Raw genomic sequence first — 72,089 nt, forward strand, 5'->3', positions numbered from 1 at the left:
ATTCGGTGTCTTACAATTCGAGAAATGGCGAATTTCCCATTCTTTGCCATCCACCGGGAAAGACCTTAATTTCATAGTTTGACTGCAAACAGAGCAGTTGCCGCATGGGTGGTGCCCCCGAATCTCCCTCATATTCCACAGAGTAGATCTGGAGTCTTTTCGCTTGTTCCTGGCATGTGTTAAGAGATCTTTTAGATTTTTAGATCTTTTCAAAGCCATTCTAGGCAAGGGTTCTCCTGGCAGGCTCAACTGGACAATGGGCCATAGTTTTTTAATAGTTCCTCTGAGTTTGGATGTATTGGCGTTGAAGGTCGTGACGCAAGTCATGGTGTCTTCAGAATCTGGATTCCGGATCTTGGGGGTCAACAAAGCTTCTCTTGGTGTGTATAAAGCCCTTTTCTTCGTGTCTTTCAGAAGTTTTTTGGGGTATCCTCTATTTTCAAGTTTAAGTTGTAATTCAGATGCGTGTATTTTAAAATCCTTCGTGTCAGTGCAGTTGCGTCTGATTCTAAGGAATTGTCCATATGGCAGATTGGTACGTAGACTCTTGGGATGGTTACTTCTGTAGTGTAGGGTTATGTTGCGGTCCGTTTCTTTTTTGAAAATTGAGCATGAGATTTTCCCGCCTGTGGCCATTATATTGAGGTCCAAAAAATTCATTTTCTCATTATCATGGCTCATTGTGAATTGGATTTCCTGTGTTAAGTTGTTAATCCACTCTAAGAAATTGGCCAATTCTTGCTTGCTGCCATGCCATAAAAAGATGACATCATCGATGTATCTATACCATAAACGAATGTTATTGTGGAATGGATTGGCATTGTTAAGTATGTAGGTTTCCTCATATTCGGCCATGAAGATGATGGCTAGGCTCGGTGCATACGCTGCCCCCATAGCTGTGCCACATGTCTGTTGGTAAAAAGTCTCATTAAATGAAAAGTAATTATTAGTTATTGCAAAGTCCAGAAGTTCAGAAATAAAGTTAGCTGGAACTCTTTTCTGTATCATGTGTCGGACTAGATGTTGTCTTATGCATTCGACCGCCTGTTCCTGAGGGATACTCGTGTATAGGCTCTTGATGTCCATAGTGACAATTTCTTCTGTGCTGGGATCAAAAAGTTGATTTTAAAATATGCTGATAGTCATCATGGTATCCTTGAGGTATGTGGGTGTGTTTTGGCACAGAGGTTTGAGAAAGAAGTCTATGAATTTACACACAGGTTCAAGTATGGAGCCACAACCTGAGACAATCGATCTGCCTGGAGGCAGGGTCATGTTTTTATGAATTTTGGGTAAGGCGTAGAACGCCGGTATCCTCCCCTCCGCAGTATTTAAGAACGCCTCTTCTTTGTCGGAGATCCAGTCTCTTTCGACTGCGTACTTTGTCATTTCTTTTATTTTGTTTTTCAGCTGGTTTGTGGGGTCTTTTTTGAGTTTTTTATAGTTGTTGTCTTCATTTAGTAATGCCATGACCATTAACATGTATTGCTCTCTACTTTGTATCACAATGCCACCGCCCTTGTCTGCCATTTTTATCACGATGTCGGGATTGTTTCCCAAAGATTTGAGTGCCTTTTGTTCCCCAGTGGTGAGGTTATTTCTGTGATGGTTTTGTATATCCTTGAGTTTTTTTATTTCCTGTCTAAGGCATTTTTCAAACGCAAGAAATGTAGAAGGGATGTCACTATCCCTTGGGTGGAATTCACTTTTTGGTCTTAGTCCTGTGTCCTCTGTTTCTTGAGGTGCATTTTTATCCTTGAAGAAGATTTTCCTTCGGATCGTACGTAAAAAGGTGGATATTTCACCATCCAGTTGGAACCAGTCAGTGGTTTTCGTTGGTACATAGGAGAGGCCTTTGGCCAAGAGTGAGGTCTCTTCTCTGGAGAGTGGTATATTAGACAGGTTAAATATGGGGATTAAGTCTGATGTCTTCGGTTGCCCCTGCGTCTCCTGCCTGGATAACCCCACTGTGGGAAATTGTAAGGCGGCCACCGACCTGCGGGGCACGGGCGCATGCGCGATGGGTGTTTATATGTCCATCGCGCATGCGCTCCACGTCTCACTCGTACAGCTCCAGTCCACATTCAAGAGACAGAGACGAGACACAGCACATTCAGTGTGCCCATACACGATGGAATAGGTAAGCTAAAGCCCACCTTGGGGCCTCTCCTACCACCCACCTGTTTCCGCCTACAACTCTCTTAACGCTTGTTGACTAGGAATTGTTCCTTTTCTCTTCTCCCTGCCCCCCCATCCCCTCCACACAGATTCGTGTGCCTGAACTTCTCCCACCTCGGGATAGGATATTTCGCTCCACCGAGCGGTTCCCCACCGAGGGACCCCCCCAGCACCCCACAATCCTGGAGCACTATTAAGAAGGTACTTTATCCTTACCTATACCCTTGCTCCAGTACTTGGTATGTCAGCCACGTGTGTAATTCGCATCACATGCTGAAAATTTCTTTGCAGACAACCCATCCTCACACCAAACCTTTGGGTCTCCAACATCGCCCCCGGGAGCCCACTCCAGAGCTCCCCACCCCTTCTAACGCAAGGTCAGTATATGGGTTCGGAGGGCTCATCCACAGCGTGTAACCCCTCACGGGCTTTTTTAATGTTTGTACATAAAATCCACATTCTGGATATTCAACAATATCGTGTATATTGTTTTTTTTTAAACTATAGGAAGACCTGCTAATCTGGGCCATAGAAGAAGGCTGCTATCTCTATACAGCCGAAACGTCCTACGTCACACGGTCCAACATTAAGACCTACGACAGACATTAACTCTACCACCTCCAGTGTGGACGTCGCCTCCCAGCAGTTCCTATTTTTAGGTGTCACGAAGCAAAAAAACGTTTTGTACAAAATACTGGCCACAAAAGTGTTGCCTCTTAGTAGACCTTATTTTCAGGTTCTCTTAAGCAAATGTTGGTTTGGTACAAAACGCTGATGACAAATATGAATCAATATTTTGTTTAGCCTCCCAGCAGTTCCTATTTTTAGGTGTTGACCTTATTTTCAGGTTCTCTTAAGCAAATGTTGGTTTGGTACAAAACGCTGATGACAAATATGAATCAATATTTTGTTTAAATATATAGGTAATAGAATTGAGTTTCTTTTCCTGAAAAAAGTAGTATTGTGAAGTCAACAAACTACACCTCTTTTCTACAATGTGTTCTTTTTGAAAAATGTATAACGAATGCTTAAAGTCCAGCTCAAATCTGGTACGCTTATAAAATACAAAAATTTGCATTTATTTCTCTCCCCCTATTCAAATACTCTAATCTTTGTTGCATAAAAAACAGAGTATATTGATGATTAAGTTGTAAATGTTTTTGTCTACTATTCCTTTGAGAACTTATGAGACAGTGGGGACGCTATGTTGTAACCTTAAGTAATAAAGGTAAAGAAACTGGTTTTCCAGCCCTTTCAGAATTTGGATTTGTATGTTTTTCCTCCCAAAATGCATAATCTGTTAAGTGAGCAGTACTGGATTTGGAGATGTATGAAAATTGTGTCTATAGTAAATAACTGTAGCTTAAATGTTTGAGGTCAGGACCACCCCCCTGTTCTAAATATTTGTATATGCCCTATTGTCCTGTCCGATTTTGGGGCTATCCCTCAAGTTACCAAAGTTGCTGATATAGCTTAGCTATAATAGGGATCATAAATTGGTCTTATATATTCACGAAAGTGAAATTTGGTTTTTATTTGTTCCCAGACCCGTGAGTATCACTTAACCACTGCAGTTACATCACAGTGGACTCCCCCTCCTTTTACCCTAACCGACACTTGCATTACATAAACCGTCCGAACATGGAGCATACACTCAGCTTCTCGGAGGATCAAATCAATGACATAATTCGGGGCCCCACACTTTTCAACATGGAAGGGGCCCAAGCACATCTAGATTCCACCGCTACAGGTGAGGATCTCCTTAATTTTAAAAAACGGGTCTTCAGAACAGAGGTACATGGTCACTTCCTATGTGAATATTTACGAGCAAACATGGTACCACTAGGCCTAATAATACGTAATGAGCCAGCCCTTTTTCTAGATGACAGGGTATATATGGAGGACTTCAGCAAAATTTCCACCAAATGCAGTAGAGACCTAATGTCTCTTACTATTACAACAGCTAAGAGAATACACATCAAAATGATGACGGACCTTAAAAATGAGGAAAACAAATTTCTCAATGATGAATCGATTGCCAACGCGAGGGAGAAACTTAAAGAAATAGATGCAACCCTTGCCACTTTCTCAGCCCTCACTTTAGAAAGAAAACATAAAAAACTTACCAAGGACATAAAAAACTTTAAACTAGAAAATGTTTACCCTTACCTGGCAATAGATTATAAAGACATCAAAGAAAAAGAAAGAATTGCCAAACAAGGGGGAATTAATAGAAGTCGCCGCAAAGGCGTCTCCTTTTCGGGCTCAGACAACTCGAGCTCAGGATCCTCATCGGGAGATCAAAGCAATTCGGGAGGCAACAACCCGAACTATGGTCAATTCCTACCACCTCCTCAGATGCCTTTTTTAGGGCAAGGGGGCCCCAGAGGCGGGTTCTGGGGACCCCCTCCACCTTTTCAAATGCCGCCTTACAATTTCCCACAGTGGGGTTATCCAGGCAGGAGACGCAGGGGCAACCGAAGACATCAGACTTAATCCCCATATTTAACCTGTCTAATATACCACTCTCCAGAGAAGAGACCTCACTCTTGGCCAAAGGCCTCTCCTATGTACCAACGAAAACCACTGACTGGTTCCAACTGGATGGTGAAATATCCACCTTTTTACGTACGATCCGAAGGAAAATCTTCTTCAAGGATAAAAATGCACCTCAAGAAACAGAGGACACAGGACTAAGACCAAAAAGTGAATTCCACCCAAGGGATAGTGACATCCCTTCTACATTTCTTGCGTTTGAAAAATGCCTTAAACAGGAAATAAAAAAACTCAAGGATATACAAAACCATCACAGAAATAACCTCACCACTGGGGAACAAAAGGCACTCAAATCTTTGGGAAACAATCCCGACATCGTGATAAAAATGGCAGACAAGGGCGGTGGCATTGTGATACAAAGTAGAGAGCAATACACGTTAATGGTCATGGCATTACTAAATGAAGACAACAACTATAAAAAACTCAAAAAAGACCCCACAAACCAGCTGAAAAACAAAATAAAAGAAATGACAAAGTACGCAGTCGAAAGAGACTGGATCTCCGACAAAGAAGAGGCGTTCTTAAATACTGCGGAGGGGAGGATACCGGCGTTCTACGCCTTACCCAAAATTCATAAAAACATGACCCTGCCTCCAGGCAGACCGATTGTCTCAGGTTGTGGCTCCATACTTGAACCTGTGTGTAAATTCATAGACTTCTTTCTCAAACCTCTGTGCCAAAACACACCCACATACCTCAAGGATACCATGATGACTATCAGCATATTTGAAAATCAACTTTTTGATCCCAGCACGGAAGAAATTGTCACTATGGACATCAAGAGCCTATACACGAGTATCCCTCAGGAACAGGCGGTCGAATGCATAAGACAACATCTAGTCCGACACATGATACAGAAAAGAGTTCCAGCTAACTTTATTTCTGAACTTCTGGACTTTGCAATAACTAATAATTACTTTTCATTTAATGAGACTTTTTACCAACAGACATGTGGCACAGCTATGGGGGCAGCGTATGCACCGAGCCTAGCCATCATCTTCATGGCCGAATATGAGGAAACCTACATACTTAACAATGCCAATCCATTCCACAATAACATTCGTTTATGGTATAGATACATCGATGATGTCATCTTTTTATGGCATGGCAGCAAGCAAGAATTGGCCAATTTCTTAGAGTGGATTAACAACTTAACACAGGAAATCCAATTCACAATGAGCCATGATAATGAGAAAATGAATTTTTTGGACCTCAATATAATGGCCACAGGCGGGAAAATCTCATGCTCAATTTTCAAAAAAGAAACGGACCGCAACATAACCCTACACTACAGAAGTAACCATCCCAAGAGTCTACGTACCAATCTGCCATATGGACAATTCCTTAGAATCAGACGCAACTGCACTGACACGAAGGATTTTAAAATACACGCATCTGAATTACAACTTAAACTTGAAAATAGAGGATACCCCAAAAAACTTCTGAAAGACACGAAGAAAAGGGCTTTATACACACCAAGAGAAGCTTTGTTGACCCCCAAGATCCGGAATCCAGATTCTGAAGACACCATGACTTGCGTCACGACCTTCAACGCCAATACATCCAAACTCAGAGGAACTATTAAAAAACTATGGCCCATTGTCCAGTTGAGCCTGCCAGGAGAACCCTTGCCTAGAATGGCTTTGAAAAGATCTAAAAATCTAAAAGATCTCTTAACACATGCCAGGAACAAGCGAAAAGACTCCAGATCTACTCTGTGGAATATGAGGGAGATTCGGGGGCACCACCCATGCGGCAACTGCTCTGTTTGCAGTCAAACTATGAAATTACGGTCTTTCCCGGTGGATGGCAAAGAATGGGAAATTCGCCATTTCTCGAATTGTAAGACACCGAATGTCATCTACCTCATTGAATGTCCTTGTCACCTACGATACATAGGACAAACATCGAGGCCAGTCAACAAAAGAATTGGAGAACACAAGTCGAGAATAAGATGTAAGATCCATAATGCACCGTTAGTCTCACATTTCCTCGAATATCAGCACAACTGTGACTCCTTTAAATGGTGGATAGTGGATAAAGTGAGTGACAGTTCAAATACCGCCAATGCTCTTAACTTTAAAGAATCCTGGTGGATCTTTAAATTACAGACCACAACTCATGGTCTGAATGAACTTGCCCCTGTTGAGTACTTATAAGCATCTGGCCCCCCGCCATTGGAACCAGCACTGATCTGCCAGCACCATGCTCCGATTCAGCACTTCAGGCTGGCAGGTCCCCTACAGAGTTTATATCCAACAGCTCTGCAGCACCAACATCCTAGTATTTATTACCCTTTATGAATACACCTACCATCTACCCTTTGTGATGTAAAACCGGGGCAAGAGTCCGCACGCGTCCTTGTCTCCATGGCAACTGGCCACTGCACTCACGCACATGCACAGCTGTCGATTGTACAGCTGGTGCTGCGTCATGTATCAGAACGTCAGGCTGATGGGTTCTCCTACAGAGCTCACGTAAATCAGAGCTGCTAAATTCGCACCCCTATTAGGGCTGCCCCTCCCGAGTATACCCACATCCCACCAGTTCATTTCAAGGCTGCGCCACGGTTTTTTATACACGGCCGCTCCCACATGGGAACTGACCACCTTACTCATACGCATGCGCGGTGGGTGTCTGTTCGACCTTTGCGCGTGCGCCCGTGTTACCGCAGGCCACCGACCTGCGGGGCACGGGCGCATGCGCGATGGGTGTTTATATGTCCATCGCGCATGCGCTCCACGTCTCACTCGTACAGCTCCAGTCCACATTCAAGAGACAGAGACGAGACACAGCACATTCAGTGTGCCCATACACGATGGAATAGGTAAGCTAAAGCCCACCTTGGGGCCTCTCCTACCACCCACCTGTTTCCGCCTACAACTCTCTTAACGCTTGTTGACTAGGAATTGTTCCTTTTCTCTTCTCCCTGCCCCCCCATCCCCTCCACACAGATTCGTGTGCCTGAACTTCTCCCACCTCGGGATAGGATATTTCGCTCCACCGAGCGGTTCCCCACCGAGGGACCCCCCCAGCACCCCACAATCCTGGAGCACTATTAAGAAGGTACTTTATCCTTACCTATACCCTTGCTCCAGTACTTGGTATGTCAGCCACGTGTGTAATTCGCATCACATGCTGAAAATTTCTTTGCAGACAACCCATCCTCACACCAAACCTTTGGGTCTCCAACATCGCCCCCGGGAGCCCACTCCAGAGCTCCCCACCCCTTCTAACGCAAGGTCAGTATATGGGTTCGGAGGGCTCATCCACAGCGTGTAACCCCTCACGGGCTTTTTTAATGTTTGTACATAAAATCCACATTCTGGATATTCAACAATATCGTGTATATTGTTTTTTTTTAAACTATAGGAAGACCTGCTAATCTGGGCCATAGAAGAAGGCTGCTATCTCTATACAGCCGAAACGTCCTACGTCACACGGTCCAACATTAAGACCTACGACAGACATTAACTCTACCACCTCCAGTGTGGACGTCGCCTCCCAGCAGTTCCTATTTTTAGGTGTCACGAAGCAAAAAAACGTTTTGTACAAAATACTGGCCACAAAAGTGTTGCCTCTTAGTAGACCTTATTTTCAGGTTCTCTTAAGCAAATGTTGGTTTGGTACAAAACGCTGATGACAAATATGAATCAATATTTTGTTTAGCCTCCCAGCAGTTCCTATTTTTAGGTGTTGACCTTATTTTCAGGTTCTCTTAAGCAAATGTTGGTTTGGTACAAAACGCTGATGACAAATATGAATCAATATTTTGTTTAAATATATAGGTAATAGAATTGAGTTTCTTTTCCTGAAAAAAGTAGTATTGTGAAGTCAACAAACTACACCTCTTTTCTACAATGTGTTCTTTTTGAAAAATGTATAACGAATGCTTAAAGTCCAGCTCAAATCTGGTACGCTTATAAAATACAAAAATTTGCATTTATTTCTCTCCCCCTATTCAAATACTCTAATCTTTGTTGCATAAAAAACAGAGTATATTGATGATTAAGTTGTAAATGTTTTTGTCTACTATTCCTTTGAGAACTTATGAGACAGTGGGGACGCTATGTTGTAACCTTAAGTAATAAAGGTAAAGAAACTGGTTTTCCAGCCCTTTCAGAATTTGGATTTGTATGTTTTTCCTCCCAAAATGCATAATCTGTTAAGTGAGCAGTACTGGATTTGGAGATGTATGAAAATTGTGTCTATAGTAAATAACTGTAGCTTAAATGTTTGAGGTCAGGACCACCCCCCTGTTCTAAATATTTGTATATGCCCTATTGTCCTGTCCGATTTTGGGGCTATCCCTCAAGTTACCAAAACCGAGCTGGAGTGGTGACGGCACCCTATTTAAGTGAAAAGCTGCCTGGTCCAGTGCTGCAGAGGAAACTTTTCACTTTAATAGGATTCTGCTGCCACACCATTTTAGGAGTGCCTTTCTGGGGCTTCCCAGAGATGGCGTGTTGGAGGCACTCTATTTAAATGGGAAGTACCCCGCTCCCGTGCTGGTGCCGGGTGCTCCAGCACGGGAGCAGGGAGCTTTTCATTTGAATAGGGCACCGCTGCTATGCCAGTGTGAGGCAGCTTTTGAAAGTCTCCCGCAAGCTAGTATGGTGGTGGCCCTGTATTTAAGTGAAAAGCTCCCCACTCCAGTGCTGGAGCAGAATTTTTTCACTTGAAAAGGGGTACGCTGCCACACCAGCACCAGGCAGCCTTTGAAAGGCTTCCAGCTCTATTTAAGTAAAAAGCTCCCTGCTCCTGTGTTGGAGAAGGAAGCATTTCACTGAAATAGTGTGCCGCTGCGAAAACAATAAAATACTCTGGGCTCCCCCTTCTCTTCAGGGGAGGTGGAGGGCGGACCGATTTAGTGGCCAAACCTGGCATTTTTCATAAAAGCAAATAGCATTTTGGGAACATAGGGATTTCTTATGCTTCCAAAATGTTCTTTGCGTTTATTCAAAATGCATGTTGCAAATTTCAAATTGCCCACAATTTCAAATTTGAAACATTTCTGTGATAGTGATTCAACAAGAAATCCTTTTGAGTGGAAATTGAACTCGCCCTAACAAAAAAGTAACCAAATTGCAAGACATTGATACCAATGTTGTCATCTTTTGAACTGGTTGGTAGGTTGGCTGTTTCTTCATTCGAGTCTCTTGTCAAGTCATCTGAAACAGATCTGGGAGTTTCCTGGGTCAGCCCTAGTCCCTACGGTAGAAAAGCTTTCCGTGATGGTGGCATAAGCTTCTCTTTTACATAGGGTGCCTACCTGAGCTGGCATGGTGGTTGAGCCAGACTCAATTTAGTTTTTGAAGGGTGACTCATTGACAGTTTTGAAATCTCGTCAGTATACGGGTAGGGTATTGATATCGTCTTGTGGGCTTTTTTCTTCTGCCACTGTATGTTTGCTACTGCCACTGTTCTGGGAATGTGTCTTCACTAGCAGTGACTTTCTTGACAAACTGAAACATGAGTAATGCATATAAGCAGTGATGGGGCAAACACAATTATCTGGACTTGCAATGAACCCAATTGTAAACACTTGTATATCAGTGCATGGGTCACTGTCAGAATTTAGCATTTATTTCAACCCAGACCAGCAACTACTTGTTTGCCTGACTTCAAAGCCCTTAAATACATTTTTGGAACATGTCACATCAAGGTTTTACACTTCTGGGCTGTGAAATCTTCCAACTTTAGGTGATCACAGGGGTAAAGCTCTGTCATTGGCAGAAGCAGACCTCAGTAAGGCCATTGTATGGAGATAAAAGGCTTGCTTTGCATGTAAAAAAGTAATCACTTTAGTAAGTGACAAGAGAAAAGTTTTTCTCAGGACAGGTTTGCACCATCAGGGCTTGCTGTTTTTTTGTGGGTCAAACCCCTGAGTGGGGGGCCAGTTGGCAGCTGAGGTTGTCACTTGGCTAGACTTGTTCTATATTGAATGTAGGGAAGTCTACACACATAAGAACACTTGACTTTGCCTTACCCTTGATGCACAGGTACTGTGATTATTAACTGTGTATCAAGTGTAAAGCAAACGTGACAAGTGTTGTCAATCCTACATCTAATGTAGGACAGTCTAGCCAGCTGTATATGCATTCTTTCTATTGCATGGCATTATACTGGCTGAGGGTCCTTATATGGTGATAATAACATATTGGTGGCATGCATGGACATGCATGGGCACAGACAGCAGGAACATATTTTACATACTAGCATATGTTGTGAGCAAAGACGTAATGAAACTGCATTGGGAAATGGTCCTGGGCACTCTTGGTAACTTTCATCTTTTGGGCGGCTCATGTGCTACCATACAAACTCTGTAGCTTTTTATCAAAGTTTCACAGAAAGTGCTCTAAAATGCAATACTTATTTTAACCCCACTCCCCCTCCCTGAACACCCCTAGCTCGCAATGCTCAGTTGCTGATGCAAATTAGGCACATGCATGTACGCCCTGCCAGTACAAAATTTCACCAGCCGCCACTTGTGCAGAGAGTGAACGAGACAATAGAGAGAGAACAGACAGAGACATAGAGAAATACAGAGAGACAGGGAAAGAGACATCGTTTAGTATATGATAGTCAGTGTACGGCTAATCTAAAATAAAAACCTTGAATCCTGCGGCAACCAAAGAAGTGAACGGAGGATGGAGGGTGGCATATTTATGCCAGTGGGTATTCACCAATGACCTAGCCAGTGCATGTGGAATGGTTACAACATGACCCCCTTTGAGTGAATATGAACAATTGGATTAAGAAATATGCCCCCCTGTGTCAGAGAACATGTGAGTTGGCCAACAGATCATATTTATTGTAGTCCCATAGAATATAGTTAACTGGACAAAAGAGGATACACCACACTGAGTTAAAGAATACATGCATGATGCTCGTCCATGTGGCAATAATTGCACAAATAAATTGGCCCCTATTGCATATGAATCTAGTCAACTGCACCTCAGTCGAGGAAACAGACTGGATTGATTACCTTGGAGAGAACATACGGCCTTATGCACATTGACAGTAGTTTGTTAATGCTCATAATATGTGTTCAGCAATCACGCAAAGGAACCTATGGTACATGGTGCAGCATCCATGTGGTGTCTGTCTGCCTTAGGGCTGCTTCCGTGAGCGGTGCATAGGTGACAAAACACATCATTGCCAATCCGAACCAGATTAGCAGTGCAATCATCGGCTGCAGGCAAATAGATGGAAGGTGCTGGATCTGCATCTGGCAACAGAAACTGATGATAACTGTAGAATGCCTAAAATGGGACCATTTCCAAAGAGGAAACGCAAATGTTGTTCAATGTAAATCTGGGTACAGAAAAGCTAATGAATAGCTCTGATTGTGTAGGACTAAACAGCATTAATATCTCTTCAAGGTGTGGCTTAGGTGCTTGGTTTGCCCATCGGTTTGGGGGTGATAGGGAGAAGACAATCAATGATCCACAACTAAAAGGTGTGCCTAGATCCTCCAGAACATGCCTTGAACTGTGACCCACAACCTGGAAGCAGTCTGGAGGGAAAGTAATAAGGCATGAAAATGTGTTGCGGAAACAAGGAAGCCAACGCAGGGGCCGTGGCTACTCCCTGAAAAAACACAACAGTGTCTATTTTGGTGAAAGAGTAGACCACCATGTGTATGATGTCAAGTTTGCTGACGGTGATGAAGGCTCTGTTGTTGTATTGTTTTATCTTCTAAATTCAATTGTGTGACTTTGTGATGAATTTGTAAATCGCCTCCAAATTACACTTTGAAGGAGGTTTATTCTCCTGTATGCCTGACTAATCAGTATTTTTGCCTGAATTCTCTTGTTGCAAGCACACATGCTTTGACTGCTGCGTAGTTCTTGGGAACTTCATCTCGCAAGTACCTTAGGGCTCTTAAACCCGTCGGCTGGTCAGCGTCGGCATGTTAGGCCGGTTTTCACTGGTTCGTGTCTGGTGAGTGCTGCGCATCTGCGCCCCCTGTGTCCTTGGCACATACTACACTACCCTCTGTAATTAATCATCAAAGTCACAAACATGTCCCCCCCTTCTTCCTCTGCTTGAGGGACCGTGCAATCATTCTAGGGGTGCACTGACTCATGATACAGAGCCCTATCGTGCTAAACATGCAGAGATAGTAGCTTGCTACCACCCTTCCATTGATCTTCCCTCTTACCCACCGGTTCTACCATCTGGCAGTACAAGGCCCACACCCAATATCGAAACGCATAACATAATAACACTCAAGAAGCCTGACATCTCCCTCACAGGCGGCACCGAAGCACAGTTCAAGAACTGAGGGGACCAACAAGTACAACGTATGCAAAATGTACTACCTTCCTCTGATGCTGGCCTAGACATAGAGGAGATATTGATAGAAGATCCTGAGTTATCCACCGCAGCAAAAACGGACACTATATCTGCAGGCATTGATATTATCAACAGTATAGTCCCTTAGGGCTCTCATCTTAGTATTTCTTTATTGAATACTTGCTCCCTTATACAACATGGAGTGGAAGTAGAAGACCATATTGCCACATCTAACTTAGATATACTCGCTGTAACCAAGACCTGGCTTAACCAGCAACAACGCCAGTGACCTCACTCCCTCCCACCAGACTATAAGATTTTTAGAGTTGATTGCATGGGTCAGAGAGGGCGAGGGGTAGCTCTACATATCAAGAAACATTTGGGTTGCCATCCCATCAATTCCACACGCCCAGAGGGCTGTGAAAGTCTTCTGATAAAAGTACAAATAAGCCCCAACATTTCAATGAGCATTTTGACCTTGTACAGACCACCTGATTGTCCTAGGTGACTTCAATCTAAGGGCAGAACAAGACAAGCAAGCCACATCACTGCTAGCTGCTCTGGATAGGATCGGCTATACTCAATGGCTATACTCAATAGAACCTTCTCAAACATACATGAATAATGTTCAATCAATTGTTTCATAATCTCAATTGTAGAGATACACAACATAGTTAAATTCTAGACTAATTGCACCCCAATATAACTATGTTGTGTATCTCTACAATTGAGATTATGAAACAATTGATTGAACATTATTCATGTATGTTTGAGAAGGTTCTATTGTTGGTAGATTGGGAGTGCCAGCCTTCCCCCAAGTGATTCCCTTCACTTGGTAGAAGTTCTGACCGGCCAGTCTTGCCTTTTTGTGTTGACCTGAAATACTGGGTCTACATGAGGGATATATTAGCACATTATTCAAGTGTATTTCATCTTAATTATGAAAACCCAATATGCATTATGGGTACTTGCAGATTTAATATGTTTTTATCCATTTGATATTAATAAAATTTGATATATGTTAACAATGTTTTTCTAGTCTTGGTTTGATTAAGCCTTTCTACAGCAGTTCATTTGAAGTTTGTTCAATATTACTGAATTTTTTGCTGAGTTCCGCTTGACATGACCCCCCTTGTGAAGTTTGTGTTAGTTTTCCCCTCTTTCAGTGATGAAGGGGACATCCATATTTTTTGTTCTAATACCACAGTGAGCCCACCAGCAGCACCAGCCAGGCTGGATAAACAGTCCAGACATTTTACAAAAAGCAGGAATTTCAAGAATGTTACTCCACTCAAATTCTCTGCCCTATTGGCATACATGTTACTACCACTCAATTCTTTTAATGACCTCACTGAACTGCATCTCCACCTCTCATCTGTCATCAATTCCTCTGTAGAGGTTCTTGACCCAGAAAAAACAAAGGGGGATAAAGACCACGAACACCAAGAATTCATGGTATGATGACAACATCATCCAAAGAGACTTAAGAAAAGAGCCTTAGAAAGGGAGTTGCGTAAGAATCCTTGCTCCCACATTTTGAAACTTTAAAACAAAATTAAGTTTGCTATTATGGAGGCTAAATCTAAGAATTTTAATACAAGAATTAGCAACACTAGAACTAATTCCTGCAAACATTTTAATATTCTTAAGGAATTTGAGGGAAAAGCTACTGCTAACCATACTAACATCAGATACTCAGCCTTGTGTCAGGAAATACAGAATGAGTTTTCAGCCATAATCAAGGGCCAGCAGCAAGTTATTCATGACCGGCAACTCAGCATCATGGGCTCAAACGAGGGTACTCATATGCTGCACACTTTACCCAACTCCCCAAATGATCTTTTGAAACAATTTGAATTCAAACAATGTACAGAATCGGAAATACACAAGGCAATTTCCAATATGAAATGTATGTCCTGTCTGGGAGACATGTGTGCTCCCAACATCCTTAAAGGGTCCCTGGACATCCTGGTCCTATGGATTACTAGATTGGTTAATCTCTCATTCAGGAATGGCTCAGTGCCACCCTCACTTAAGGAAGCTTGGATTACACCACTACTGGAAATTAGTACCCTGGATCCATCCTTGGCTAAAAACTATCGGCCCATAACAAATGTGCCATTTCTGCTTAAAATATTGGACAGAGTGGCATATATACAACTACAGGGATTTGTAGAGAATAACAACATCCTAGGCTCCTGACAATCCGGTTTCAGAGCCAGGCATGGGATGGAAATGGTCCTGCTGGATCTTAATTCTAATTAAACAAGCATGGTGGAATGAGGTCCCCCTGCCCTGCTGATGCTATTAGATCTCTCAGTGGCCTTTGATATTGTCAGTCACACTCTCCTGGTGGACAGATTAAAAAGCCTGGCCTGCTGCTCTGATATAGGTGCACATAGCATCATCTCCTTCCTGGCCCATTGAACCTGTAGAGTGGCAATATAGAGTGCTCAATCCACGCCAACCATCAGCACTTGTGGAGTGCCACAGGGAGCATGTACTGCACCAACCCTGTTTAACATCTATATCGGGCCATTGCTCGACCTCTTGGATTGCCTGAGTGCCCAATACACCAACTACGCTGATGAACCCCAGATTTTCTTTGTATTGTTGTGCAATTACATGCAGGACTCTAAGGCCCTGAATGTGCTGTATAACGTCATTCAAGTCTGGATGGCATCAAACTCCCTGACACTCCACAACGATAAAACCAAGCTCCTCATTGTTGCATCAGGGCCTTGGTTAAATCAATTGGACCTGCTTATGGAAGCCTTAGCATCGCAGACAGTAGGGTCAGCATGGGTATATGTGGAAAGACTCTGAGTGTCCACCTGGACGCGGAAATATCTATGAAATATCAGGTCCCTCACATTGGAACCTCGTGTGATTATGTCATCAAGCTTGTGATTCAAATAAGGCCTTACCTATCAAACAGTAATAGCTCACATTTGGCTACCGTCCTAGTTAAAACCATGCTTGATTACTGCAATAGCCTGTTTATTGGAACCTCACAAGCAAACATTCAATCCTGTGTGCACCTTCTATGGTCTTTCTAAACAAGATCATATAACGACCTCCAGAAGGGCCTTACACTGGTACCTGGTTAAGCATAGGATTGCACACTTGTCACTATATTACAAATGCTGGGCTTCCACTGCCCCTCAATGCCTTATAGACCGCCTGATGGTGAATCCGTCAAGCTGGAATCTGCACTCCAGTGATAACTACAAAATGGTGCAACAACGGTTTAAGCTGACCAAATTTGGTGGCGTCAGCTTTGACGTACAGGCAACTAAATCATGGAATGCTCTACAGCTCGCACTGACAGCATCTGGATCTTTGACAGAATGTAACAGATCTGTTAAAACTCATTTGTTTAACCTCAAACCAAGTTGTGGTGAACCCGACTTTATAGTCTCCCCCCACTGTTCTGACTCACTGATTCCCCATGTTTTTGTCCCGTCTACGTCTTTGATTTTTATTTGTGCGCCCTGAGACCCATGGTACACTTTACAAGAAATAAATAATAATATTAAAAGTCTAGGGACACCATATGCCAGGGTCGGTTAGGCAGAAAATCAACAACACAATTACTCCTTTGTTTTTTATCTCCAGGTATTCCTGTTGACAGAGCGTCCTGTTGGGTGAACAGATTCTTTAAAAAAAACTCTTTGGGACCACCTGGGCTCAATTCTGAGACAGAGAAGGTGGGGTATCAGAGGTAGAGAGGACATGATCCACTGTAAAGTTGGTACATGGTGTGGTGCGATGCTCTGTTCTGATACATACAGGGGAGTGCAACAGCCTTGCTAACCTTAACTTTGCATCTTTTTATGGTCATGCTCCCTGCAATTAGTGTCCCTACTCAGCAAAAGGAGAATGGACGACCAGCATCTACGCATCCAAGATTGTAGAGTCTCTTTTGCTGGGGTAATACTTAGCAGGAACAAAGCAGCCAAATGCAGGGGGCATCTTTAGTGGCAGCTTTGGGACAGAACTGCACCCAGTGCCCTTTTGGATGTCCGCCATGTGTGGCAGATCTGCATTTGTGTGCTGGAAGATGGGGGGCGTGAATGCCTGCTTCAACTCAGTAAAGGCAGACAGTGGGTTAAGTGGCCATGCAAAATGTATCCTCTTCCAGTGAGCTGGGAAAGCTGGGCCACAATAGTGGAAATCCCTTGGATGAAACATGCACTGCCTGCAAGCTGTGTTGAACAGGTCCCTGCAACATTGCCTGTACGCTCCCCTCCTATATAAGCACGCCCTGAGGAATTATCAGGAAGCCCAAGAAATCCTCTCGAGTAGTGAAGCAGAATCACATCTCAGCCACACCTCCGGAAAGAGCCATTCATCTCTGACTTCCTTCTGTACTGCCTGAATGTGTTCTATGTGTGGAGGCAAGGGATATATCAATATGGTGTCTAAATAAATAGAATCTATGTGATTATTTATTTATTTTGTACCCCTTTTTACCCCATGTATGTGGAGGGATGGGGGCCAGCAACTCCTCCAACACCCCTCCACCTTTTATGGTTACTGAACCCACGCCCCTATATATATATATATATATATATATATATATATATATATATATATATATATATATATAGTGTAAAATGGGTAAAATTCATTATTCGAAATTATGTAATTCCCTATTTTGTTACGATCCCAATAAATGATGAAGAATCAGTCCAGGATGTCGTGATACATCTAATTAAAAAAAATGCTGAAGGTATGCAGGCACATTCCACAGTCCAAAAGAAGTGAAAGTGTGCAGTGTACTCTCATATCCCGTATCGGATATGGAGTACCGTTTTTCATCCATTTATCAACCACTTTTCACCTACTCAACTAACCATCCCCTAACCTTTTGGTCAAAGGTTTTCAAAATGATTGTTGTGTTTACCAGGAACCTCGTCCAAAACACTGATATTAACAGAAGGGTGCCCGTGTTCCTTTTTTATGGTGATTTCTTTGATCACCCTGAGTCTATGAAAGTTTAGAGTTGATTTTTGGCTAATTAGGAGAGGGGAGATGCTGCCATGTACTTGAGGTTATTGTGATGCCAGTGTGCAGATTATTCATCAGACACTGATGTAAGTGGCAGTCTCTTGCCTCGAAAAGGGGGTATATGCAACCATTGCAGCATATAAGGCCTAGTTATTAAGGCCAAAGGGAAGTTGAATTCCAAAAAGAAGGAGATATCAGGAAAATACGGTGTAACAGCCAGGAATAGTAGTCACAAGGCTGAAAATGTCATGCATGGAAGAAATTCCTAGCCTTGGGAAGGGCTAGACTGGTACTGGCACAAATAATTCATCTTCTGTAGAGTCTATACAGGTCTCAGCACAATTGCAGAAAATAAAAGACAAATGATGGGACCCTCAATCCATATCAACATGTTTCAAGATATGCTACAACACGCTAACATTACCCCGCAATGAGAGAACAGTCTATCAAGTCAAAGTAACTTGTTTCATGATGGTTTGCCTAAAAATTCAGCACTGTAACTATAGTATTTGCTGTGACTGGACATGAGGACAGTTATTTGCCTTTTGCTGCTTAAATGGCCTCTGAATTGTTTTTTGTAGAATGGGAATTGAAAGTCTACATGCTTGCATGATATCCTCGTAGACACCAGATGGGCCCGAACAAACAAATATCTCATCGGTTAATGGTTCTAAGTCACTGAGAAAAACAAAAGAGGTGATGGCTGGAAGGTTTAGAATAAATCCTAACCTCTGGAATTGCTCTGTGCAACCCTCCAGACCATTGTTCTTTGCCTGCCAAGCCATTACAATGTGGGAAAGACCATATGCAAATCAGGCTTGGTCCCACCCAAAAAGGGGATGTCCAGCCCGAATTGGTTGGTCACATCCCTTCTGAACGAGACCACAAGCATCCCCAAATATGTTTTGGCCTTGTTGAGCCTTGTCCGTGAGGAATAGCTTGAGTCTCTAGGCCAAGCACGCACGGGATCCACGTCTGGGCATACCCGTCCCACTGGGGTGACTATAGCAAAACAAAAGAGGTTATGGCTGGAAGGTTTGGAATTAATCTTAACCTCTACCATTGCTCTGGGCAACCCTCCAGGCTATCTTTCTTCACCTGTCATGAAGCCATTACAAAAGGGGAAACACCATATGCAAATCATGCTTGCTCCCACCCCAAAAGGCTTGGTCACATCCCTTTTGCATGAGACCACAAGTATTTCCAAACATGTTTTGGTCTCCTTGGGCCTCATCACTCAGGAATAGCTTGGGTCTCTAGGCCTAACAGGCAGGGAAACCACGTCTGGGGATACCCGTCCCACTCAGGGTGACTATAGCAAAACAAAAGAGGCGATGGCTCTCAGTCACTGAGCTGCAGTAAGGCCAATACCTTATTATGACGCAATACCATAAGTATGATCATGAGGGAACCAGGATCAATGAGACTCACGGATCCCAGGAGTCACAACATTTCCTTGAAGGCTTAGCAGGTCTCCCTGATGACATAAGTATATACCATCCTGGTTTAACATAACACAAGCCGAGGTTACCCTTCCATTACCTGGTGGTGTCTCCCCAGTGACAGCTGGTGTGCTCTTGGTATTCTCAGAATGATGAAGGCATCCCCCTGTATGCTCACGCCAGAATAAATGCAACTCACTGGGGAAAAAAGGCCAAGAGATTGCTTGCAAAGAGAACACGTTTTAATCGCACAAATGACAAAGGTGCAAGCAGTGGACTCGAGAGTCTGCATGAACAACACATTATAAGGGTGTCCGGAGTCATCAATTGCATCATCACATACAGTTGGAAACCGCAAGACTGGTTGGTTAGGCCGTATGCATGGGCCTACTCCATAGGACATGCCTGGCTATGATTGTGGCCTTGTCTGATTGTCTCTTCTCACACGTGGTCAGCGGGGCTCATCTCCCCACAGACTGAAGGTCAGGCTTTTCACATGTTGCTGTTCTAGGGTTATGTTTACTACAATAACACTACTACATGATTATGGCATGCACCTGGGAAACTTGGGGACTTGCATAGGGGGAGGGGCAGGGTCATGCTGAACCACACAGTCTCTGCTCGGTTCAAATCACACACTATGTACCCAAGGCTTCCACCCTCGTTTTGAGCTATAATGTGTTCCTCGCTGTACCTCATACTACAAAGGGGATATTTATGGGATAAGCTGAAATGGTCATGTTCATTTAGATCTTTGATGGCCATAGGTTTTATTGTCAGTGATGGAGGTCGCCCACTATCGTGGAATGCAGGGGTTCTTGGACTGGGTAAGAGGTGGGTGCGATTACTCCTGGTGGGCTGGGTGGGGGTTGGAGGTCTGCCGTTGGCCTGGCTGTAATGAATGCATACAGGGAGGAGCCTGGTGCTTTCTCATGACTTTGCAGGGCGCATTCCTCTCTGGGATACTAAGTAATTGCAACAGTAGAGGAACAAAGGGAAGTTTCTGTGAGAATTAGTAGCGCAGTTTCCTCTGCCTTTAGTGTTGAAGTTTCTTCGCAGGGCCTACGGTTACTGCACAGCCATACAGGACAGAATGTGTCTACCATAACTATAAAATGTGGTCTCTTTATGTGCGTGCTCTAAGCCAATTCATCTGCGATTCCTGTCATATTTTACTCATTGCGGGTTTCCTAGCACGGCCCGTTCCCCCTGGTACATCACCCGTCTATCTATGGGAGTCGCCTCATTCTAAAGCGCCTCTGTGGTGGGAAAGGCTCATCTCCTTCCCAACATTCCCCCGTTTCGTTACATTTACAGTAACAAATTCCATCAAATATTTGTGCTAGTTTTCCCTTCGACCGCAGCCTCATATGGAGGTATTCCCTTTATTGGCATCCACACCCTACATAGGTTCTGCAAGCCCTCTTCTGCTTGCACATACTGTTCAGGAATACCTGTCATATGAATGCAGCCCCGTCCCCTGCTAAATCTACCCACACTTCTTTATAGTTTTCAGGGTCAAGAGGGGGGACAATAATGGTGTTGTATAACCTGTCTACCTCTTCTCTGTAGGGTATGGGAATCATACGGGGGATGGGGTGGTCAGTTTGGACTTCTATCTCTTTTGTATTGTGAGGTACTTTTGAAATGCCAATTGACACCACCATCATTGCGCTATTAGGTACTGCTTTGGCACAACACTGGAGTCTCAATTGGCACGTGCAAAAAATGAGTAGGATAAACATGGTGAATGGCACGAACATCTTCAGCAGTGCTCCCAGCCAGGATGGGCCCAGCTGAAGGCCAGTGCCAACCTATCCCCCTCTTAAACCCCAGCCTCTTTCTTCATTTTGGCCCCTAGATCGTGCACTGCAGCAATGACGTGTGACAGGGTCCCATTTTCTGCATCTTCATAAGGCACGAATGTGCAACATGAACTCACAATCTTTTTGCACACGCCTCCTTCCATTGATGTCAGCATATCCAGGACATAACGGTTCTGCATCGTCATCAGCCACAATGCGCACAGCTTGACCCTTATGACGTTAAACCCTTGCTCAGTGTCATTTGCCAACTGGACCAATTCCCAGAGCATCATTTGGAGCCATTTGGCATTAGCTTGTACTTGTACACCGGGTAGCAATAGTGATGCAAAAAATGTCTCTGCTGAGGAGAATATCTTGTATTCTTCCGGTATTTTTTCAAGCAGTTTCGATGAGTCTTTGGATAGATAGTTCAATGATCTCTTTTTTCTCTGCAGCTGGCCAGGGAGGATGTGAAAGTCTGGTGGTGGCAGCGTGTTTTGTTCTGCGATCATTGGTGACACTGTTGGTGCTTCGTCGGGCAGTGGCCCCCTTTCAGGTATTCTTCTGGGACTACTAATAGGGCTGAGTGTAGCATAGCTGGCAAACAATAGCCCCTCCAGGATGATGGGAGGTGCAAGTACGCTTGTTGGCCACACACCCAATAGTAGTTCATCAGTGCTGCTGTGGCTCTCTTTGGTTCTGGAATCAACTCTGTCCTGTTGAATCGCACATTGGAGCTGATAAAGACAGTTCCTTCTCCGAAAAAGCACAACTCATAGTTCATTTCTTGGTGCACTTTTAGTGGTTTCTCCATTGCTTCAATCCATGTCAGTTTTGTTACGTGTTCTGTCTATGTTTGTGCGCACGTTCATTCCACAAGGGACACTTTTTTTCTTGAACCTCCCAGAGGCCTTCAGCATGGCACATGAGGATCGTTTCCTGTTACTTGTTGTTAACATACTTTGCTCCCTCGATCACCAAATTCGGTTGCTTTTTACAGTTGGTGTTTGTTGGATTGGTTTAGTATTTCTGGGCATCTGGATCGACAAGTTGTAGATGTACACTGTGTGCCTGGAATGTGCCTTTGAGCCTACATAGCACAAGATGGATCAGGCGTTGCGCCTCTATAATTGGTACTTCTTGTGGTACTAGAACCTTGGGTGCCCCCAATGCGTGCGGTATCAACGAGTATACATAGCAACTACTATTGATTGTTCGTCTCCCAACTGAACTCATGTCAGAGTACCAACTATTCGAGACAACTGAGAAAACACCTTTGCTTGCGCCCTCTTAAATCAAATGAAAGGTATTGATGTCATTTGCTGTATGAATAATAGTTTTATTTTCATTTTACTTCCTTGTTGTTTTACCCTCAACACGTGTTTCTCCAAATTACTTTATTTGGTTCATCAGGAGGGTTTTTCCATACATTTCCAATCATAGAGTTGTGTTTAATGCTTTAAAGGAAGGATATGCTGATAATTAGTTAAAGGTGGTAAGTGCAAGTTATCCAATGCTGGCCAATGATCAGCAACTAGTGCTGAGAAAGGTTTTGGTCCTTCTAGTTGCAAGTTATTTGAAGGTGGATAGTTGCTTAAATTGTCTTAAGTAGAAGTAGGGTGGCTTGGTAGGATTAGGCTTGATAACCTCTATGTAGCTACCAACTATTCGAGTGCTAGGGAAGACAGATATCTTCAACTGTATCCAAGCCTAGGCCATGGTATGTATCATATTTGAGCCTACGCGCTTGTCTTTTCATCCTGTCATGGGGTGATTTATACCACCTTGTGATATACTCCTGCTAACAGTGGTGCTATTACTACTATTGTGCTACAAAAGAGGTTTTTAAGAGTAGGAATCAGTATTTCAAACATTTTACTCATGCATACAGTCATGTGGGCACTTGCTTGGGACAGGTTATTTATATAAACAGTTACGTTTGACCGTTTAGTTACATTGAGAGGTGTGCTTTTGTTCAAGTTCCCCCCTACTCTTTTAGATGGCTCGCCCAGATAAAAGATGACCCTCAATATATACCCAATAGTAACATATGGAAAGTAAACAAAATGGCCATAAAATGAACGCCACGTTGATAAGAATACATTCTAGTAGAACTAATGACATTTCTATCGTTATGCAATGAAAAATTTGAAGTTGAACGATGCATCTTCTTTCACCTGCAATGGGAACAAAAACGGGTATAGAAAGAGGGACTATAGGGTGAGGGGAGGGGGTCAGGGGAGGGATTTTTGGGGAGGTAGTGGAAAGGGGATAAAGAGCTAGAGAGAGTGTGTTTTAATTTACAAAGCTTATGCTTTTATCAGCAACGCATGTCTGGTGTCTCTGCACATGCACTCATTTTGATAGCATTAAGCTAAGTAAGGTGAGGTAGACTGGTCGTGTTAACTTTAAAGTACTGAAGAGGAATTTGGTGGTGCCTTTCGAATGTCCAAAAGGTGTATCCAATATTGAAGCCCTTTCACCTTTACTGCGAGAGGGGTGGAAAACACCACTTTATAGGACCCAAGAAACCTGGGATTGTTCCACTTGCGCACAAAACCTCTTACATACACTAGCTCCCCCGGCAACAGTGGTTGGGCGGGTGCTGTGTCCTCAAGTAGAACTGTAGTGTTTTGGGTGTCATCTGGGCCAGTGGTGCAATTTGTCGTGAGACACATTTGATCGTACGGGTTAGGTTTGTCAAGTATTCCTTGAACTCCTATCCCAGAACTGTTGCAGCACTGTGGGCACCCAATGCCCTCCTCACAGGGTATATAGGTGTGTGCATACGCTTACCTGTCACTATCTCATGTGGTGAGTGGTGATGGTCCTTTCTTGGCTAAGTGCTCAAGTTGAACAGGGCTAAGGGCAAACAATGCACCCAGTTCTTTTTTAGGGTGTTGCAGAGTTTGGAGAGCTTGCTTTTAAGAAGGCTGTTGATTCGTTCTACAACACCATTTGTGTGGGGGTGATACATTACATAGAGCACACGCAGCATTTGATTGCTAGCAATGTTGTGATTTCCTTGAAGAGCTCATTAAAAAAGTGGGTGCCATTATCAGATCTTAAAACATTGCACCTCCCCACAGGAGAGCACTTTGAGCATGAGGAATTTTGTGGCACATTTGGCATCTGGGTGGGCACAGGGGCCGGCCTCAACCGACCGCGGGAATGGGCACACCGCTATAATGAGATACCGGGCATTTCTCGCCCATATCCGCATAATCAATATGGAGGTCGTGAAACGGCCCAGTGGAGCGGCGCAAGGTACCTCGTAACGTACAAAGAGTCATTCCAGTGCTAAAAACTTGGCATGTAGTGCATTGTATGACCATTGTTAAGAGGTGTTCTTGGAGATTTGGTATGAACCAATCTTCCTGTAAGTCTGCTGAAATGTGTTGTTTTGAACTGTCGGAGGGGTATTGTAGTTCTTTGAAGGCTGTGTGTAGCAGTTCCATGGGCATTACTGTTTTACCTGCGCATTGCTGTCTCCATAGGAGATCAGTTAGTGATTGTGCACACCAGCACATGAGTCAAATGTCCTTCTCTTCCTGCAGGCCTCTACCTTGGAGCTCTACTATTTGTGCTATGGGCAGTGCTGTGTATGGGTCTTTCTCGGGTCACGCGGAAATGGTAGTAACAACATATTTGGCAGGGACGGGTACTGATAGGTACGCTGTTGCTTTGGCCACCACACCTGTGGCTATGTTTCCCAAAGAGACTTTGTCAGTGTTATTGGTATGGGCAGCGCATTTCATGACCGCCACTACAGATGGTTCTGTCAGGGTGGAAATTAGGGCATTTAATAGCCCTGCATGGTGTAAGGTGGATCAGTCTGCTCGTCGGAAGTCCCTTCTCCTCCAGCACGAAAGACCAGCGTGCACTGCTGTGGTGACTTATGATGAGTCTGAATAAATGGTTACTTAACATCCCTTAGATGCTCAGTGTGCTACTATCAGCGCAACAAGCTCTGCCTCTTGGGCTGAGTAATGCATGGGTAGTCTTTTCATTACGAGCATTTCAAATTTCCCACTTCTAAGTGCACCACTGCTGCCTCAGAATGCCCTTGTCCTGTCTCTTGGTCGATTGTTCATTAACAAACAGCACCTAGTCCTCTCCTGGGGACTATCCCTTGCTCCGGGGTCGTCATCTTCTTCGCCCTCATAGGTGGTGCAATCAAGTTGTTGTAAGTCCTCATCTGTGCATGGTTCCGTTAGGAATGTGGCAGGGCTCAATGTTTTGCACATTACAACATGGACATTTGAGCTTGAGATGGTGATCTCGTAGGCTGATGCCCTCTGGGTGGTGAGGGTGGACTTCGACCTTTCCAGGATTTGCAAATACTGAGTGTTCTGTGTACGATGTCACTGAGCACCCCATTACAATTGTGGAGCTCTTCTCGATTACGAAGGCAGCTGCAGCGTGGGCTTGTTCACACGCAAACTGTCCTTGTTTCACTGAGTCTAATGTACCGCTATAATAGGCCAGTGGCTTGTGGCCCAATGTGCTCTTCTGTGTCAGTACAGATGTCATAAGTGTGCCATTCAAGGGTGACAATTTGTAAATTTCCTGCATGTAATCTGGGGTGGCGAGGACTGGGGCTGTGGAAATGACTTACTTTAGATCATTAAAACTTTACACCATGTCTGCTGTCCACTCTATTTTATGGCTGTCTTTTTGTGCTTCCTTGAGGCCCTGTAAGAGTGGTCTAGTATAAGCTGCATAGTCCAGAATACAAGTCATGCAGTAGTTGCCCAACCCCAGTTTTCTCTGCATGTCTTTTACTGCAACTGACTTGGGCGTGGTGTGCACGGTTGCCGCTCTGTCTGGTATAATCCTCTTGCCATCTGTTGAAATTAGCTGTCTTAGATAGAATACTTTGAGCTGGCATTATTGGAGCGTGGCCTTATCAAACTTATAGCCCTTGTGTGCTAGCAGTTGTAGCAGGGTGATGGAGTGTCTGCAGCAGTCATGCTCACTTTTTCTGCACACCAATAAGTCATCTACATATTGGAAGACCGTGCTGGGCACATGGATGTTGCCTAAGTCTTCGTGTAATATCCTGTTAAATATGCTAGGACGCTCACAATATCCTTGGTGCAAACAAGTGTGCTCGTAGTGCTTCCCACCATTTGTAAATGCTGTGAGATACTGTGATTCTGGGTGCAATGGTATTGAGAAAAAGGCATTTTTAAGTTGACCACTGTGAATTGCGTCACTTTTTTTTTTGGACACTGCACAAGATGGAGGCCGGGTTTGGAACTAGAGGAAACTCCTTCTGTACTGTGCCATTGAGGGGGCGGAGATCCTGGATCATTCTCCAACTACCCCCATTGCCTTTTTAACAGGCTCTGTGTTGCATGGTGAAGTAGAGGGTACTATGATCCCTTGTTGCAGCAGGGCCTGTATTGTGTTTTTATCCGCTGTTCTGCCTCCCTGGAAAGTGGGTACTGTTGCAATAGGGGTAATACTGCTCCATTTTCTGTTGTGATTCTGACTGCTGTGACTTCTTTTAGGAGTCCTACATCGTGCAGGTTAGTTGTCCACAACTGTATCAGCACATGTTGTAATTTGTCTTGGGTAAATGTGGGCAGGGCCACAGCAGTTATGAGGGGGCTCTACACTCTCCTTTACTGCACCATAATATCACATGGGATGCAAATATCAAGTATTATTTCACTGTCACTGTCATTGTACTCAAAAACCTCTGTGTCTGTTAGTTCCTTAAGGGGTACAGTGGGATCAATGCACAGGACAGTGTGCCATTGGCATCTGTGAATGTCGGTACCTAGAACCACAATTCTCTTTGCTGATACCAACAGCCCCTCTAGGGCTAGGGTCAGTATAGTACCTGCCAACTCCAGGGACACTACAGGGTGGAAAATGAAGTTGGTTGGCACTCTCCAACAGGTTTCAGTGATTTGCGGTACTGCCTGTGCAAGTTGTCATATGTCCTACTGCCAATCTCGCAAATATAGCACATAAACATACCTGCCATATACAGTATAGTACTTCGAATTGACCCGTATTCAGTTATGTGTATGCTCATTGCCTAGGTGTAAAGTAACTACATGCCTAATTACTGCTATTATGAAAAGTGCTGAACTCCTGATATGCGGATATAGTGACCGCACTATCACCTCAGCTAGCCAGTGCAGTATAGACCACGCCCCCTTCTTCACCTTGGATGTAGCCACTTATAGCTCACCTCAGCTCTCTTAGGCCTACTTACTCCATCCCAACTCCACATTCTCCAGTACCACACCACTGCTGCAGTGTACCACACAAGGCACCCCCCCTCTACTGCGGCCTCCACCAACCATGCCAAATTGGTTAACTTTCCTTATGTTCCCCTTTTGGATTATCCAGGACAGTGTACCTTGTCTCGGGAACCACTATGTAGGATACAAAAATGGACATACCAAACCGGCATGTCCCAGGCATCACCCCATCCCCTGTCCCACACCATTCCTGCCCACTCTGTCACACTTTCCACCTAATTCCAACCACTCTCACACCACCAGCCCTAATGCCAACATTCACAATACTAAACTCCTCACCATCTCACAAACATTAGAGCACTCTCAGATGCACATCAACATACAAGACATTGGAAACAACCATTCTCGTCCCATCCTAGGCAAGACCAGACGTTATCGTCTTTAATCACAAACCTTATACCGCACCCATGGTGTCACACCAGACTCTCAATCTCCCAAGCAGACCCCGCCTACAGAGTCCCGTTACCTCCCTAAACCCAAACTCACTACCAAACAAGATTATGCTACTCTATGTCCAGCGACCTCTACAGTGACAGACACCACCAAGCAGAAACCAACCACTAACCTTCAAGGTGCCCTCATTAATGCCTGCTCTCTAGGAGCCCACACCAAGGTCCTCTCCTTAAGCTCGGAATTCCACCAGACTACACCATCCTCAGAACTGATAGATCCCATTCACATGGAGGTGGAGTATATAGCCAAGACCAATCTTCAACTGAGACCCTGCCCCATTGAAAGTGTTGCAGGCTATGAACCTCTTCTAGCCAAACTCGCCATAAATGAAACAACAACCATCAACATTGTAGTGATCAACAGAGCTCCTAACTGCAACAGCCATCCTGAAACAGACATCCCACTACTACTAGCCCCATTAATCAAACCCAACACTAAATGTGACATCCTCAGAGATGGAATCTAGGATTTAAAGACAGCCTAGACACCAAGGCAGAAGCCCTATACTCCTCCTTCAAGGATATGAGCTTTATACAACTAGTGATTGCCCCCACCCACATTAAGGGAAGAACATTGGCCTGGATCCTCACGCTCAATACCACCCTAACCATTGACTCTATCTCTGCACTAGATTGGACGGATCATCACAACATCCAGTTTACCATCATCCCTGATGTACCCCCGCCCATCACACCTAAATTAACGAATACTTACGAAGCTAGAAATCTTTGTAAGCTTACACCTGAATATCTCAGCCCCATGCTTAGTAAAGCACTAGACACTCTGTCGATTTCCAGTGATAACCCTTGCCTTCTAGCAGACACTTATCAAAACTGTCTCACCTCCACCATCAATGCAGTAGCCCCTCTAACTACCAAAACCAAATGCACCGACAAACGCTCATGCTTTTGGTTTAATGATGACCTAGTTGCACTCGGGAGAAAGAAACACGCCCTCGAACATGCACACAGAAAACACCCCACCAGGGGGGCGCTGTTGAGCGCCGAACAAGATGGCCGCCTGAGGCGAGAGCTCCGCGGCCGGCAGATCACTCTATCCTGATTTTAGGCATTTACAATCTACAACTTGAATCAGACTGCTACGATTCATGAGCTGCGGGTCCAGGGACCAACTGGCCCAAATCCCGAAGAAAATCAGTGCCGGTAACCCTGGGATTTGGAACTGCCGCGACCATCTCCCATCACCCACTTGTCTGCGCGCCGAGATCCGACGCCCGAGGAGGGTCAGTCGGCCCAGGCCCTTGGAGCTGTGCCGCCCCGCCCCTCCTGTGGAGGCCTGTGAGACGGTCGAACACCTCAGCGGCGATGACCTGGAATCAACCACACGACTGCCTGGGCCATGCGGCGCCGACGCTGAACACCCCAGATATTAGAACTATAACCGCTCGTGCGCGGGCCTGCCCCCCAGGCTGGGCGGCTCCTTCCCGGGCCATCATTGACTCCTACATCGGCCTCCATCCTGCACAACCCCCTCGCTGGGCTCTCCCCCCCCCCCAGCGTGATCTCGGAACCCGGGGTAGAGCTGCGACACACCAACGGATACCGGGTGCTGTGCTCCCCTGTTGGCCTGGACTGGACTGCTGGACCCGTGGCGGCCGCAAGGTACGTGGGGGCTGGGGTGGCTGCTACCCTCGGTGGCCTCGAGGCGGAGATAAGGTCAGATTAATACGTTGATACCGACCACCCGCGCTCGATAGAGGACGCCCTGTTATTGGCCTGCTCCCGCCATGCGCCTCACTGTGATCCGACCCTGCTTCTCCTCTTCCCAGGGCGCCTGACTTCGGACTACCCTACCAGCCCTTGCTACGGAGGCCTGGTCCCTCTGGGGGCTATACTTTGCTGACACCATCGGCTCTTCCTCCCATCACTACCACAATGACAAAAGGGACTGGGAAAAAACAGAGCTCCATCAACATGTTCGTGAAGACTGCGGTCGGCCCCGCTGGGGAGGTCTCTGCACAGGCCCCTGTGACTGACTCAACCCCTGCTACCTCAGAATCCCAGAACATGATGGACTTTATCCGTGAAGGTTTCACCACGCTCCACTCGAAGCTAGATGACATGAACGGCACTATCTCCTCCATTAAGGCCCATATTGAGAGGACTGACAGTCGAGTGTTGGAGGTGGAGACCAGAGTGAGCTCCGCCGAAGACGGCCTGGGCGCGCTACGTTCAGAGGTCACGGCGCTATCCAACCGCGTCCTGGAGGTGGAAAAAAAAAATGAGGATTTGGAGTCTCGCTCGAGGCGTAACAACCTCCGTATCATTGGGGTCCCTGAGAGTGGCATTACAGAACCGATGGAAGACTTTATAGAACACACATTGCTGTCACTTCTGGATTCACCGAAGCTCTCTCCACAGTTTGCCATAGAGCGGGCACACCGGGCCCTGACGACTAAACCCAAGCCAGGAGCATCTCCACGACCCATTATAGCGCGTGTCCTTAACTTTCGAGACCGTGATGCCCTCCTTAGAGCCGCAAGACTCAAAGGCGAACTTCTATTGGATGGAGCAAGGATACACCTATACCCTGATTTCTCGGTGGCCGTCCAGCGGGAGCGCAAAACTTTCCTGGCAGTGAAGAGAAGACTCAGAGATCACGGAATCAAGTACTCCATGGTATACCCCGGTGGAACACAACAATCAGGTGTCTTTTTTCACGATTCCGGAGGAGGCCTCCAGGTTTATTGACAGCCACTTCCTGGGTTGACCTCTATCCCCAGCTATTCCTCTGCAGCCACTCAGTTCGCCCGTTGGGGTGCGCCGACATCGGCTCTCTCCCCGACGTCAAGAATATACCACACTTGTACCTTTCGACGATTATTGGTTGGATTACTCTACATGATTGTGCCAAGTAAAACTGTGCCGAATATAGTTATCAAGTTACGTCCGAAGCCTTATTGCGGGCACCATGTTCTTGCTGGATCTGCCACAGGCCCGGAGCGGCGTCATCAGTCCGGCCCACAGGCCCCCAGGCGTTGATGCCACTGGTTTGCATTTGGTTTAGGGGTTTTGGGTTTGTCATTCCTCTAATTGGGGGAGGGATGTGGGTGGGGGTGGGCTGGGATGTGTGTTTTGTTGTAAAAAGGTTTGGCGTTGGCAGCGAGGGCGGATCACAAGGTAATGCTGTATTCTCGAGGCTACAGGGCTGCTACTTCAGCTCACTGGACATTATCACCCCGCCGATATGAGCGTCGCCGCTCCACCGACGGTGGTCAATCTAAACTTCATGAGTTGGAATGTGGGGGGCTTGGCAACTTTAAAAAAATGAGACAGATACAGCTGCACGCGGAACGCCATGGAACCAAGATCCTCTTTTTACAGGAGACGCATGCGCGCTCTGAACATTGTTTGAGATTTGCCAGAACCTGGGGCCCCCAGAGATACTTCACCAACTTCTCTACTCAAAGTCGTGGGGTTATGACTATTATTCATAAGTCTTAAATTCACACTCCTCTCATCCCAAATAGACCCGCAGGGTAGATATGTATTACTCCATGCTACACTCCAGAATAGGGAGGTGATATTGCTGAATATCTATGGTCCCAACATCGATGACCCGGAGTTTTTCACACACCTCACATCCCTTCTAGATGGATTCCCTCTGGTTCCTATTCTCTGTGGGGGGGACTTCAACACCATTTTTGATACAGACCTTGACAGATCTGGGTCCAGGCCCCGCCTGCTCTACAGGGCGGCCTATGCTGCACTATCGTCCTTCCCCCACCTTGCAGTCATGGACGCATGGAGACTACTGTACCCTGATTCCCGTGTTTACTCCTTTTACTCTTTAGTTCATGACTCTTTCTCTCGAGTTGATAGGTGGGTAATCTCTGACGTGTTGGTCAAAAATGTAGTACAACTAACGATTCCCCCTAGGACCCTATCGGACCACTCCCCGGTGACCATCACCATGTGCTGGGGGCTAGACGGTAACCGCACCAGACGCTGGAGGATGAAACCCCACTCTCTCCTTGACCCTCTGTTCAGATTGGAGCTCGAGGTAGCCATTGAGGAGTTTTTTTAAATAAACAAGGGCTCGGTGTCCTTGCAGGCCACCCTATGGGAGGCCTTTAAAGCATACATCAGGGGCATAGCACTGTCTAAAGAGAGCGGCATGCTCAGGACAATCCGAAGGGATATCGCTGCCAGTGAAGCCAAACTATCGGCCCTGGAGGCCCAGCGCTCACGGTCCTCAACCCCTGTGACCCTTGCAGCCATAGGGACGGAACTAGACGTTTTTCGGTCTCTAGCGGATCGGGAACAAAAATTCCTAGATAACCCCGGCCTGGCGAGGAGATACGGTGAGGGCGAACGCCCGGGCCGCCTCCTGGCTAGACTTGTACGCCATGAGCTTGGTCCTCCACATATACCTGGGATTGCTCGACCAGATGGCTCCTTAGCTATTACATCGCAGGCCATCAACTCGGAGTTCCTCGCTTTCTACGAAGCCCTGTACTCCGAGTCGGATGAGGCCACGGAGGCGGAGGTGGATGCCTATCTTGCGGCTCTCCCTCTAACGGTCCTTTCCCCCGAAACCGCTGGCTCCCTCGATTCTCCACTCACCCCTGAAGAGTTCACGGAGGCTATAGACTCTCTCGCTTCGGGGAAGGCTCCCGGATCCGACGGCATTCCGGTCGAATTCTATAAAGCCTATAAGTCTCTCTTACTCCCTCAATTAATAGCTCTCTGGGAGGAATCGGTGGAAGCAGGCATACTCCCCCATCACTCCGCAAGGCCACAATTACGGTACTGCTCAAGCCTGGTAAACCTGCTACCCAGTGCAGCTCATATCGCCCGCTTTCCCTCATTAAATGCGACACGAAAATCTTCGCCAAAATGTTAGCGACCAAACTTGCTCCTTGTATGCCATCTATTATACACCCGGACCAGGCGGGATTGATCCCGGGTCGCTCCACCGCTCTAAATCTTAGAAGGCTCTTTAATATAATTAGCAGGATCAGCCCCGGTGTCCAGGCGGTTGCCGCGACCCTCGACATGCAGAAGGCGTTTGATTCAGTCTCTTGGAGATACCTCTGGCGGGTGCTCGAACAATGCAGATTCGGGACGGTTTTCTGCTCCTGGGTCAAGGTACTTTACTCAGGGCCCGTTGCTAGTGTCCGCACGGAGGACAGATGCTCTCCAATATTCAATATTTCCAGAGGAACAAGACAAGGCTGCCCGTTCTCTCCCCTGATTTTCGCTTTGGCGATCGAACCCTTCGCCGACATGCTTCGACAACGACACTCGCACAGGGGGCATTCGCTCGACGGGCCAAGCCGATATCCTATCCCTCTACGCAGATGGTGCACTCCTCTTCGTGCGGTCCCCCTCCACTAATCTACCCCCGATACTGAAAGATGTCATCTACTTCGGATACATCTCAGGCCTCAAGGTGAACTGCGCAAAATCTACACTCTTTCCACTCACGGAATGCACCCTTCCCCCCCCGACACCATGGGGTTTGCGTGGGCACAATCGAAGTTCACTTTCCTGGGGATTGAAATAACACGTCAGCCTGAGGCGACCCTTGAGGAGAACTATCATAACTACCTAGCGCACCTGGAGACTAGGGCTCAGGCGTGGGGTAAATTGCTGATCTCCCTGGCAGGCAGAATAGGGCTATTAAAAATGATAGTGTTGCCCCAACTACTATACAGGTTCACGAACGTCCCCCTGTGGCCGGGCGAGGGTTTCTTCCACGCATTGTCACGCAACATCAACTCCTTCCTATGGCACTCGGGCGCGGTCAGGCTCAAGCTCGGGACCTTGTCTACCCCTATGGCTGGCGGTGGCTTTGGGGCCCCCGATTTTCTTAAATACTGGTTGGTCTCTCAAATTCAATATGCGTCCTACTGGTTCAACACAGTAGATCCCCCCCACATGTTAGACTCGAAAAGCTAGCGGTCAGCGACCATGACATCCGCTCCCTGGTGATACAGCACATCCCTCTGACATGGGATACACTAAATCCGGTGGCGTGTACCTCCCTGGCGTTAACGAAAACGTGGAAATTACTAGACACCCCTCATCCTTTTCATGGCAGCCTCCCACTGTGGAACTTTCTCCCCGGAATCCCGCAGGTCCCTCCGTCGACCGTGCGTAGATGGACTGAAGCGGGATACGAGTTGCTCCGCGATGTATTCGAGCAGGGCAACTTTGTGGAGTGGCCCGATCTACCGCTGCCCTTGAGGGGAGGCCAGAGTGCATGGCTTCAGTATTCAGCCTTACGTAAAACTCTGAAAAAAACTTATCCCATGTTCCCAGCAATGCCACCGGACGATCCCGCCATTGAGGAACTGACCTCCCCCATGCCTACCAGAGGGAAAATATCTAGGCTATACACAATGATCCAATCCAGATCCATTCCGAAATTCACTGGGCTCAGACGGGCGTGGGAGGAGGACCTCGGGGAGGAGGTGACTGACGACCGCTGGGCCCACATGTGTGACCGCATACACCAGGTATCATTCAATTCTCGGTTCAAATTGATCCAACAAAAGGTGTTACATAGGTTTCATTATACCCCCGAGCAGGTTGCATCGTATGCTTAGCGATCATTCCCCAAGATGCCCCAGATGTGGACAGGATGGCGCTGACTATATACATATGATCTGGGCCTGCCCCCGACTCTCCCAATACTGGGAGACGGTGTTCATAACCGTCTCCGCTGTACTCGATCAAGGTATAGACCCCTCCCCAATGAAAGCTCTATTCCATGACTTTCCTGGGCTCCCCCGAAATTCCAAGAAACTGGCCGGCCTTTGCATGCTCCTTGCGGTGCGAGCCATTCTGCTTTGTTGGCTTCGTCCTGCACCCCCCACACACACACAATGGCTCAGAGCTCTCACATGGGCCTCAGACACTGAGGAAGCGTGGTCCGGCCTACAACCAGCTCACTCGAGGCCCAGGGATGTCTGGGTCCGGTTCCGCTCCTATATGTCGGAGTTAAATGTGACGCCGGATACAACTTCCCCAACTACCACACCCACTCGCACAGATGGTCTAACCGGAATCGAGAGTTCTCCTATACTACGCTTGCTAATGTATGTGTCCTTGATGGAAAATGTTCAAACTAAACGCACTGACTGTATGCCTATACTGTTTTTAAATGTACCTACCTTGGATTTACCTTGTGTTTTGTACGCCTGTGTTTAGCTGCCAAGCTGTTTAATAAAAAAAAGTTTAAAAAAAAAAAAAAGAAAACACCCCACCATAGAGTCTGAAAAAGCCTTTCAGATGGCGAACAAAAACCACAAAACATCTATCCTCACCTCCAAAGCTAATGCCTATAACATCAGGATCAGTAATGCTGCCTCCGATTCCAAAGAGCTCTTCTCAATCCTGAGAGAACTGGAAAACCCGACGCCGGCTACTAACACCACCAACTTCAGCAAAGAATGGTGCACCATCCCTCAAGATGCCTTAGCCGCCAGAATTAATCTGTTACAAAATAAAATCACAACTAAAAGGCAACTACTAGCCACCAAGCCTCTCAGTGACAACCACATCTTGAATCCCATTGAGAATACCAGTCCCTCGTTCTCTTTCACCCCAGTCTCCCAAGATTTAGTACTTGACACTATTTCTAAACTCAAAGCCTCAAACTGCAAAGGAGACTCCGTCCCAGCTCAAGTAGTCAAATCATGTGCCCACACACTCACACCTATAATAACCAACTTTGTGAATGCTTCCGTCAATGCCAATATGGTCCCAGCTAGTATTAAAGAAGCCTGGGTTAAACCCGTACTAATAAACACCTCTCTAGATCCTACTGTACCCACCAATTACTGGCCAATAACGACAGTACCGTTCTTACTCAAAATCCTTGATAAAATAGCATAATTCAAGTCCAAGCCCATCTGGAACACCACCAACTCCTCGTCACTAGACAATCCGGCTTCAGGCCTAACCACAGCACAGAAACAGCCCTACTGAACCTAAAAATCCAGATGGATACCATTAGGGACTCAGACAAACTCTGCATCCTCCTTTGTTAGATCTATCTGCAGTGTTCGACCTTGTGGACCACAACAAACTCTACTCCATCCTAGCTAAAGATTTAAATTTCTCCACCGATGCCACCATGTGGATTAAATCCTTCCTAGATGAACCAACCTCTGGAGTCTCTATAGGCAAAGAAGCTGCAGACCCTATACCAGTCCCCATTGGAGTACCCCAAGGATCGTGCCTATCACCCACCCTTTACAACGCTTATACAAAGCTTCTCTTTTCTACATTTGATGGTATGGTCGTGATCTAGACCAATTTTGCAGATGCCATCCCTAACCTTATTCCACTCAATGGGATTACACCCAAGATACACTGACTATCAATAACATGTACTACATTATACAAAATTGGATGGCACTTAATAGTCTCTGCCTCAACGATGAGAAGACAGAGATTCTCATTGTGGGGTCCCAGCTCAAAATAAGTGCCCTACATCCAGACTATGCCACTATCAACATTGACAGCACTATGATACCTGTAATGAAGCAAGTAAAAACTGTAGGAGTTTATTTGGATGCAAACCTCTCAATGGCAAAACACATCAGCAGCCTCTTATCATCCACCGCATACACCGCCAAACTAATTGCCCATAGCCGACAATTCCTTTTCCCCACTAACTGCATTACTCTGGCCAGAGCCATGATTCTTTCAAGACTCGACCACTGCAATGTCTTGCTTTTAGGCACATCCATCACTAATCTAAAACAACTACAGCTGATACAAAATAAAGCTCTACGGGCCACCCTAGGAATTAGAAAATCTGACCATATCCCTAAGACCAGAAGACCAGAAGAGATCACCAATGGTTGCAGGTCGAAGCCAGAGTTATATTCAAAACCCTATGTATCACATTCAAATGTCACCAGGAAAAAGCCCCCACCTACCTAAACAAGGCATTAACCAAAAAAGAATCCATCAGAACTCTAAGATCTAATAACCTCCTACTTCTAGCCACGCCCGCTACAGAAATACCAGAGCATGGGGTAGTAGCTTTCAATACATAGCGCCCAAACATTGGAACCCCCCCCACCTCTCAGTATCAAAAAAGAGGATTCATTCATGGGCTTCAATAAATTGCTAGAAACTTAGTTATCTAACTAGTATGAATAAAACTGCCATTTTAGTACCTGTAAATACTCTGCACCTGTTGTTTTATTATACATTTTATGTAAATACCTTGTATGATTGTTTTACTGTAACTTCATTTCAATTGTCACTGATTAATATTTTAAACAAGCTGTCTGTAACCGTCATGTGCCATGATGTTTATCATGAGCATCGCCCTCATTGAGCACATGCCTGGTGTGGAGCACACAATGCCGCTGTCTGTGAAGGAGATCGTCATGTTCAACTTGATAACCAGATCCCAGCCGCACAAGTTGACAAGAGAGCTTTCAGAATACAGTAGGGGGGCACATACCACCCTCCCTCCTACCTTCACATCCAAATCTTTCATATAGGGAATGGTTAAAAAAGCCCCAGAGAATCCCTGTGTGTTGATAGTTATGCCAGACAGCGGGAAGTCACCTTCGCTGATGCATGATTTCTCAGCTCCTGAGTCTACCATAAAGATGAACTGTTTATTCTCTATCTCTGCCCCCACCAAGGGTTCATCTTCTGGTTTTGGGACATTGACAGGACTGGACATGCAAGTGCTCTCTGTGGGCTGTCCTAGTCAGAATATGCGTTTGTCCCTGGGAACAAAAAGGGATTCTCCCACTTCTGCAGTGCCCTGAAACAGGGTGACTGTACCATATGGTGCACCACCAAAGGTGTTTGTGTCCCTGCTTGCTGCATGCCAGAGTAGGGTGGGTAATGCTGAGCTATATGTTGGGGATGTTGTGGTGGAGGGGTCCAGACATCGGTGGGGGTAGCTGGGTGTAAGCCTGGTGAATCTCATATGGTATTGAAGTCAATCTGGGGGATAATCCTTGGGGGGTCTCTTGATGTGGGGGCCATAGCTCTGCTGGCTATAGTCATACACCACCCCTTGCCTACTCCTGCATTCTCTTGAAACATGTCCCCATTTCCCACTGTCCAACACTGCCCCGCAGGGGTGGACTGGGCTAACGGATGTTTGGCCATGGGCCGAATCACTTGGAGGCCGAGGGGCCAGTTTCATAGGTTACCTGGGGCAGGTTTTGCATTTAATAATATGTTTTCCTTTTATAGTAACTTATGTTACTTTAACTAATGTAAGTTACTTTGCTTACCTGTGGGCTGCAGCCCTCCAGCAGCCAACCAGCACAGCGGATGCATTCATCAAAGGTAACACCTAAGTGTTACCTTTGGCTTGATGAATGCATCAATAGCTAGGCCTTGCTGGCTGCTGTCAGGCCCCAGTCAGGTCCACCGGTGTGGCACCTGGAGGCCTAGGCAGCTGCACCCACTACAGTATTGTTGTAATGATTTAACACATACACGACACGTTGCAAGCATTTGCAAAACATTGTTCTGGGGTGAGTGGGCCGGTCCTGTGAGGTGAGAGAGGCAGAGCTTGTGCCTCTCTCTCGGCTCGTGTTGTGCTTGTGCATTATGCTTTGGGGGAGGGCTGGATGTCTCCTGTGGCTAGACCTGCTGCACTGGCCCAGGCTGTGTGAGTCATCCTCCTGACCCTCAGGGACAGGGGCACAAGGCCTGTCTCATGCCGGTTGTCAGGCAGGCTGCGGCGGCCAATGCGCATGGTTGTGACACAGCATCATGTGCACCCTCCCGAGAACGAGGCAGCAAGGCAGCAGGATTAGAGTCAGGAGTGGAGTGTAGACACTCGGAGTCAGTGGTCCAGAATTGTATTCCCCGTGATCATGTGGGTGATGGCTGTGTTCTTGGACGGTGAGGCTTTTGCCTGCCTGACAAGTTGACAAGATATTGCACTTATCTGGAGAGTCCGGACCTCATGGTCTGTAGGGTCGAAGAGGATGATTCTACAGATAAGGAAGAGAGATGCTCCTGCTTTCTGGTCCTTTTTGTCGAAGGTATGTGAAATGTGGAACCACAATCTTTCAACACACCAGAAAGAGATCTTCTGAAAGCTCCCACTCACAGGAAACTCCTTTGTCATATGGCCAGCAACACTGCTGTGCAAATGTCAATATTTTGGGGATTAAAGGAAAATTAGGCAAATTCGTCAATGGTGGCACAATTATTGAAGTCCAACCCTTTTAATCTCTCTAGTCCTGGCTTTCTATGACTATGTATAAGGCTTGTAGCTGCATCTGCACATAACTACTGTGCAAATGTGTTCATAATACAAACTCACTCAACCGAGGAAGCTGCTGCATGTGAACGTGTGTGTTTGTGTGCACGCATGTGTGTATACACACTCGGCTTGGAAGCAGTTCTGCATGTACGTTTTTGTATAGGTGTATCCGATCCAGGGAGCTGCGTTATGTGAGTATATTCATGGAAGGAAGAAGGCCAGCACTTGTATGAGCATCTATGCATGTATGCCAATGTAACAGTGCCTGAGAGATTGTGTGCACACCTACTCAAAGGAAAATGCTTAGCATGTGAGTATTTGTGGGTGCTCAATTGAGAAGGCAGTCCAGAGTCTATGCATTCCCATGTTGGTGAGCAAGCATGTATCTGTATGTTTGCAGCTGTTGGGTAGATGCTTGGCATGTGTACAAAGCATGTGTAGGTGGGCTTGATTCAAGGGGATGTTCAGCGTCAGCATATATGTTTTTATGTAAAAGAGTGTCTGTTTTTACTCAATTCATTCGGACACATTTAATATTTAATTATACTCAGCCATCTTTACTAATTGTGTGTGTGTGTGTGTGTAAAACTCTCTCTAGCTAGCCCTAACAACATGTATGTGAGTGTGCACACATCTTCTTGACGCCCATAGCTATATAATATGTAAGCAAGATAATTTCAAGAAACGAGGGCCTGGGAACAGTCTCTCACGCCACTTCTTTTCTTTCTTAAACATCTCCATCCTCCTCCTTGCCTTATCTCTGCCTCTCTTCTTTCTCTCTTGCATCCTCTGTTCATTCTCTTCCCCTCCTCCTCTCTCTTGTTCTTTCTCCCCTTCTCTTCCTCTACATGTTCCACCTCACCTCCTTCTCTGCCTTCTCCTCCTTCTTTTTATATATTATTCACTGCCACTCTTCTCACTTCCCTCTAAACACTCTTCTCCTGTTTCCCTCCTCTCTTCCTACACGTAACTCTCTCCCCTCTCCACCTCCTCTGTCCCTCTGTGTCTACATTATCTGCTCCTCTCACTGTCCTCTCCTTCTCTCCTCCTATGTTCTGCTGTCCCTCTTCGCCACCTCACTCTTCTTAGCAGCTGCAACTTCACACAGCCATTCAGTCCGCCGCCCCCCCCCAATATATGGGGCTGCTGGGCTGGGGACAGGCAAAGCAATGGTGGGATTTGTGTTAGGTGTTAGGTGTGTGTAAAATGCCAGAATGCCTTTCGGCTCATGAGGACTATACGAGGCGGGTCATATTGCAGAGTGGACCACCCACATCCTTGTGGCCGAGCTTATGAAAGGAGCTTCTGATTCCAATATGACTGCCTCATTCACTTGACAAGTACTTGTGAATGTATGGCTCTTCCCACCAAATCCTTTCTTGTTATCAATTATTCTATCCTCCTGAGCTCCGAAGGCCCACAGGCATGTATGCATTGGGAGCAGCATTCTTCATTAGCTGAACCCTTAAACTCTTCTCTCTGTGTCTGGGATGCAACCCGAAATGCAAAGGGTGACAAATAGGCCAGGCTTCAGTGACCTGCACTTTTAGACATGCCCTAATAACGGAAAACGGGTGACCTGTCACACTATCTGTTTTGTGTTTAAAATATGTAGAGAACGTCAATGGTCGCCTTTGCAGCAATGTCTAGAGTGTACTAACAAGTTACAAAAAACACAAATTGCATAAAAAAGCAACATGACAACATGTAAATACTTATAGCAACATGTTAAGCCAAAATAATATTATTGTAGCTTTAATTTTCACATCCTGAATGGTAAACTATAAGTCCCGGAATGCACGATAATGCAACCTGAAAAATATAGTTAACTTCACTGTACATTCTGTGATTTAAAACATGCAATAACTGTATTTGTGTAATAAACAAAGATAGATGTACAGATTATTTGTCACAAACTTCAAGCTAGTTGTTATTCATGATGTTGAAAACGTTTGATTAGTGACTTAAAGTAGCTCCATAAGTAGCATTTTCTGTAAAGTCCTGAATTGACGCGATTCACAGATGAGAGTTTGAGGGCCACTTTTATGAGGTGAGGGGTGGGCCACTTTTTTGAGGTGAGGGGTGGGCCATTTGCTTTTAGGTGCCCAGCCCAATTTCTTGTCCCAGTCTGACCCTGCTGCCCTGTTCCTCCCCCCCTGGGTCATAGTCCCCTGAATCCTCCCACCCTTGATCCTCTGAACCCACCTTGTCCTCGCTGCTGCCCACCTTGCCACTGTGGCCCAGAGAATCCTGGGTTTCCTCCCCACTGTCCTTGTCCTCCTTCAGCCCACACCGTGGCTATCCTTGCATTTGTGAAATTGGGGTTATATCCTCCCTCCTCTATCTGTGCTGGTGTTGGTCCCCGTGCCACCACAGCCACTTTTGCTAATTTATTCTGTGTCAGTTTTGCTTCCTCTGCCTATCGTCTCTGAAGGGTTTATTTATCTCACTCTTTTGTTCTCCTACAATGATGTACTATAAGGCTATGAATCTTGGGCCACCCCTTCGCTCGATCCTGGCGATTAAGTCAAGCGCTTTTTGCACTTCTTTTCCTAAGCCTTGTTTTATTATAAAATAGAAAAAGGCTACTGACTGGTCTCAAGCATTACCCGTCTCTGCCCTCCACATCTCTTGGACTTTAATAAAGAACTGTGCAGCGTCTTCATTATCCCCCATTCCACATTGCATGATGGACTGTAAATCTTGCGTGTCTGGGAACACTCACCCCAGTGCATCCCACACTCTTGCTCTGATATTATTGAACAATGCTCCATTGCCTTTACCCAGACATTGGCTGCCTAATCCCCAACTGCAACTACTAATAAAAGCTACTAATAAACTTTTAATATTGCCTATTGCTAGAGGTACTCCTGCTGTGTGTTTTTCAAAGGAGTATATCCATTTCCACATGCCCGCCGTGAGTGGCGGGAGTGCTTTAAGTAAGTTGTTCTTACCCATCTGTGCCCATGGTATGTATTGTGGCCTCCCTGCACCCTTCTGTATCAGGGGCATTTGAATTCTCATCTTGCTCCTTCCGCCCTTAGTTGCACTTCGATTCTTTCTTGCTATTGCCATCCTGCCAAACCTTTCCGTCAACCTACCGTCCAACAGACTTTCCACCCTCGGGGTGCGTTGAGGTGCTAACTGTGCCTCCCCATCTTCTCCTTCCTCAAGCTCATCAAACTCTCTCCACTCCTCTTCATCTCCCCTTCGGCACCCAACATTCTCCTAGATCAAGCTATCCATATTGCCATCACATTCTATGTGGACGGTCTTTATGGGCGTGTTGTCTATTCTGAATAAAAAATCTCCTCACTTCCACTCATCTCCTGATGGCTACACCGGTGTCTCTGCTTTTGTTACTTCACATGCTGCCTACAATCTGACCAACTCTGTTTGCCTTGATGCTAGTGCTACTTCTAAATCTCTCACACTTAGACCAGTGTGTGCTGTGTGCGCCGTGACCTCTGGAGGGGAGGCATATGGGGGTGGTGGTACTGTTGCTGCTATCAATACATTCGTACCCGTTGACACATATGTTGGGTTTGTGCAGCCCCCTGCAGGACTGGATGCTAAAGGGTAGATTCCTGTCTTCCCTGCCAAGCACTTCCCCTCCTCTGGGACTGTATTTCTGTCATCGCCTTGTGCTCTTCTTTCCTCCCAATTGTCCTCTGGATCCACGAACATTTTCCAGAGGTAAAAAATGTCCTTTCTATTCTGTAATGGTCTCCGCTTGTACTTTGCTGACAGGAAGGTAGACATGTGTTCCAATGCACTTCTGTCAAAGGAACCCTGCTCAGGCCAGGAGCATGGCATCCCCCCTTTTCTGGTATCAGTCACCCATTGATTGTGATATTTCTTGATTTTGTCGCGATAACAACGGCAGAATCTTGTACATGTACTTTATGGGCGTTTCTACCCCCATGGTCACGTCCCCCATGTGCCTGTTTACTATGCCTGTACTAATGTGCTACAGCTGTACAGAAAAAAACACAAAAAAAACAGCCCAGCTCCCCCCTCCTTCTCGGCGCTGTTACAATTTCTCGTTCACACAATCTGCACTCCCTATATACCCATACACACATGTCCCACACATAGGGGCTCTTCTCTAGACAATAAGAATACATGAACAAAATAAACTAACATAGCAAATTCTCAAGCTCTCTAATTATACAGAGCTCCTATTTATTTCCTCCTTGTTTTCTTCATTAAACAATAGTTCTTGTGCCACCTTCCCGCCTCACTCAGGGAGGCTCTCTATCTTCTGTTTTCCTTTTCCTTATTATTTTGTTTAAAAAATCAATAAACCCAAAAAACCATCACAATGCACAGACAATCCACATTCCCACTTCCATTTACCACGTGTTCATACTGTTCACACTTCCCCATACATTCGTCCCCAACTTGTATCCCTTGCAAGCCTATACTCAAGTGTGCGCGATCACCCGAACTCCTCCGTTCATGGGGTTCCAACATCGGCCTGAACCTCTCATTGGGGCTGCACCCCTCTCCAAAGAGCAGGCAGCATTCTGCACAGACGGCCCCTGCACAGCCACTGTGAAGTATCCATTTTGGGACTAGTCGCTGTAGGTGGGCGCTGCCCTTCTGTTGACGTTGCCTGAATATCTCTGCAGGTACGGGGGGCACTAGGATAACACTGGGTCACCATTTGAAGGCACGCCCCTGTATGCTCACGCCAATATAAATGCAACCCACTCGGGGAAAAAAGGGCAATCGATTGCTTGCAAAGATAACAAGTTTTAATCGCACAAAAGGCAAAGGTGCAATCAGAGCACTCTGCTACTCGAGAACGTTCTGCCAGATTCTGCATGAACAACACATTATAACGGTGTCTGGCATCGTCAATTGCATCATCACATACAGTCGTTAATCACAAGACTGGTTGGTTAGGCACTATGCATGGGACTGCTCCATAGGGGATGCCAGGCTATGAATGGCTGCGGCCTCGTCTGCTTGTCTCTTTTCACTGGGGGTCAGCTGGGCTCATCTCTCCAAGGATCAAAGGTCAGACTTTTCAAATGTTGCCATTCTACAGTTACTGTTACTATGATAACACTTCTACATCATTATGGCATGCACCTGTGAAACTTGGGGACTGGCACGGGGAGGGCCATGGTCATGCTGATCCACACATTTTCTGCGTGGTTCGTATCACACTCTACGCACCCAAAGATTCCACCCTCGTTTTGAGCCATAATTTATTCCTCCCTGTACCTCCTACTACAAAGGGTGTATTTATGGGATAAGGTGAAATGGTCGTGTTCATTTAGATCTTTTATGGCCATGGGCTTTATTGTCAGTGGCTGGAGGTCGCCCACTATCGTGGAATGCAGGGGTTCTTGGACTGGGTCAGTGGTGGGTGCCATTACACCTGGCGGGTTTTGTGGGGGTCAGAGGTCTGCTGCTGGCCTGACTGTGATGAATGAGAGCTGTAAGGAGCCTGTTGCTGTCTCGTGGCCTTGCAGGGCTCATTCCTCGCTGGGATGATAAGTTATTGCAACAGTTGAGGAACAAAGGGAAGTTTCTGTGAGAATTAGTAGCGCAGGTTCATCTTCCTTCAGCGTTGGAGCCTGTTAAAGTTTCTTCGCCGAGCCTACGTTTACTGCACAACCACGCAGGACTGAATGTGTCTACCATAAATATAAAGTGGTGTCTCTTTATGTGCACGCTCTAAGTCTATGCATCTACGATTCCCGTGATATTGTACTGGTGCCGGCTTTCTTTGCACAACCCTTTCCCCCCCGGTACATCATACGTCTATCAATGGGACTCCCCTCACTCTAAAGCGATTTGGAGGGTGGGAAAGGCTTACCTCCTTCCTAACAATGGTCAGATGTACAAAAATACACCTCCATTTTTCTAGTCTTCTAAAAGCCGGGAATCCACATGTGGTACCACTTCAAAGAGGGCTAGAGATTATCCAAGCATGAGAGGGACCATTAAGGGGCATTTTTAAGGTCCTCAATCAGTCCATTAAAGAATATTATGGGAGTGCTTTCCAATGGAAAATAGGCTTCTGCAGCTAAATGATTGAAAATCATGAGGTCTGGTTTCCCAATTGCCCATTCCAACAGCTCGATGTCAGCTGACTGATTCCTATGTCGAATGTGGAAAATGCATGCCAAATTCATGGGTACCGTATAAAAGTCCTACAGAAGGGAGTCATTCTTCCCAAAGAGAGGATTGTTCCATTTGAAGTCACCCCACCTAAATAGAACAATACAAATTCCACCCTGGGAGTTAAAAGAGGAGTAATTTGCACTGTTTGCATAAGCAAACAATAGCTATGATGGCTCCCCCCAGGTAAGCGTTCTGAAGTTAGAAGGGGCAATTGGATACCCTCTATCACTTGTAGAAAAGCTGACAACAGACAAATAAAGGGAACCATTACTAGGAAAGAAGCTGCCACTCCTGTCATCATCTGGAAGTAACAGCTTTACCCTATCTGGGGGTGGCAGAGGGGTTATCAAGCTATTCATGAATGCTAAGATGGGCAGTTGCCAAGTTGACGCAAACAGCTAGGATGGCTCATATCAGTTCAGCCACGAGTACCCTGCAGCATCCATGGCCATCAAGTGGGCACAAGCAACTCAACAAAGTGCCGTCGTCGACAGAATGTGTGCATGTCTAGAAGGAAAGCAACTCAAACCTTCTTGACCACCCGCCAAAAGAGGTGGTATTCCAGCCTTAGTAAAGGCGCAGTCAGAAATGAAGGAAATATACACCACAGCAGGAGGGTCCCCTTTAGCCATAGGGAAGCAGAGAAGGAAACATTAATAATGCTCGATTCAACCTGTGACAGAAACCCCATCACTCCAACAAAACTTCGAAAAACATGTGAAGGAACATAGGTTAAAATATGGGGAGGAGTGGCAGTCTGTAGGAAAAAGGCAGTTCGAAAAAATAAAAATAGTTCATAGTGACCTGTTCGGAAAGCATGTGGACAAATGTAGAAATGCAAAGGACAACATGCTCTGATCCAACAGCAACCTGGGATATCCCACAACTGATGTACAGAGTGTGAGTCAGGGGAGAATCAGCAGACCACAGGCTGGCTTCACACTGCAGAGGGTGTAGGAGAACTGAGTGTAGAGGAGGAGCCAAAACATCTCTACCAGAAGTCCCGCCCCTAAGCTACCTATATGTTGGGAACCGGAAAGAGTGACAAGCAAGGCACCTGTAATGGTGCCAATAACACAAGCAGCCTTTGAAGCAAAGTACCCATTGAGAAAACCATTCTTTATGTATTCTCAAAGAGCTGACAGTCTCTTAGGGAAGATCCCTGAAGAACGAAAGAAGATGAACGAAGGAGCAGGCTGGTGACGTCACATGACGTAAAGTAACACACCGACAAGAGATGACAGAAGAGAAGGTAAAGAGAACATATGGGATCCTCTGATGAAGTAAAGATGTGATTGGCCATTTACGTGCAAAATGAAGATTACACGTTTGTAGAGCACGGAAGAAAATGCAAACCATTTTATAATTGTACAGACCCTGTAACAAAAGTAGAACTAAGTAATCATAAAGGCTGGCTATACATAGTGAATAGATTACGGCGATGTGCCAAGGTATATATATATATGCATAAGAAATCTGGATGTTCCACATTGTGTTTTAGCAAACTGGGACCCCATTAGCAGGAAAGCTGAAAGTGTGGCGCAGTTAATAAAAGTAGCTGACGAGCAAGAAAGAATTCAAGAGGGCTTGTTTAGCCAAGTGTCAAAAGGCCAGTGCAGCCGAGAACTGCTTGTCGAGATTAGAAATGTTTCTTAGAGTCACCTTTGTTCTTGCACCTCAGACTCTCGTCACTGAGTCTCTTTTTCAAAAATGATGTCTTGGTACACTTATTTAGTTTTGATATTCTTTAATTGCATCTATGATGTTACATCACATCAAAGGTATGATTCTCCTTTACAATTTTATAATTCCCTCTGGTTGTCGAGCTTCAAGAGATACAATGAATTCAAGAGACGAGCAAAGCCCTTCCAAGCATCAGCAAAAGGACAATCAGTGCCAAGTTTTATTAGTTTTAAAAACCATGAAATACAGAGAAGAAGTTCGAAACATGGTCTCCAGTCACGTGATCTAGTTGGATATAGACTTGGGCAGACGACACTGAGGGGAGAAGGTGAGAGCATGCTCAAAGGCTAATTGAATGACAGAAAGTATGAGTGATGATAGATGTTGGGCTAATTGTGTAGGGAGGCATGGTGAAGCCCAACCCACCAACACCTGGGGTGCCCGCTTGCGTGCTGCTAGCAAGTGGAATATTCCAAAAGGCTACAAGTGTGCCAACCAATTATAGAGGGCCACATATGAAAGAGCCCTATAGTTTGTGAACCAATAAATCATTGTGTATTTTATGACGATGAAGATGACTTCCACTAGAGGAGAGCTTAGTTGCCCACCTGACAATAGAGGTCCTATCACAGCCCCACACCCCATAGAAAGTATATGTAGATGTTTTCCGTTATCCAACCACAATCCAGTATAGGTCTTAAGTAGTGTGATGTCAGGGATGACAAAGTTTTACTATAAAAGCTTGTTTTTTATGTAAATTGTTGAGACCTTGCCATGAGACGTCCGTTGATGTCCATTGTACTCCCTGTTTTAGAGAATTGTGAATAAAACAGTATACCTTTTGCCTACCTCCTGAGTCGATCTTTTTATTAATGTTTGAGTAACTTATGCATTCCCATCCTTCTTATAAGAGTGCCACCTCATCTCAGAGGGCCCATACGGGTTCACCAGCATGGGTATTGGAACACCACATGTTCTTTGTGGCCATTCTAGAATGCCATACTAGCCTGAGTTTAGTACGCAAGGTTTTGAGGAGAAGAGATACCAGGGATCAGACAGATGTAAGTCTAGTAAATGGGCCAGAATTCACCATGTAGAACATTAAGGAAATAGCGGGGGTCAGTAAGAGGCATGCCCGGTGAGCAAACTGGGATTTGGTGCACAGACCCTCTAGGAGACCAAGGTGGCATGTAGAAGGCGAAGAGGATGGAAGAGGAACACAGAGATAAAGAACAGATGAATTTGAAAACTGGAATACAGGATAGCATTTACCAATGTAGATAATGGGAAAAACCTTTGCCTTCAAGTAGTTATTCTACGCCAGGCACTATGTTTGGATGTTTTCAGGTTGTCTCCTCACTTCCTAGGTGGTGCATGTAAAAAGTTGGTTGGTAGAATATGTATACCGGCATCACTCGAGCATTCTCAGTATCTGCATCTGTGATGCAGGATCCACCCAGGCAATCACCACAGGGATCGGCAGGACCACGTGGACCATGCAAAGAGTGAGTGGGGGTGCATGTAACGTATACGAGAACTTTCATTGGAAAAAAAGTAAGATGGCAGACATCTTAGAGTGGCATAATGAGATTATTTTAAACAGGATGAATAATATGGGCGTCTGGATTGACCATACATAATTTATGTGGTTTGGATGTGCCTAGTGAATGCCATAGGATATGATATGGTATGATATGATATGGCATTTATAACGCGCCTATACATACGTTTTCAAGGCGCAATGAGGCAAGGGCGGGGAAACAGAAGGAAGACAGAGACAGCAATCCTACTAGGCCAGGTGGCATTGAGATCGTGCAAGTGCAAAGGAGGGGGAAGGGGAAAAGTGCAGGGGGAAAGGGGAGGGGGCAGTGCAGTGCATTGGATGACAATGAAATAAAGACAATACATAAAAGGTTCAGCCACCTGGTGGCAAGTGCAAGGGTAAGTGCAAACATCAGGTGTCAAGTGCTAGTAGGGGCTCTAGGGATACAGAAACAGTCCCCAAGTGGAGGTTTGCCAGGGGGGCAGTGCAGGTGTGCAACTGGAGGGGGGACCTGGGCCCGAGATCAGAGGGTGGGCAGATAAACCAGTGCAATTTCAGATTCAGCCAGGAGATCAGCAGGGCAGAGGTAGGGAGAAAGCAAAAGCAAAGAGGAAGGTTTTAAGGTGCTTCTGGAACCGGAGATGGTTCTCCTCAAGTTTCAGAGAGGCAGGAAGGCTGTTCCAGAGGAAGGCCCCGGCAGAAGAAAGAGATCTACCACCAGCTGGCTGCTTGAAGAAGAGACTAATTTTGAGGGAGTTGGAGGCGGAGGAGTGAAGAGCTCGGGAATGAAAATATTTAGGAAGAGAGAGCTGAAGGTATTGAGGTCCCAGAAGGCCTTGTGGACAATAATGAATAGAGTTTTGAACTTAATCCTTGCTGCCACTGGGAGCCAGTGCAGAGATTTCAGTCCTGGAGAGGTACGATCCTTGGGCTTGAGGCCAAGGACAAGTCTTGCAGTCCTGTTTGGGATGAGTTGCAGGGGGTGTAGAGTAGAGGCAGGCATATTTAGAAAGAGGATGTTGCAGTAGTCCAGCCTAGAGAGAACCAGAGCTCTGGAGACAGTGAGCTTCTGGGGGAAGGATGGGAAATGAAGAATACCTCTGAGGAGGTGCAGCTGGTAGTGTGACTTCTTAGAGACGTCGGAGATGTGAGGAGAGATGGAAAGTGTAGAGTCGACGATGACACTGAGGTTTTTAGCTTCACAGGTGGGAGTCGGAAGAGGGCCAATAAAGGCTGGCCAGAGAGTGAAAGGAAAGGAGGGAGCAGGTGTGCCGATGAGGAGAATCTTGGTCTTACTGGCATTAAGGCAGAGATCATGGCAGCACAGCACTCCTGGATGGCGGACAGACAGTCAAAAATGAGAGAAGCAGATGAGGAGGCTGAAGGGAGCCTGAACATGAGCTGAGTGTCATCTGCATAGCACTGAACGTTGGGGCAGAGAACGACTATGCAGTGGACAAGAGTGCCAGGTATTGGTTGAACAGCCAGGGAGAAAGGTTAGGCCCCTGGGGAACACCACAGGTAGAGAAAGAGATAGAAAAAATGTGATAGTATATTTTATCTACACTTTTTTTATTGTGAATTCAGCCAATACAATTTGTACAAAGCCTTAAAGGAAAGCAACACATCTCAAAGGAGACAAAGGATGGCTTTTTTGGTTGGGTACTGAAGGAGAGGCATGGATAATTGTGAACTAATCATCAAATAAAAGATGGATTTTCTAGAGTCACTCCTGTTAAAAGTAGTTCTTGAAAATACAATTAACATGTCCTGTGGGCCCACATAATACACATTCTGAAGCCCACCTACAGAAGGGAGTGGAGTGGGAAGAAGGAGATGCAAAAAGGAACAATGACTGCCATTATCAAAATATTCCACATCCGTACCGCATGTTTATGCAACATAGTGTTTTTTTTTAAATCTTATTCTAGTCACCAGCTTGTGTCTTTGCTTACACATGCCTACTAAAACGTTGTCTCATAATGTCGTAGAGGGGGGCGAAGGGGTATATTGGTATGCATTTCAACAATATGAAAATTTAGATAACGTTTGTTGAATAGATACCTCTAATTTATTTGACCATGTATTTCTAGGTGTGGTTTAATTGGGAGCTGCATGTTGAATTGTGACGTTGGCATATTATTGTGGTGGTAAGAACTTGTGTACATAATCTAGGCCCATCATTCAGGGACATGGTCCATTTGTATCTCGAAACCTGGGATTGGTTTGATGGCTGTTGCCAACAATATGCCAAGAAATGTCTTTTGGGACATGGATAACCAATGGATAGCCAATGTTGTACCTGGATGATGTCTATCAAGTGTTAGACGATGGTGGGGTTTGCCTTTTGGTGCTACTCAATCTATCAGCAGTGTTTGATCACTCCGATGTTAACTTCTCTATACTGGCTTCCTATAAACACTTGAATGTTATTTAAATTGCTGTGTATTAAATACAAGACAATTAATTTGAAAACTCCAGTTTACCTGGCTGCCAAATTGAACATTCCTGGTGGCCCGTGATTGAGTGTGACTCGAAGCTTGTCTATAAGTCCAGGAAATAACAATCCGGCCACACCAGAAAAAGGTCTCAAATAAATTGGATCTACAATGCAAGATATACATATAGAGGTTAATTAATTAAATGGCCAGACATGGTCATTACTTTCTCCAGAATTAATGTGAAGCGAGAGAGCCCAACATGGTCAAACTAGCCTCTTATCCTTAAACAAGTTTGTAAGATCATTAATAAAAAAAAACAGGATAATGTGCATAAGGATATCTGTGCCAGTGGAAATCCCAATAGTAAACCACATATCCAATGACTAAAAGAGAGAATCTGGGTCTAAGCATGCAACTGACCTTAGAACCAACTACACCATAACGTAGTTATCAATCATGGCCAACCTAATGGTGTATCAGCAATGGTGAAGAAATCAAGGGATGGCTCTGTCCGTAGTTTGACCTCCATGGCACCAAGATGATTATGCTGGTTTGCCTTATTTACCATCAGTGTCTCTCATTCAACTGAGACTTATTTGGGCTTTTGTCTTTTATAGCTACTAATCAGGCCCTTCCTTGTCCTCTATGGAATTCAGAGGCTCGGCACATTGGGAACCCGTTGACAAATTGATCTACTGTCCCTTTCGAGGTCAAACTAAGGATTTCCACTGGCCCAGGTATCCTTATGCACATTTTCCTGTTTTTTTAATGAATGAGCTTTGTTGGGCTCTTTCGCTTCACTTTAATTCTGGAGAAAGTAATGACCATGTCTGGCCATTTAATTAATTAACCTCTATATTTATATCTTGCATTGTAGATCCAATTTATTTGAGATCTTTTTCTGGTGTGGCCGGATTGTTATTTCCTGGACTTATAGACAGGCTTCCGGGACCAGCCCCAAAAGGTCGAGACTATGGTAATCATTTTTCTCCCTAAAGTCATACAATACGTCCGAACTGCATGATATGGGAGAAGCTCCCTTTGTTACACCCACAGAGCACCAGTTTTTAACCTCTTATTGGGTGATTTTTTCTTTTTCTCTCCTGATATTCTGTTTCAGGTGTAATCTTTGCCTTTTTCATGTTCAAAATATCAAATTGTCAATTGTAAAAGCTTTTAATATCTACTGGTTATGTTCATATAAGACACAGATGAATTACCAAGAATTAATGATGTTTATGGGAATGCCACGTCCTGAAAAAGATGGACATCATCTGCATTTAAGTTAGATGTGTTATTTCCATCGAAATTACTATCTCGAATGGTGTCATGCTTATTGCATTGCTTGTGATTGTTATTAATGTGTTTGCATGACACTTTAGTAGTCGACGTACAGCATCCCATGGCTTAATTTTAGTGTGTGTGTGCACCTTGTTCATTTTGATTTGTGCCTTTTCTTGTTTCATGTTTGCTATATAATTGAACTGCTACAATTCATTTCTCAATTAATGTTTTCTTTATTCTTGCTATTGTGCAGATTTCATTGGTACATTAGTTGGTTTCCTATTTAGATTTATTCAGGTGACCGGAGGTTCCCCATTCAGGTGATCCCCTTCACTCGCTTGGGTTATCCGTTCCGGCACCTGTGCATCAACATTTAGGATTATTGTGATTTACTCCCCTGTTATTTTTTGCAGTAGCCAATACTTGAAACTAGCACTTTATCGCCTCATGCACTTTATCCTTGTTGCACAGTTGTATGTTATATCTTTCTACATTGTACATGCGCTTTACATGACTTAATACTCATTTTAAAGATATGAATTCAAATAAATAAATTCAGTATTTTATACCTATTTGTTGTTCTATGTAAGGTGATCTGTGTGGTGAACTAGGGGACTCTTCCCTCTTCAATTGGTGGGAGGATGTCTTGTTGAGTGAACCTATTCCTCATTTCGCTGGTTTAACCCTTGTTCATTACTGCATGTGGCTCCTCAGACACAACCACAGGGGCCGGTTGTGGAGTGGTGGTTGCAGCTGCTAGTAGTGCTGCAAATGCAGCTGTGTGTGGTGTGCTGACATCAGGACATCTGCACTGCTGGTGGATGGGCTACTTGTCACACTTGCAGGGATTATGGCCGTGTCTCCACTTGGCATGGCTGCCATGGCACTGTTGGGCCCTAGCCCTGGTGCCTCTCTTCTGCTCTTCTTCCTGCTTTTCCCATGTCAGTCATCATGCATACTCGTACGTGGGCTTGCAAGTCATTCATGCAACATGATGGATGGTCATCCTACACAAATGTGTTCTTATGGACAGGGCCGGTTGCAGGCCAATGAGAATGGCTAATGCAAAGTGGGAGTAGAGTCTGCTAAGGGTGTACACCATATATACATGGGCTCATTGCCTATTGGGATGGTGATATGGCTTGTACATGTACTAGTGCCAGGAGTTCACTTTGTGACTTGGCCTTTCACAGCACATACAGGTGGTTCTCATGGTTAGATGGGTTCATATGCACATTTCCCCTACAGTGCATGTGTATGTGAATAGTCTCCCACCTTCCATATTACACACATGTAGTAGCAGTGCCTTTATACACATTACCATGTGTTTGTCCATTCCCCTGTCCGTTGTGCCTGTCTAGGATGTGCATTCCCATGGCTCTGACCTCTGCACTCCCAATACCCTCACTTCCTTCCATATGCACTATGCTGCTGGCTTTCTCCTCTCTTGGGGTCAGGAGAAGGGGCTCCATTGTGCCGCCTCCTGTGGTAGACGTCTCACACCAGTGTTTTACAAGGAGGCTACGGACCCTGGCTTTGAGGTTGTTCCAGTGCTTGCACCAGTCCTCAATGTCCCATGAGACCATGCCCATTGCTGCAACCTTGTCCCTTATGCTGGCACAGGTGGCAGCCTTCCTCTGCCCAGATGTCCTCCTGTGCCCTGACCCATATAGCTCATTGGCATGAGTCACAATCTCATCGGTGAGGACCTGCAGCTCAGCCTTGCTGAACTTCTGCTTTCGTAGCCTCATGTCCGACACCATGCCTTTTTCTTGGAACATCTTCTCAGGTACTCATGTGTTCAGATTGAAATAGTAATTGGGTGGGAGATTCAGGTCTGATTGGATTTTTAAAGGTGGCCACTGCCTGACTTCCTGTTTCTGCCATGGTGTTATTTCCACCCGGTGCTAATTCTGCCAGCAGCATTAACGCTGACTTAACCGGCAGTAAAGGTAATTCCGACAATGCCATATGGAACTACTGCCAAAAGTTGATTTTCAGCTTTCATTCTGCAGACAGAATTATTGTTACAGCTGATGGTCTCCGTGCGTCTCTGTCACCTTGTAGCATGGCAGTAATTCCACTGGACACCACAGCGGCAATGGCAATTGCATCCAGTGGAATTACCACCAGACTCACCACCAAACTCGTACTGATGCTCCATGTATTGTTCTTCCATGAGCTTCAGTATTTAAGATCTGCAACCCTACTTTTTCTGCCTCCGAGATAATCGATGGAACTGAAAGTGTAACCTTATCTATCGTTCTTGGTGGATATTCATCATCGTGTTGCAATACACAAGCATGTACAGGTACTAGTGCATGTTCTTCAGAGTGACTAGTGATGATGGTGTGTCGTGTGAATTGAATGGCTACATGCAATTCTGGCATCCTCAAGGGCTTCATTCGATGTGAAAAGACCATGAACAACACTTGACCCACTTCTGGCTTTTCTGGGTGCTCCAAACTAATGCTATCCAAATCGGCTGTTCTTCTTTTGAATGGAATTTCCCACCTTCATGAAGCTCTGATACTTTCCATCAAAATCACATGAGCATGCCTTCCACACAGGCTGCTCTCATCCTCCAAAGTGTTACCCAATGGCATGTGTCTCATTCGCACACACTTAAAGTGACAGACACTGTCTGGTATCTTCTGCCTCCCTGAATCTCTGCTACTTTCTCCCAGAAAAATCTCACCAGTGTGAGTCTTGCACAAGCTGCCATCAGGGATTTTCTGCTCCTCCTCTCAAGTGTCATCTGATTCTAAGTGTCTCATTCAATCAGTTCAGGAGACTGGCACTCTGTTTTGTCTCCAGCCTCCCAGAATCTCTGCTACTTTCTCCCACAAAATCATCAAACCATGTGTCTCGGACAACCTGCTGTCAGTGCTTCTCTACTTCTTCTGCCCTTACTCCAAAGGGTCAACTGATGCCATGTCTTGTTCACTGATTTCAACAGAAGGATACTGAAAGGTGTCTTCCACTTAAATGAAGTTCTGCTATTTTTACCCATAAAAATCACACAAGTCTAAGGGCCTCATTACACCGTAGGCGTTAGGGATTTAACATTACCGGTAATGGAATACCGGTAACGTTAAATGCCCATGTGGATTACGACCCGGCTCACCGCCATTAGCGGCACCGCTAAGTACGGTGCCACTAATAGCAGTCAGTCCGCCTGCGCGTGACCCTCCATCCCGTAAATAACGACATGCCGCCAATAGCACAGCATCACAAGGCAAGTCCATGGTAAATCACCCAAAACCCCTTACGGGCATGGTGCTAATACCGCCATCGCGAACCACCCGTTAAAAGAACTGTGCAGTGTTACCACCTGCCACAGGTGGCCAAAATCAGCACAGGTGGAGGCAATGGAGACTGTGGCTGCTCAAAAGAAGCACACCACACCCCTTCCCACACCCCTTCCCACACCAAGATGGTTCCAATATTGGCAGCATTACATGCCCTGGAGGACCTGATTGCAGCACAGCTGCAACAACAACAGGCAGCACAGAGGAGACGAGGAGGAGGAGGGCAAGAAAGGCACAGCAAGCACCACCACGGCACCTAATCATACCACAGAGGCACCCACCAATTCCCAGGATCAGAGCCAGTCCATTTAACCTAACACCTGAGCAGATACACACCCTGTACCGTCTGGACCGGTATACCATCACCAGCATCGTGGACATGATACACAACGACATTGTGAGCCTCATAGACGTCAGAACTGCCATCCCCCTCTACGGAAGGTGGTGATTGTGCTCCTTTTCATGGCAACAGGCACCTACCAGCATACAGTGGGGCAGATTCATGGCATCTCCCAACCAGTATTCTCATGCACACTGAACCAGGTACTCGATGCCCTCCTGAAGCATGCACCCGAACACATATCCATGCCACGGACTGGCCTGGAGATTGCAAGCACCAAAGTTGGCTTCTATTCACTGGCAGGCATCCCAAGTTGCATCGGGGCCATCGACTGTACACATGTGGAATCGGTCGTCCCACATCACAATGAAGTAGTGTACCGAAACAGGAAGCAATTCCACTCCATCAATGTCCAAATGGTATGTGACGCCAACAAGATAATCACACATTGCAATGCCCGATTTCCCGGATCTACCCATGATTCCATGGTCCTGTGGAACTCAACTATCCCCCGCTACATGGAGCGACAAACGGGACAACGTTCGTGGCTACTTGGTGAGTAGCAGGCCAAGCACATGGCAGTGTGATTGGGGGGGAGAGATAGATACTCCAACTGGGTGTGCTTGGGGGGGGAGAGATAGATACTCCAACTGGGTGTGCTTGGGGGTAGAGATAGATACTCCAACTGGGTGTGCTTGGGGGGGAGATAGATACTCCAACTGGGTGTGCTGGGGGGGGGATAGATACTCCAACTGGGTGTGCTTGGGGGGGGAGACATAGATACTCCAACTGGGTGTAGCCTGTAGTCCGTCGTCCAAATGCACATACAGATGTACGCCAATGTTCATCTGGGAGGGCCGCAACGTACTTGAGATGAACGGACATGCAAGTATATGCTACACAACACAGATGACAATCCAAGTCTAGAAACATCAAACATCAATCCACATCCACATTGCACAACATTCCACGCCACAAAATACACAAATGTCATCCATGCCGTCAACATAGTCATGCGGAATTCGTCCAGCACGACATCAATAATGCATTGTGCCCTTCAATGCATGCTAAGGGATACCCCCTAGCCATAGCAATGCACCACAAACCCATCGCACCACTGAAGTGATGCCTCTCAGCATGGAAACATCAATGTTGGAAGGTCAGTACACCACTAGTGTGGTACCAAATCTGCCTGGGCACAGGGACACCTAAGACCTGGCCTCATCCAGGACATGTCAATTACTGTTGGAGGCATCAATGGGGCATGTCTACTTGCAGGGTTGAGCTCACCTTTGCACATTGCAGTTACACAGACCATTTGCATGTATGCTGTTAAGTGTGTACTTGAATCTCAATGCAAAGTCAATGTTTGTGATATGAACAGGCCACAGTGGTGGTGAAAAGTAACAGGACCCCATTACTTCCCCCATATAGGTGATGCTGGTTATCCCCTGAAGAGGTGGCTCCTCACACCTGTACGGAACCCACAGAACAGGCACGAAGAGGAATACAATCATGCAAATACCCGTACCCGCATCGTGATCGAGCAGACTTTTGGACTTTTGAAGTCACGGTTTAGGTGCATTAGCAGGTCTGGTGGCGCTCTCCTGTATGGCCATGAGAAGGTGGCCAAGATCACCATGGCATGTGTCATGCTGCACAATATGTGTATCAGACGGAATGTGCCACTGCCCCCTGACGTTGAAATAGAAGCACCTGATGAGGATGATGATGGTGATGAGGATGGAGGTGAAGGGGATGCAGGTCATGCAAGAGGGGATGGCCAGGAGGGACGTGCTGTGAGACAGCATCTGATCAACCAAATCTTCTGAGTAACATGTTCTCGTACTGTCACCTGGATATGGCTTGTGATGCACTGGTGTCTGTTTGTTAGCTCACAATGGACCCCGGCGTCAACAAATTACACATACACAATGAGAAAGTCCAGGCCTGTGTTTTGCTCAAACACCAGTGTATTTATGAACTTAAACAGGAAAATGTGCATGTCCCCGAACATCCCACTCCCCTACCCCCCACCCCCCACAACTGTCCCATCACACCCTTACCCCCACCCCCACAACAGTCCCATCACACCCTTCCCCCTACCCCCCACAACAGTCCCATCACACCCTTCCCCCCACAACTGTCCCATCACACCCTTCCCCCCACCCCCCACAACAGTCCCATCACATCCTTCCCCCCACCCCCCACAACAGTCCCTCATGTGTCTTCCACAATGTTTGCGTCCAGGCATGCACGCGGAAGCATGGACATTCACTCCCTATTGGTCATTGCCAAAACCAGCATTTGGAGGCTGCCTAGAGGTGCGCCTGGTGGTGCGTGCAGAGCGTCGGAGTGGGCTTGTCTGCTGTGAACTGGCGGACGAAGTAGTGGCAGACTGTCCTAGTGCTGGTGGTGGTGGGAATTGGCGGTCCATTGCGTCCGCAATACGTGTGAGGACCTCCCGAACTCGGATGAGCTCCCCACACAGCCTGTCTGTGCATGCCTCCATCCCCTCCCTGGAGTGCCTGGATGTCTCCCCAATCTCCGCCCTGAGACGGGCAGCCTCCTCCACATGCTGACCAACCAGCACACTGAGACCCTGTTGCCGCTGGCTGATGCTGGCCAGGTCAAGGGCAGTGTCGGGCTGTGGTGGTGTGGCTGCTGTGCATTGTGATGCTGGCAGGTGTACAGATGGAGGCACCGGGGGGCTACTGAAGGCTCCCATGGTCTCGTCACCAGTGACGTTGGAGCCAGGTGTGTGCTGGGGTGATGGCTCTGTGGTTCCAGGGGGGATTGGGGTGTGCATGCCCAGGTCGAATTCTGTTGGGTCCTCCACATCAGATAATGGTGCAGTGGCTGCCGCCTCTCCTGCGAACTAGCTGCAGCGGAGGGTGGTCCCTTGGTCGCTGTGATTGGTGGTGGTGAGTGAACCTCCGGAGGTGGGGCAGTTGGGTTTGGTGTGGCCTTGGCAGTGGCGCTCGACCGATGTTTGAGACTCTGCAAATGGAGCCTTGTGCCTTTTCCCCTTGATGTCGTGGGGGTGTCCTCGGTCGGCTGTGGCCTTTTTTTACTTCTGCGCAGGGGGTGCCTGGGATGCATCCTCACTGTCTGTATGTGACCCTGTCGGGGACAAGAAGGGGGATGGCATTGGTTACGGTTCAATGTACTTAATGCAGGATACATCATCAATGCAGTTGTGGGCATTTGGACTTCATTGTGAAGGATGCAGGTGATGTGTCAGTTCAGTGGCTAGTCCATGCAGTGTTGTGTGTGACACTTGGCTCTGTTGATGCGTGCATGTGTGTGTGTTTGGGTCTGGCACTGACATGGGCAGGGTGGGATGCATGTGTGGATGTTTGGCCATCCATGAGGTGATTCTGGGCTGACATTTGTGGGGACCAGTAGATTCACATTGCATGCTTTCATCAGTACACTTACCTCCATCCGAAGTGTTTCCCACGCCATGCTCCATCCTCCCGACTCCCTTGATGCATTCAACTCCGATGAGGTTGGCGCATGTCTCCTCCCATTCCTTTAGTTTAATTGGCGACCCAGATCCACCTGCGGTGGCAATGTTATGATTTTCTGCCAGGATCATTCTGACACGGAGTCTCAGGTCATCCCATCTTTTCCGGCACTCACGTACATTGCGGGTGCTGGTGCCCACATCACTTACTTTCAGCGCCACCTCGGCCCAGATAGCCTTTTTTCGTTTGTAAAGACCACTGCAGCATTGTCAGATAAGGTCTGGGTCAGCATAAGTAGCTCCTCAGTTGAAAACCTTTCTTTCCGCTGGCGGTCAGTTATTTTTTTAAGTGCCTTGGGCATGGTAAGGGTGTTCCAGGAAATCTCCAACAGCAAAGTACTACAAACAGGTCCAGGGGACAGAGGATGGCAATGGATTGTGTTTTTAAAGATGGCCGCCGTGCTCTTTCCCGTTCCTGTGCGATGACGCTGTTTCCGGTTCCGCTATTTAACGGTCACCGCTATTAGCGGTGACCGCTATTTGCATGCTGCGTCAAGGCGGAGTTGCTATCTGCACTGTCGTCGAAGCCGGTAAGAGACTTTTGGGGGAGTTTAGCAGCATGGCAGTAGGGGCATTACCGGCATGGCGCAATGCTCGTGTCCGCGTACTCGTAATGGTACGCTATTAGCGCCCTCCTGCGAGAGCGGACACGTTAAGGGCGCCATGCCGGTAATTTGCGATTTTTAGCGCACAACGTGTAATGAGGCCCATTGATTTACGCAGGGTAGGAAGTGATGCCTTAGTGTTGTGCTCGTGCATTAGTTCAGGGGTATGCATTATATTGATCCCGAGATATCGGAATGAGGTTGTTTGCCACTGTATTCCCACCGAAGGGAGGTCCTGTTCATTCCTGCCCCTCAAGTCTGCCAGAGGGAACAAGCAAGACTTTTATTCCAGAGACCTTGGCATAGTTATCTAGGACTTCTCGTATAGTTGGTACGTTCAGACGCGGGTCCCTGACATATAAGAGGACATCGTCTGCGTATAGGGAGATTACGTGGTCTACCCCTCCCAACTGCATGCCCGCATTGAAGAATTGTTTCCTGAAGTAGATGGTGATGGGTTCTAGTCCTAATATATAGAGCATGGGGGAACTGGACCCATGTTATAAGGCTTTCACAATAGGTGGGAATAGCATCCCTGTATCTGATCATGTGAAGACTCTGGGTGTGTTTTTTGATGACCATCTAACATTTCAGAAACATGTTTCCTACCTTAAATCGTCATGCAGCTTCTTTACTCACCTTTTGTGGCAAATATGCCATACCTGTCAGAAGCTAACACAGCATCTATTGCAGTAGCAATAGTTAAGACTAAACTAGACTACTGCAATAGCCTCTTAATAGGTACCTCTAAAGGGATCATCAGAAGTCTTCAAACAATACAAAATGGAGCCGTTTGAGCAGTTTGTGGACTGAGCCGTCAATCCCACATTACCGACCATCGAAAAAAACTACACTGGCCCTCTATTGAGCAAAGGCTGAAATTTAAAGGGCTAGTGATAGTTTTCAAATGTCTTTCAGGTAAAGCCCCAGAATAACTGAAATCAAGGATCAAAATAGACATCTCCAAGCGCATACTGCATTCCAATAGTCAGATGCTACTTGCTCAGCCACAAACCTTCTTGAAGAAACTAGGTGAAGCAAGTTTCGATGTCTGGGCCCCAAAGAACTTGAACATGCTTCCATTATATCTGAAACAATGTACAACGCTACAACAGTTTAGAAAGTGCCTTAAGACTTTCCTCTTTGATGCCTAAAGTCACTCACTGGCACCTGTTAACCTCAGCCACTCTCCTAAGGACTCTGCTAGTCGCTGCTCTAAGCGACTCTCTTCTCTCCCCTTCTGAGCCTATTTGTTATTCATGTTGTTGGTCTTTGTGAGCGCCCAGAGGCCTTTGGGTGAGTGTGCGCTATATAAAAACCTTTTTAGTTAGTTAGTTAGTTAGTTAGTTAGGCACTTTATGGTATATCCTGTCTCCCTGAATCTATTCTACTTCCTCCTAAAGAAATCATCTAACTATCAGCCTGGACACAGGTTTTATTTCCTCATGGCACATGCATCACTTTCAGCCACTTAGCGCCACACAAAGCATAGTATCACCTCGTGCCTTCAACACGCAGGTTTACATTTACCAGACTTCTATAGGTGTCACACAAGATCACAATGCATATGTTTAAGTCTCTCAAGGCCACCAAAGATGCTCTCACTCTCAGGGATTCCTTCTGGCTACACTCACCAGATCACACTTTTTTTGTTAACCAGATTTATATGACTGGATGTGCCGCACAGCGTAAACAAAACCTACCCTAACTATAACTCTCTGTGTCCACAGTCACTCACTACCTCCCCCAACCTTTTCCCTACTCAACTACTCCATCTGTAGTTCAGTTCTTGAACAAATCCCATTTCCTACACCTGACTCCAACAAAATCCTGCTAAGACTATAAGACCTACCTATGACTGAAAACAAACTTTAATCCAATGTGCCCATATATAGCGCATGGGTTTGAACTTGTTAAAGCTTCTTTAAAAGTTTGACAGAATTACAAAGTAGTCGAATCACCCAAAATGTGCATGATTCAATACTCTATTGAATATGTTTATCTAGGCCTAGCAATTTCGATTGTTTGAAAGCCTCAGCTTCCTTTTTCCCATTCAAGTTTTGGGAAATAATATTCATGCATTTTTTTAAAGGACTTGTTATCAATATATACAATTCTTTGAAAACATCTTCCTATTGAGGATATCTCGGAAAATTTAATTTGTAACTATTTCAAGAGGGTCAGATAACGCCACCTTTCAACATCAAAATCAGATTATTCAAAGAAAGACAATATGTGACGGTGTCTTTTGCATCTCTAGCCATCTATAGTCCAAGATATCTCCTTTTAATCACTGCCTTTTCAAACCAAGATAAGTTGTTTATTTACAAAGCACTTACGCTTCATCAGTATTTCAGATTCCCCCCACAACTGTCCCATCACACCCTTTCCCCCACCCCCCACAACAGTCCCATCACATCCTTCCCCCCACCCCCCACAACAGTCCCTCATGTGTCTTCCACAATGTTTGCGTCCAGGCATGCATGCGGAGGCATGGACATTCACTCCCTATTGGTCATTGCCAAAACCAGCATTTGGAGGCTGCCTAGAGGTGCGCCTGGTGGTGCGTGCGGAGCGTCGGAGTGGGCTTGTCTGCTGCGAACTGGCGGACGAAGTAGTGGCAGACTGTCCTGGTGCTGGTGGTGGTGGGAATTGGCGGTCCATTGCGTCCGCAATACGTGTGAGGACCTCCCGAACTCGGATGAGCTCCCCACACAGCCTGTCTGTGCATGCCTCCATCCCCTCCCTGGAGTGCCTGGATGTCTCCCCAATCTCCGCCCTGAGACGGGCAGCCTCCTCCACATGCTGACCAACCAGCACACCGAGACCCTGTTGCCGCTGGCTGATGCTGGCCAGGTCAAGGGCAGTGTCGGGCTGTGGTGGTGTGGCTGCTGTGCATTGTGATGCTGGCAGGTGTACAGATGGAGGCACCGGGGGGCTACTGAAGGCTCCCATGGTCTCGTCACCAGTGACATTGGAGCCAGGTGTGTGCTGGGGTGATGGCTCTGTGGTTCCAGGGAGGATTGGGGTGTGCATGCCCAGGTCGAATTCTGTTGGGTCCTCCACATCAGATAATGGTGCAGTGGCTGCCGCCTCTCCTGCGAACTAGCTGCAGCTGAGGGTGGTCCCTCGGTGGCTGTGATTGGTGGTGGTGAGTGAACCTCCGGAGGTGGGGCAGTTGGGTTTGGTGTGGCCTTGGCAGTGGCGCTCGACCGATGTTTGAGACTCTGCAAATGGAGCCTTGTGCCTTTTCCGCTTGATGTCGTGGGGGTGTCCTCGGTCGGCTGTGGCCTTTTTTTACTTCTGCGCAGGGGGTGCCTGGGATGCATCCTCACTGTCTGTATGTGACCCTGTCGGGGACAAGAAGGGGGATGGCATTGGTTACGGTTCAATGTACTTAATGCAGGATACATCATCAATGCAGTTGTGGGCATTTGGACTTCATTGTGAAGGATGCAGGTGATGTGTCAATTCAGTGGCTCATCCATGCAGTGTTGTGTGTGACACTTGGCTCTGTTGATGTGTGCATGTGTGTGTGTTTGGGTCTGGCACTGACATGGGCAGGGTGGGATGCATGTGTGGATGTTTGGCCATCCATGAGGTGATTCTGGGCTGACATTTGTGGGGACCAGTAGATTCACATTGCATGCTTTCATCAGTACACTTACCTCCATCCGAAGTGTTTCCCACGCCATGCTCCATCCTCCTGACTCCCTCGATGCATTCAACTCCGATGAGGTTGGCGCATGTCTCCTCCCATTCCTTTAGTTTAATTGGCGACACAGATCCACCTGCGGTGGCAATGTTATGATTTTCTGCCAGGATCATTCTGACCCGGAGTCTCAGGTCATCCCATCTTTTCCGGCACTCACGTACATTGCGGGTGCTGGTGCCCACATCACTTACTTTCAGCGCCACCTCGGCCCAGATAGCCTTTTTTTCGTTTGTAAAGACCACTGCAGCATTGTCAGATAAGGTCTGGGTCAGCATAAGTAGCTCCTCAGTTGAAAACTTTTCTTTCCGCTGGCGGTCAGTTGTTTTTTTAAGTGCCTTGGGCATGGTAAGGGTGTTCCAGGAAATCTCCAACAGCAAAGTACTACAAACAGGTCCAGGGGACAGAGGATGGCAATGGATTGTGTTTTTAAAGATGGCCGCCGTGCTCTTTCCCGTTCCTGTGCGATGACGCTGTTTCCGGTTCCGCTATTTAACGGTCACCGCTATTAGCGGTGACTGCTATTTGCATGCTGCGTCAAGGCGGAGTTGCTATCTGCACTGTCGTCGAAGCCGGTAAGAGACTTTTGGGGGAGTTTAGCGGCATGGCAGTAGGGGCATTACCGGCATGGCGCAATGCTCGTGTCCGCGTACTCGTAATGGTACGCTATTAGCGCCCTCCTGCGAGAGCGGACACGTTAAGGGCGCCATGCCGGAAATTTGCAATTTTTAGCGCACAACAAGTAATGAGGCCCATTGATTTACGCAGGGTAGGAAGTGATGCCTTAGTGTTGTGCTCGTGCATTAGTTCAGGGGTATGCATTATATTGATCCCGAGATATCGGAATGAGGTTGTTTGCCACTGTATTCCCACCGAAGGGAGGTCCTGTTCATTCCTGCCCCTCAAGTCTGCCAGAGGGAACAAGCAAGACTTTTATTCCAGAGACCTTGGCATAGTTATCTAGGACTTCTCGTATAGTTGGTACGTTCCGACCCGGGTCCCTGACATATAAGAGGACATCGTCCGCGTATAGGGAGATTACGTGGTCTACCCCTCCCAACTGCATGCCCGCATTGAACAATTGTTTCCTGAAGTAGATGGTGATGGGTTCTAGTCCTAATATATAGAGCATGGGGGAACTGGACCCATGTTATAAGGCTTTCACAATAGGTGGGAATAGCATCCCTGTATCTGATCATGTGAAGACTCTGGGTGTGTTTTTTGATGACCATCTAACATTTCAGAAACATGTTTCCTACCTTAAATCGTCATGCAGCTTCTTTACTCACCTTTTGTGGCAAATATGCCATACCTGTCAGAAGCTAACAGAGCATCTATTGCAGTAGCAATAGTTAACACTAAACTAGACTACTGCAATACCCTCTTAATAGGTACCTCTAAAGGGATCATCAGAAGTCTTCAAACAATACAAAATGGAGCCATTCGAGCAGTTTGTGGACTGAGCCGTCAATCCCACATTACCGACCATCGAAAAAAACTACACTGGCCCTCTATTGAGCAAAGGCTGAAATTTAAAGGGCTAGTGATAGTTTTCAAATGTCTTTCAGGTAAAGCCCCAGAATAACTGAAATCAAGGATCAAAATAGACATCTCCAAGCGCATACTGCATTCCAATAGTCAGAGGCTACTTGTTCAGCCACAAACCTTCTTGAAGAAACTAGGTGAAGCAAGTTTCGATGTCTGGGCCCCAAAGAACTGGAACATGCTTCCATTATATCTGAAACAATGTACAACTCTACAACAGTTTAGAAAGTGCCTTAAGACTTTCCTCTTTGATGCCTAAAGTCACTCACTGGCACCTGTTAACCTCAGCCACTCTCCTAAGGACTCTGCTAGTCGCTGCTCTAAGCGACTCTCTTCTCTCCCATTCTGAGCCTATTTGTTATTCATGTTGTTGGTCTTTGTGAGCGCCCAGAGGCCTTTGGGTGAGTGTGCGCTATATAAAAACCTTTTTAGTTAGTTAGTTAGTTAGTTAGTTAGGCACTTTATGGTATATCCTGTCTCCCTGAATCTATTCTACTTCCTCCTAAAGATATCATCTAACTATCAGCCTGGACACAGGTTTTATTTCCTCATGGCACATGCATCACTTTCAGCCACTTAGCGCCACACAAAGCATAGTGGGCCTCATTACGACCCAGGCGGTAAGTTACCGCCTGGGCCGTGACTTTACCGCCCCATTCCGACCTTGGCGGGGCGGTAAGTCCCCAATCCCCATTTACCCTTCCCCATTCCCATTTTTGCCCCATAGGGCATAATGGGAGTGGGGAAGGCGTTAATTACGCCACCGTAAATTACGGTGGCGTAATTAACTCCATGGTCCCTTAGCGCCATGGATTTTAACACCTGCTAAAAGCAGGTGTTAAAAGCGCCATGGCGCTAAGGGACCTCGTACTCAGGCGGTAAGGGTCGGCGCTGTTAACGCTGCCGTAAACCCCTTACCGCCTGGGTCGTAATGAGGCCCAGTATCACCTTGTGCCTTCAACACGCAGGTTTACATTTACCAGACTTCTATAGGTGTCACACAAGATCACAATGCATGTGTTTAAGTCTCTCAAGGCCACCAAAGATGCTCTCACTCTCAGGGATTCCCTCTGGCTAAACTCACCAGATGACACTTTTTTTGTTAACCAGATTTATATGACTGGATGTGCCGCACAGCGTAAACAAAACCTACCCTAACTATAACTCTCTGTGTCCACAGTCACTCACTACCTCCCCCAACCTTTTCCCTACTCAACTACTCCATCTGTAGTTCAGTTCTTGAACAAATCCCATTTCCTACACCTGACTCCAGCAAAATCCTGCTAAGACTATAAGACCTACCTATGACTGAAAACAAACTTTAATCCAATGTGCCCATATATAGCGCATGGGTTTGAACTTGTTAAAGCTTCTTTAAAAGTTTGACAGAATTTCAAAGTAGTCGAATCACCCAAAATGTGCATGATTCAATACTCTATTGAATATGTTTATCTAGGCCTAGCAATTTCGATTGTTTGAAAGCCTCAGCTTCCTTTTTCCCATTCAAGTTTTGGGAAATAATATTCATGCATTTTTTTAAAGGACTTGTTATCAATATATACAATTCTTTGAAAACATCTTCCTATTGAGGATATCTCGGATAATTTAATTTGTAACTATTTCAAGAGGGTCAGATAACGCCACCTTTCAACATCAAAATCAGCATATTCAAAGAAAGACAATATGTGACGGTGTCTTTTGCATCTCTAGCCATCTATAGTCCAAGATATCTCCTTTTAATCACTGCCTTTTCAAACCAAGATAAGTTGTTTATTTACAAAGCACTTACGCTTCATCAGTATTTCAGATTTGTCTATATTGATTCTATAATGTGAAACTCATAAAGAGAATGTATGACAGACATTGGATCTATCTGTTGTCCCTTGATCTATTCCTCACTGAGATGGTGCCAGATGGTTAGATCATGCTCCACATATGTTAATAAATATTGAAAAGAAATATTTAAGTTAGTAATAAAACAGAGGTTTGTCATTAACAGATATTACAGATATGTTCCTATTTTCTAAATGGCATAGACAAGCAGTCCAAGATCAAGTAGGAGGGAAAGAGACAACCCTGGCTTGTCACTTGAAAGATCCCAATATCATGCAAGACTACCCCACTAGTCAGAATCCCAGAGTAGAAATCCATGTACAGGACTTGTGCCATCTTTGTATAGTCTACTGGAACGTTGATTTTCTGTGGAGTCTTCAGTAAAAATGGCACATTTACTACACCAAATGCCATGTATGCATCAATTGCAATGGTGGCAAATTAACTTTCTTTTCACTTGGTCAGTGTAGTGAAAGCACAGCTGTGACATATTCACACTAATTTCGAAATGCAAAAATGACTTCCTTGAGCTTTCTAGCAGCAGGCACATGTTTCAATTTACAATTTTGTATGGGATTTCATAGTCACTGAAGTGTAATTAAAATTCAGGAAACAAACTGCAACATTGTGATATAATTTCTGCCACCAACCCACTGGAATATCTACAAGAAAATGTGTTCTGAACTTTAGACTTCATTATTAATGCTTGAATGTATCCTACTGAGAAAAAGCAAAACAAATGCAAACATGCAAGGCAGTGCTTATCATGATGTCCACAGTTACATCAAAATTAAAAAATAAAGAGGACACCGGCAGGCATTCATTTGGGTGCACCGTTGATTACTTTTGGTAGTGAATGCTTTTAACATCCATATTATCCTTAGTGAAGCTTCTTGATTAATATAATTAAGGCGTCCTTGTCTTATATCCAGAAGTGTGGATTATTTTCTGCTAATCGCCAGACTTTTCCACTTTGCCCAATTCCTGACCCACCAAATCCCCAGAATACAAATGTAACTGTGACAAAGCCTTCATCTACAAAACTCAAGAACCCATGTCATACTAGTCCATCATCTCTTTTTAGTGTGTGCAGTGTGGCAATGTCCTGTTTCGGGTGAGCGACTGGTGAGGCAAGCAGATGGCACAGGTGGAAGTGGAGAGGCCAAAGGCGTGTGACGTACTACAACAGGGCAAGCCAACACCGTGCCATATATGGAGTTCGAAACGCGCCACGTCAATTTCATACCATGGGGCTGGGGTAATGAACTTACTTGGTAGAGTAACCAGGGTGTTCTGAGGAGGCAGAAACACAGGTATTATGGGGATCTCTCATTTAGTACGACAGGGATTGACTTACACAGAATGGACTACTATGAGTACTTTGCAAACAAACCGAATAGAGGTCATCAAACAAGAAAGCAGTCTCATGTTGATATGTTGATGTGCACACTTTTGGTTACTCGGTATCGAACAGCTGGGTTCCTACAGAAGGGAGATCAGGGAACAGATTGAGTTTAACAGATAGGTTCAATTTGTCTAAAGATGGTTGACAGAAGGGATGTGTCTTGGCTATCCTTTTACAATTGGTGGGGCACTACAAAACGAAGTTTCGTAATGAAATGAAATATTTTATGTATATCGTGCTCATACACAAGTGTTTTAGAGTGCGACCAGGCAAAGAGAGGGGAACAGGGGAGAGCAAAAATAACGATCTTACTATGCCCAGTGACATTAAGAACATGCAAGTGCATGGGAAAGGGAAAGGGGGAAAGTGCATGAAAGGGGGGAGAAGTGGAAAGTGCAGGAAAGAGGAGAGAAACCGGAGGCAGTGCAGGAGGGTGGCAGGGTGAACGGGTACATGAAGGACAGAGGGTGGCCAGATACACGGTGCCGAGAGAGAGAGCAGATCAGCACGGGAGAAGAGGTGAAAAGGCAGAGCCGAAGAGGAAGGTCTTGAGGTGCTTCCGGAATGGCAGATGGTTCTCCTCAAGTTTCAAGGTGTCAGGGAGGCTGATCCAAAGGGAGGTCCCAACCAAAGACAGAGATCTAACACCAACATCTTTCTGACAACTGACCCTGAGGGAGTTAGAAGTGGAGGAGCAAAGGGCTAGAGAGGGGAGGTATTTAAGAAGGAATAGTTGAAGGTATTTTGGACCCAGGCCCCAGAAAGCCTTGTGGACAATGCAGAGGGTTTTAAATGTAATCCTTGCATCCACAGGAAGCCAATGGAGGGATTTCAGAGCTGGAGAGATATGATCCCAGGGCTTGAGGCCAAGGACAAGTCTTGCAGTCCTGTTCTGGATTCATTATAAAGGGCAGAGAGTGAAGGCAGGTAGATTCGAAGGAGGATGTTACAGTAGTCCAATCTGGAGAGAACGAGAGATTGGAGACAGTGATCTTCTGAGGGCAGGGGAGGAATGGCAGAGTACCTCTGACGAGGTGCAGTAAGAAGTTTGATTTTTTAGAGAGATATGATCCCAGGGCTTGAGGCCAAGGACAAGTCTTGCAGTCCTGGGCTGGATTTGTCATAAAGGGCAGAGAGTGGAGGAAGGTAGATTTAGAAAGAGGCTGTTACAGTATTCCAATCTGGAGAGAACCAGAGATTGGAGGAATGGCAGAGTACCTCTGACGAGGTGCAGTAAGAAGTTTTATTTTTTAGAGACATCATAGATGTGTGAGGAGAAGGAAAGTGTAGAGTCAAAGATGACCCCGAGATTCTTAGCCTCGCCGGTGTGGGTAGGAGGAGGGGCAAAGGAGGCCAGCCGGAGAGAGAGGGGAAAGGATGGTGAAGGTGTACCAATGAGGAGGATCTCAGTCTTGTTGGCATTTAGACAAAGATCATTGGCAGCACACCAGTTTGAGTGGTGATTAGGCAATCAGAGATGAGGGAGGGAGAGGAGGTGACTGAAGGAAGCCTGCAAATGAGTTAGGTGTCATCAGCATAGCACTGGAAATTTCAGCAGAAAATGAAAATGCAGTAGGCGAGAGTTGCCAGGTATTGGTTGAAAAGCCAGGGCGAGAGTTTAAACCCCTGGGGAACACCACAGGTAGAGAGGGAGAGAGAAGATAGGAAAGACCCAAGTTGTCCCTGGGAGGCTCTACCAGAGAGGAAAGAGGTCAGCCAGGCCAGGGCCTGATCAGAGATACCCAGGTTGTCACGGAGATGGTTGAGCAGGGTGGAATGGTTGATTGTGTCGAAAGCAGAGGAGAGATCAAGTACGATGAGGACAGAGAGAATGTTAGAGTCAATGTTGGAGAGCTGTAGTTGTGCAATAGTTTGCTAGGTTAGGCTTGTCTGCATCATTTTCTAAGAATAGGGCAATACTAGCTTTATAAATTGCACAGAAACTGACACTGTACCTGGAGTTAAACAGGGTGGCTAGTATTGTGCAATTTGTTCATCTAATTATTTATAAGGAATAAGGCTTGTAGGCTGTTGGAGTCTTTAAGCTGATAAAACTTTAATTTTAGGAAATATACTCGAGATCTCCATTTTCTGTGATGGAGTCGAAGTACCAAAGAAGATCATAATTGTGGTTCTGATTAGCAAGTTGTTGTCAGTATGAGTTGGGTTTTGTTTTTGTGTTTGATGAGATTTTATTGATCAAGACGTCCAATGGGTCATTGGTCAGTATTTGTCAGAGTTCAGGTATTTCTGGTCAAGGCTAGCCATTTCAATTGGGATCTTGAATCTTCCAGCCATTTTTTTTGATGCTTCAAAGAGCCTGCATTGGCGGTAATCTTTTTTCCTCTGGTGGGTCTTGTTTTCAGAGGCCCTTTCATGTATCTTGCAGGTCGGTTTGTAGTCTAAACAAGATATTTGCCTTGTGTTTTTCAGTTTTTTCAAGATTTTTGAGGTCCTCCAGCTCATCATTGTACCATTTATCCTTTGCTCACTGAGTACTTGATCTTTGTGGTAGTATGGGCCTAGTATGTCTCAGGCTTGTTCAATTTCTCAGTGTGGCTCATTCAGAATATTGTTCAAATGTATGGTGAGCCACTCATGCTGAGAGGTATTAATGAGTCTATATTTATGTGCTGTCTGTTTATTATTATTTTTTTTTGTTTTGTTTAAAGCGTGACGTAGCTTGAGAGGAGCAGAGCTCTGTACAGAGGATGGGTAGCTGGCATTTGGGCTGGCATGTTTTTAACAGTAGCGCAGTCCTGTGAGGTCTGTGCATCGGTATGTGTGCCCATTGGAGTTAGTCCTTGGTCAGGTGTTGTTTAAAGAGCCATGTTTTGAGAGATTTCTGAAATTGGAGAATTGTGAGGGCATTCCGAGCCGACAACGGGATCGAGTTCCAGAGGGTGGGTGCATGACAAAAGAAGGATTGTTTGCAGGTCCTCTTTTTGCGGACTAGTTGTGATTCAAGCCGTCTGGTCGATTTGCTGCGCAAGGAGCATTGTGATTATTTTGTGGTTTTAAAATGAAAGATGAACAAGTGCCCTTATATTACATAATGATCAATTTAGACTTTTTGGGAGATGGAGATTGCCCTTACGTTGGCATCATATGTGGAAATCACACCCATCGTGAGACCCTCTGTCCCAAATTGGACAAACTACTAAATACTTTTTGTGCTAGTTTATTAGATAGGCTGTGAATTCACAGAGTCACATCTCACAAACACAATTCTAAAACTGCAGTTCACAAAGATTCCAAGGAGAAAATCAGGGATGTCCTGAGCATCTCATGTTTGATCTTGCTAGCTTATATCTTATTCATAAAGCCTAAAAATTGAGCAAATCTGGAGCTGCTGAAGCATTTATGACGTGCTCCTGTGTGAAAGTGGTTATCAACGGCATCTCAGGTGATCCAGGCAGTCCTGTTTTCACTCTGGTTTGGGCTTTAGGAATCCGC

Source organism: Ambystoma mexicanum, chromosome 10 (genome assembly GCF_040938575.1).
Source record: "Ambystoma mexicanum isolate Mex_15411 chromosome 10, UKY_AmexF1_1, whole genome shotgun sequence".
Classification (NCBI taxonomy): Eukaryota; Metazoa; Chordata; class Amphibia; order Caudata; family Ambystomatidae; genus Ambystoma; species Ambystoma mexicanum.